At 37.3% G+C, this 52,104-nt stretch overlaps 8 protein-coding genes across 16 annotated transcripts; 5 read left to right on the forward strand and 3 right to left on the reverse strand.

Annotated features, from left to right (window-relative positions):
- Positions 1-595: 595 nt before the first annotated feature.
- Positions 596-7,167, forward strand: LOC147848812 (ranBP2-type zinc finger protein At1g67325-like). Of its 3 annotated transcripts, none has more exons than XM_087338071.1 (10): positions 596-688; positions 3,985-4,034; positions 4,125-4,243; positions 4,327-4,573; positions 4,710-4,807; positions 5,371-5,431; positions 5,499-5,614; positions 5,700-5,733; positions 6,385-6,533; positions 6,754-7,167. In XM_087338071.1, exons 2-9 carry the CDS (start codon positions 3,989-3,991, stop codon positions 6,531-6,533), a joined length of 870 nt encoding a protein of 289 aa, XP_087194197.1. In that variant the 5' UTR covers positions 596-688; positions 3,985-3,988; the 3' UTR covers positions 6,754-7,167. The 3 variants fall into 3 exon arrangements, with proteins under 3 accessions (XP_087194197.1, XP_087194200.1, XP_087194198.1); XM_087338074.1 differs by having other exon boundaries at positions 6,400-6,533; XM_087338072.1 differs by having other exon boundaries at positions 598-684; positions 3,981-4,034.
- Positions 7,168-11,489: 4,322 nt separating this feature from the next.
- Positions 11,490-18,131, forward strand: LOC147848813 (cullin-4-like). 2 transcript variants are annotated; one of them, XM_087338076.1, is made up of 18 exons: positions 11,490-12,101; positions 13,185-13,300; positions 13,386-13,732; positions 13,824-14,004; positions 14,087-14,209; positions 14,507-14,794; positions 14,878-15,003; positions 15,103-15,204; positions 15,298-15,351; positions 15,430-15,536; positions 15,707-15,767; positions 16,547-16,678; positions 16,762-16,899; positions 17,106-17,186; positions 17,274-17,354; positions 17,442-17,522; positions 17,629-17,750; positions 17,865-18,131. In XM_087338076.1, the coding sequence occupies exons 1-17, from the start codon at positions 11,750-11,752 to the stop codon at positions 17,740-17,742; spliced, it is 2,484 nt and encodes an 827-aa protein (XP_087194202.1). In that variant the 5' UTR covers positions 11,490-11,749; the 3' UTR covers positions 17,743-17,750; positions 17,865-18,131. The 2 variants fall into 2 exon arrangements, with proteins under 2 accessions (XP_087194202.1, XP_087194201.1); XM_087338075.1 differs by having other exon boundaries at positions 11,492-12,101; positions 17,629-18,131.
- A 1,420-nt stretch (positions 18,132-19,551) lies between these two features.
- LOC147848814 (uncharacterized) lies at positions 19,552-22,368 on the forward strand. The gene is made up of 4 exons (XM_087338070.1): positions 19,552-19,801; positions 20,930-21,043; positions 21,199-21,303; positions 21,823-22,368. The coding sequence occupies exons 1-4, from the start codon at positions 19,627-19,629 to the stop codon at positions 22,152-22,154; spliced, it is 726 nt and encodes a 241-aa protein (XP_087194196.1). The 5' UTR covers positions 19,552-19,626; the 3' UTR covers positions 22,155-22,368.
- Positions 22,369-23,117: 749 nt separating this feature from the next.
- On the reverse strand, positions 23,118-27,487 carry LOC147848815 (uncharacterized). The gene is made up of 3 exons (XM_087338077.1): positions 27,309-27,487; positions 23,648-26,616; positions 23,118-23,385 (listed from the first exon to the last, which is right to left on the reverse strand). The coding sequence occupies exons 1-3, from the start codon at positions 27,439-27,441 to the stop codon at positions 23,281-23,283; spliced, it is 3,207 nt and encodes a 1,068-aa protein (XP_087194203.1). The 5' UTR covers positions 27,442-27,487; the 3' UTR covers positions 23,118-23,280.
- Positions 27,488-32,424: 4,937 nt separating this feature from the next.
- On the forward strand, positions 32,425-35,822 carry LOC147848816 (S-adenosylmethionine synthase 2-like). The gene is made up of 2 exons (XM_087338084.1): positions 32,425-32,544; positions 34,541-35,822. Exon 2 carries the CDS (start codon positions 34,555-34,557, stop codon positions 35,731-35,733), a length of 1,179 nt encoding a protein of 392 aa, XP_087194210.1. The 5' UTR covers positions 32,425-32,544; positions 34,541-34,554; the 3' UTR covers positions 35,734-35,822.
- Positions 35,823-37,234: 1,412 nt separating this feature from the next.
- LOC147848817 (glutaminyl-peptide cyclotransferase-like) lies at positions 37,235-42,948 on the forward strand. 6 transcript variants are annotated; one of them, XR_015531867.1, is made up of 12 exons: positions 37,235-37,591; positions 38,265-38,354; positions 38,989-39,045; positions 39,159-39,194; positions 40,923-40,987; positions 41,080-41,143; positions 41,257-41,374; positions 41,871-41,968; positions 42,067-42,137; positions 42,339-42,420; positions 42,532-42,586; positions 42,684-42,780. XR_015531867.1 is itself a non-coding variant. In XM_087338079.1 (12 exons), exons 1-11 carry the CDS (start codon positions 37,304-37,306, stop codon positions 42,537-42,539), a joined length of 954 nt encoding a protein of 317 aa, XP_087194205.1. In that variant the 5' UTR covers positions 37,235-37,303; the 3' UTR covers positions 42,540-42,586; positions 42,684-42,780. The 6 variants fall into 6 exon arrangements, 3 of the variants coding, with proteins under 3 accessions (XP_087194205.1, XP_087194204.1, XP_087194206.1); XR_015531868.1 differs by having other exon boundaries at positions 42,359-42,420; XM_087338079.1 differs by having other exon boundaries at positions 42,339-42,397.
- Positions 42,949-44,498: 1,550 nt separating this feature from the next.
- On the reverse strand, positions 44,499-46,957 carry LOC147848818 (uncharacterized). Its single transcript, XM_087338083.1, has 3 exons — positions 45,797-46,957; positions 45,134-45,344; positions 44,499-45,062 (listed from the first exon to the last, which is right to left on the reverse strand). The coding sequence occupies exons 1-3, from the start codon at positions 46,481-46,483 to the stop codon at positions 44,623-44,625; spliced, it is 1,338 nt and encodes a 445-aa protein (XP_087194209.1). The 5' UTR covers positions 46,484-46,957; the 3' UTR covers positions 44,499-44,622.
- Positions 46,958-49,168: 2,211 nt separating this feature from the next.
- LOC147848819 (elongation factor 2) lies at positions 49,169-52,098 on the reverse strand. Its single transcript, XM_087338082.1, has 2 exons — positions 52,019-52,098; positions 49,169-51,878 (listed from the first exon to the last, which is right to left on the reverse strand). Exons 1-2 carry the CDS (start codon positions 52,071-52,073, stop codon positions 49,438-49,440), a joined length of 2,496 nt encoding a protein of 831 aa, XP_087194208.1. The 5' UTR covers positions 52,074-52,098; the 3' UTR covers positions 49,169-49,437.
- Positions 52,099-52,104: the final 6 nt, after the last annotated feature.

Genomic DNA, 52,104 nt, shown 5'->3' on the forward strand with positions numbered 1-52,104 from the left:
GCACTCAGTTCTTACGATGCGGCACTTTCAAGACAATGATAAAATTCCATGCATAGAAGAAAACCGATGTATAATATTTGTATATACAATAAGGAAGGAAGCAGGCCGTGACAACGATGAAGACAAAAGCAACAGAAGAGGGGAAGAGTGAGAGCCACTAGGGTTCTTTCCTTGTGCTTGCTTCTTTGGCATTCAATTCTCAGCAACTGAGAGTAATAGGATGTTGAGAGTGGGTCAGTGGCAGGGTGCATAGGTGTTGAGTGAGTGACAACTACGAGTTGCTAACTAGCCTACTAGGCGCATGCATGGGTCGGTCGGTCCATGGGAGCGGAGCGACCATTTCTAGTTACCAACCCCCACCCCACTAATAGTCTCCCCCCCGGAGAATGAAAGTTTGTTGTAAACTCTAGCATAGGTGTCGAGTGAGTGACAACTACAAGTTGCTAACTAGCCTACTAGGCGCGTGCATGGGTCGGTCGGTCCATGGGAGCCGAGCGACCATTTCTAGTTACCAACCCCCACCCCACTAATAGTCTCCTCCCCCCACGGGAGAATGAAAGTTTGTTGTAAACTCTAGGCCTCAGTGTAAACGCACAAGCACACATACACACACACACACACGCACTCTGATTTTCTTTACCCTGCAGACAGACATTGCTGCTTTCCTTCTAAACCCTAGCAACGTCTCACAGGGATCGCTCATCACTTTCTCTCTCGTATCCTGTAAGTTTCCTTTCAACCCAAACCCCCTCCACTCCCTTTTTTTTCACACGGTCTTCTTGGTTTATTGAAACCTCTGTATTTTTTTCTCAGGGGTTTACGTGATCTTTGTTGTGTATGTGTAAGTGGCCTTACCGTGTAGAAAGCTTTATAGGGTTAATTCGAATAATACCGTGTAGAATTGTTTAAGGTCGACTCAACATTTGCTAGAAGCTTTAGGATTTACTTGCTCTTTAATGAGTGGAAACATATTTGTAGAGTTTACTTGATCTGTTCCGTGTGCGAAAATCTGGAATAAAACTACAGTAGTTTGGATCTTACATATTTGATGGGCCTTAACTGGAAAATACACTACGAAGTCGAGGTTAATACACTATGAAACCATGCCGTCCATATCGTATTTTGACATTTTTTATGGATTCATGTATAATTATAGGTTTTGTGGCTGAGAGGAGATGAAAATATATGATGTTAGAAAGACACATGGAAGAAAAGATACGTATTAACGTCTCTAAAAGATCATAATGAATTATGAGACCTGAAAAAGATTACAACTTCAGAAATGTAAGCATTGACACCTCTAAAAGACCATAATGGCTTATGAGATCTGAGAAAAGTTACAACTTTCTATATAATTATGTCTATGGGGGTAACCACAAAATTGTACTTCCATAGCTTTCTAAAACAAAACGGTGTGAATGTAATGACAAACCTCAACACGCCACTATTTGGTTTGGTGCTTGACCCTGGATCTGAAATTTTTGCTCTCTGGAAATTTCCACCATGGGGTAATCAAGTATGGACAGCTCCCTCAAAAGACTCTCTATGTCTCCTGATCTCTATATGGAGTAACACTAAGAATATTTGATTTTTATTCTCTACTATAAACTTTCAAGGGGTAAACTTCAGCTTGATATGCTATATTCATAGAGAATGTATTAACATGATTCGGGATCCAAAAAAACCGGTGGAAGAATATAAACCATCTCCTCATTTCCACGTGAGGATAATTTGCTGATTTTATATGAGCTAAACATATCTCAGTAGTATGTGCGCCTTACGGTCTGACAGGAAAAATAGTATGTGTCTAGTGCTTAAATATCTTAAATATGCTTGCAGTACAACTAAGCTCATATTCTACGTTTTTTCCTGGCTGATGTTGATATCAAAACTATTCACTTTAGATCCTCAAAAATATGCACTGATGCTATTATCCAGATCAAATGAGAAATTTGGCATTAAATTTCTGTTGAAGAAGGCATCATCATGTATTCCATGTAGTATCTTAAGATATTTAAAAATCTAAGATTGCTCGCTCTATTAAAAATAATATCTTTAGACTCCCTGGAGGGTTAGTGCTTCTAATGACCATCAATATTTTAGTTTGGGATTAAATTCTGACTATACAGTTTTGGGTTTTTTGATTTTGTCAATTTTTATTATAAGCTATCATGTTTGCTTCCAACACCTAAAGACTATCCAACCTAGTTTCTAATAAATCATATTAAGCATCACGACTTAAATTTCACATTTATTTCCTGCATTCTGTTTGCACATAAACTCCAATTAAAAGTAGTTAGCTTTGCTGATTCTCATGTGGAAACAGTCACACTTTTCCCGATTCATCTATGATCTACTGATTCTTTACTTAAAACACTTACTATCTAGTGACGCATCGACCTATAAAGATAGTGAGTAAAGGGAAAACTTGTTTGGTTTCTATAATACTCTTACACATAAATATTCTTTAGAGAATCCCTGTTCTATGCTCCAACTTACTTTCGTCTTACCTCATGGTATAAGTGGTTTACATCTGTCTCAAGCTGTTTATTCTATATCATATGGTCTACCCCATCAATTTACCTCAGGGCACATCAAATCTTCCTTGTAACTCACAATGAAGCAATGTGAAACTTGTGTGCATCTTAAGATGTTATAGAACTCAGTTACTATTCTTGGATATTGATGACTCAAGTAGAAACAGCGGAGTTGTTTTTGCTCTATGCATGATGGTTTAATAATTTTTTTAGTGGCTCGGCACTACAGAGATGAAAATTGTACATTTTCGTTTCGTGTTGGTGTGCATATATATCTCTTGATTTATGAACAACATTACAAATATTAAACAACAGTTTTGAAGAACTTCGAGTGCATTCTATTCAACTAATGCACAGTGAACAGTACCGGTCCCATTTGGTCTGCAATTTTATGAATGTATATAATTTTTTTTAAGCATCTTTATCTGTGTAAAGTCTTGGGTGGAAGTGGTATAGCTTTGTCTTTTTGTGCCTTTTGATGTATGTGGGAAGAAGATATTTATGCATTAAAAGATTGGAACGTTTAAGCTTAGAGAGGGTGGAGTGAAGTTGCTGTAGGTTTTTCCTTCGCAGTGGTGATTTTGAAATTCAATATAGGGCTGTTTTTATGATGTTGGTGGTTGGGATCTTTCTGCTTACTTTTGTTTTCAGAAATGAAAATTTGGAAGCTATTTAAGAAGAAGAGCTTTATCGAAGAAGGATGGAGGTGGAAGATTTTAGAGAGAGTGGTGAAGTGGCCCTAAGATTTTACTCAATGATGTAACTGGCGATCTCAACATCAATATATGGTTGGTTTTATCATGTTGGTGGTTGGGATATTTTTGATACTGTGTTGTTTGCAGAAGTATGGGAAGAAGAGCTGTATGCATAAAATGATGGAAGTAAGGAAGTTTTAAACCAGATGAAGATATTTACTGGTGACCACATGGAGTTAGGATGATGGGACAGTTAATGATCTGGGTTCTACAGATATTCTTATTATAGTGACCATTTGGAAAATTATGGAATGGAGAATGCCAGCGAGAATTGTGGAGAGTCCTGTTGATAACATCAACGAGGGTACACTAAATCATGAGGAGATTGTCAAAGAGTGTGCTGGTGATTCAAAGAGCTTTGTGGAAATCTTGAATTCATCTAATTTAGAACCAATAGCTGCTATGGATTCCAATAATAAAGATAGCTTGGATTGTGCTTTGTTGTTTGAGAACTGGTATGGAAGCGAATGAATGTCTATGTTTATGGTTGGGTACTGGGTCAGGAAAGTATTCAAAGGAAGCCTTTGAGGGTTGAGGAATTTGGTGATTTGGATTTCTTTGATATTCTAGAGTCTGAAGATCTTATTTATCCTTTCAAAGTGTAGGGGAGAGAAGGTGGGGGGAGGGAGGGGGGGAAGGATTCTGAGAAAGAGAGGGCATGCGAGAGTGTGAGACTCAGAGTGAGATTTCTTACAGATGGATTACAAGGGACCTGGAGGTCAAAAACGTGCTCGAGGAGATGGTAGGTGGAATGTAGATACTAGATTATTTCAGGTTCCAATTTTCCATCAAAAACTAGTTTTATAGGTTTTGGAATTCTTTATTATACTAGCTCTACAAGGTGATGGAGACTGGACGTGCCCAAAATGTGGGAATATAAACTTCTCCTTCAGGACTACATGCAATCTAAGGAAATGTGGAGCTTCGAAACCAGCATATGCTCCTCCACAGGTAAAACATTGTGTAGTTATAGATTCCCTAACTCAAAGCAATTTCATGAGAGTTTGTATATGATGTACGGTTGCATTTTCCAGAGAGCAACACCAATGTATTCTCAAGTTCATGAGCAGATGCCAGCCCCACTTTACATGGGTAGCGGCACAGGTGGCCCACCATCAATGCAAATGGGTTTGACACCTAACTATGGAGTTCCTATGGGTATTCCTTCAGCAGCTGGCTTACCATATGAATACACTAGCTCTTTGAATATGCCTTCGTCTTACAATACGATACCCATGCAATCATCATACGCGCCCCCTCCAAGTGCTCTCATGGGTGGAGGTAAGGAAAATACTGTAATTTATTTCTAATTCCTGTATATGGTAATAAATTTCAGCATATACCCCCATCCATGTTCTCTCATGGGTGAAGCTAAGCTACCCAGTATAATTCCTAATTCCAGTATTTTCTATGGCAGGTGTTGGGTATGGTATGTCATCTGGTTTAGGATATAGTTCAGGATCAATGTTGGATGGAGGTTATGGTATGAGCTTAGGAATCCCACGAGGGCCAATGGTATTCTATTCTTGCTTCTATCTCTCTTATCATAGTTGCATGAAACATTTTTTTTGCTAAGCTAGAAACTGTGAAATGTTTTTTCTAGCTTAGAAATGATAAAATGATATTTGTTGACCAAACTGTAAAAGTTTTTTTTTTTTCTGCATTTTTCTTAATGTTTTTCTCTGGTTCTTTTTTTTCTATTTGAAAAACGGTAATAGAAATTTTCGGTATTGGTTCCTATCACTGGACCATCATCAGAGGGGCTCAAAGATATTGTTATCTCACCCTGGACTTGATGGATATACTAATATGGATCATGATATAATAAGGGATATCAGACTCCATTGATTGACTCTGCTTTCGAAAGATCTGATACTATCATATTCTTTTATAATGGACACATTTCATTCATCCCAGGAAGCCACAATGCATCATACATGTCAACATGTATACATCACAGTAAACATGGTTTTCTTGAAGAAAGAGATAGTCGATTACAGAGTCTTAGAGATCCGTACCAATGGTGTTGTAAACATGTGATAGGTTTTCCATTTATTGAGTTTCATGGGTGTTGACAGCTTCCTGGTTTGGGATCTGCAATGTATCGAGAGGAGAATGGCTCTCGCAAAAGAAGAGGAGGTAGTTTCGGGTTAACAAAATTAAAAGCTAATTTTCCTTTTATACTATTAACTTTGAAGTTGTGTAGGTCAAGATGCAAAATCGGATGGGGATTGGACGTGCCCAAAATGTGGCAACACTAATTACTCTTTTCGGACAGTTTGCAACATGAAGAAATGCAGTACTCCTAAACCTGATGCACCTGTAAGTAGAGACTATATTCAAAAATTTGTTTTTGACACTGCAGAAGACAAAAGTCTTACCGTGATTCTTATTACAAATATGCCAGGCTCCTCAGTTTCAAGGGAAGCCTTCCACATCAGGTATTAATCTGGAAGTTTTACTCACTTTGCTTGTTATTTTTGCCTCGTACATGACTTATTCATCTTGTCAATCTCGGTTATTTAAATCTTGAAATAACCATCCTTATTGAACACTTTAGCATGCATGTGAAAGTCATATCTGAAGATGCATCTTCGAAATTTGTAGATAATTGTCTGGTAATATTGTACTAGTAACATGTCACCATTTGCACAAAAACTCTTACCAATATCTTTATGAAGGTTTATTTGCTTCTTTGTTTTTACCACCAATCTGACTAATTCATCTTGTCAATCTCTTTCTTTTTATCTGGAAACAGCGCTCTTTCTTATTGAACAGTTTCAGCATGAATATGAAAGTTATATTTGAACATATGCCTAGGAAAGGAAATTTTTAGATAATTGTCTGGTAATATTATACTAGTATCTTGTTGTGATATTTGCCAACACTTGATAAATGTAGAAAGGGGTGTATGTGTTAAATCACATTTACTGTGGGGCGTATATCTTGAATGAGCTAGAAAATTTCCTAAACCCTAAACTCGAAATTTCCTGCTTTTATTCTAAAAGAATGTGGAATCCTAATTAGTAGCCAGAAAATGTCTGCATATGTACATACATATATATAGTCTGCTTAACTTAACCATTTTTCAGAAACTACACCTCCAGATGGTAGCTGGACTTGTGACAAGTGTGGAAATATGAATTATCCTTTCCGATTGAAGTGTAATCGTAGAAGCTGTGGAGCTGACAAACCATCGGATGGAAAAGAATCTCCAATGTCTACCCCACCATCTGATTAGGTACGTAAATTTAGTTTATCCAATAAATTGCGCGTGTTCTATATGTTAGGCTAGTAAACTGTATACAGTAGGAACGTTGGTACATAGAAACATAAATTAATTTCTTTTTAGCTTCGTTGGGATTTTTCAGTACCACGCCGAGTATTTTCCTATGTTACTTCCTTCCCTTGCATTTTGAGGATGGTCCTATGTCTATGTTAACACTGTTTTCGGTTTGCAGTCAGTCAAGGTCTCAGTGTGTGGATGGTATCCCATCTGGTCCTCTGCCGTTGTCGTCATGTGGTCGAGTTTGGTTTCTCAGCAATACATCATCATGTTCCCAACAAATGAGTTGGCAGTTAAGTTGCCAGGCAGAGTACCAGTTTGTCCTGTCCATGGTACAGTTGTGGCTGGTCTATTTGTGGTGAAGTAGTCATGGGAAAACCAATTGGATTATATATTGGATGAACATAGAAAGACCTTAGGCTTACACATATCGTACAAGTATGCGATTCAATTTTTGGACAAATATGGTCCATCTTTGTCTAGATTTCTTCTGAAGTCCTACCTGTTTGCAGTAACTTGTGTGTGTTCTTGAGGTCTATATGCTATTGTGTATGTCTTCTGTGAATGATATATTATTAAGTCTTCGGGATTGGGTTTTGTCTCTCTGCCAAGCATGTGTTTCTAGATATCACGGAATCCTGGGGATACGTGAAGTATGCATTGCCATAGCCATTGTAGATAAGATGCCTGGACAATCATATATATTCTGTTGCCAGTTTTTTTATACATTATCAAAATGAATTGATTGATAAGGTCCATTCAGAATTCAGATCTCTTTCCCCAAAAAACAAGTGAAAAAATGAGAGGCCAAGGAATGGTTTATTGCCAGTTTTGTAGCCAAACTGCGTTTTGGGGCCAGTATTCTGCCTTTAGATAATCTCCCATTTGTTTCAAAAAGCTTGACCAGGCTACGTTTTTTACTTATATCTGATTAAAGTATCTCATTCTGGAGAGTGGCCTATAACATATGGTGGTAAAGCCAAGATAGGGTGGGTGGAGGGGTTGAGAAAGTGCTTAAATTATTTCTATATTAGCATTTGTAGTTGAAAGTTTTCTTATCATTGATGCAAAAGTCATTGTATGCAATGGTCTCCATATGGTGAACACAAGAAATCTTGTGGCTGATTGGTTATGTTGTATATGTTTAGGGTAATGGTAATATTCAATATTATACATTTAGCAGAGTCCTATATGGGTATGTTGTATTCAGCTACTGCATTTTTTGGTTTGTTTAGGGTAGGGAATTCACTCTGACTGTGTATAGGTAGTTTTAGATATTTTTAATGAACTGTTCTTGTGTTAGTTGCATTGTCATGTTTTCCTTCAGGGGATTAGAAGTCTCGTTGGCTTGTCCTTAAGATTCTTTAAAGTTCTTTGATAAATGAAAAGAAACGAGTTTAATGCAAGGGAATTTAAACGTGTTTCATACATCACAGTCTGCAAACTGTCTTTTGTTACTTAATTATGAGGCTCTTGCAATAACTTAACAGATTGTTATTTAGTTGATCAACAAGGCTTTATGGAAAGTCCATTGATCAAGTAAATGTGTTGCTTTTGTGAGCTTGGCCAAATAATGTGATATTTATGATTCCTTCATATGTAGTTTAGTGTCCCTTGATTTCTGTTGTCTTTCTATTGTGGTGTTTACTAATGTGCACCTAGTTTACAGTTTAGGAAATTTCATACATTTTCCATTTTCTTCTATATTAAAGTCTACAAGAGTACAATTCCACCTTTTTAGCTTTGATTGCACACAATGATGGGTTCACATTATTTATAAAATTTTATTAAGGCATTACTGCCACTCAATTAAGAGGGCTATATCTAAATGCTGTAAATCATTTTCACTCTGCTAAATTGAATCAGTTGAGAGCAGGTAAAATCCATTGCTTTACCCTAAAACGCAATGTATATACCTTTCATTGTTTTTAAAGCCCTAAACCCTTACTAAAAGTTTAGGATTTACAGAGGTAAATCCTTGGAATAAAGCAATTCAGAACCCCTTTTAAAAACAAAATAAAACCCCCTTCATTGTTTTAATTCAAACCATTAGTGTGGTGATTTCAATACCATTTTTTGTACACTAGTGTTCAGTGTTTTTGCGTCATAACTATTCCTGTATCCATTGATTATAATTTTTTACATTGGTTCCATTTTATTTATCTCCTTCATTTGGTGTCATATTATCTCCTTCATTTAGTTCCATATTGTTTATATCCTTCATTTACTTCCATGTTATATATCTCCATTGAGAAATGAACTTATCATGTTGCAGTTTTCTTTTATGTATGCCAAATGTAAGAGGAAAATATATGGTTCTGTGGTGCATAATTGGTTTACCAGTGACAACGTCTACTTTTTGGCATAACTTTGTCAAACCATGGTTGATGGCATGCATGCAGTTTTTTTCATTCATTTCATCAATCACCAATCATTTGATTAATTCAAAGTAAATCTCGTTTTAAAAGATGTGAAATTGCATCTTGAACAAGATGTGATTTGATCTCTGCTGACAAACTCAAATATATGCAATTGGAATGGAAACATGAGCAATTTGAAAATCATAATAAGTGAAATGAGTTATTTAAGTGAATCATGAGTGTATCATGTATGGCAGGTGAATAGACTGGGTGTTGAATGGAAGGGATTGTTTTCATGAAATTGTCCAATATTTTTGGTGATAATTACAATCAGGAAAGCATCTATCTATCTATTCATGTAACAGTGGTAGGTAGACACCTCTCAAGAAATTGTTCAATATAAAGTTGCGATTATTATCAATGGTAGGCATGACAATGTCCATAGTATATGGTTCCACAAGCTCCATAAATGATATTCTTCTCTTATTTCTTTGCCAACATTGGCCTTAGCTATCAAATTAGTGATTTGCGGAGTACGATATTCACATAGGGGTTCAACTAAGTTATATTATATCTAATGATGGGGTGGTTTTGTAGGTCTGCTTCAGTATTGTGTTTGTGTTGCACAAAATGATATTGGTTTGATAACATCTTCATCTAGCTAGCTATGACATTCACATAGAGGTTTAAGTATTATATGAGCTGCTATGTGTAGAGGTCTAAGTAACTTTTATAATATCTAAGAATAGGAATTTCATGGGTTTGCAATGTTATTGGATTCATGTTGTACTAAATGTTTTTGGTGGTTTGATTTTCGTACGTTTGATGCACACTGCTTTTCTCAATGCAACAACATGGCATTTAACCATCCTACTTCAACGATCGTTCCAATTCATTTATTTGTTTATCATTCAAAAGATTACCCATCAATCTTTTGGTCTTTGAACAATTGGGACGTATATGAGACTTTCATGCACACATCTAGACACATGGTATTTTACTATGAGGCTTACTTGGGCATTTACTTTTATGGAAATCCCTATCTGTAAAAGTTTCTACGATTTCCCTGTAATCCTGAATAGTGTTACTTTTTGCTCTTAACAGCTCCATTGTATATGAAAAATAAAAACTTAATGCTATTGTTGAGATTTTGAATAGATGTATGAACTCTTGAATTTCTTGTGAATTGCTTGGTTTGTTTCTCATCATCCAAGAGATTATCTATCAACCGTTGGGTCTTTGAACAATTGGAAGGATCTCTAGAAGGCTTCGTTGTAGCTTTTTAAACTTAATGTAGCATCAACACACATACACACACACACTCACTCATGCATACACTTACTTCTTTTGAAAGTTATGGTGCTTACTTTGGTTACTATTTAATAAAAACAAAACTTGGTACCATTTTTTACATTTTGAATTGATTTCTTGCAAATTGCTATGTAACTCATATGTTGAGAAACATCCACATTGATATTGGCTCATTAATTGTGGAGTCCCATTTAGATGAGCTTGGTAGCTATAATTGGTAAATTGTCTTTGATTGCTTTCATGTTTCTCAAAATTCTCCTCTCCTTGGGTTTCAACCATGTTTACTTCCTGTTTCTCATGTTATCTATCTATTCTCCTCATGCACCAATGTTTTGCTTCAGACTCTGTTTTGTCACATACAACACTGATATTAGCTAGATTTTTGACTTAACGAGCTTTACCATAGGCTATATTACTTATTGTTGTTATTTTAAGCATTATTTTAAGGAAGGTGCAAACCTAGGTTTATATCAATCACAAAATGATTGTTGCGATATATGTGGTGTTGAGCATTGTAATTGAGATAATGGTATCACGTCAATGGAGTACCACATCAAATACACAATTGAAAAGAGGAAAAGTTGTTTTAGCAAGCTGTCATGAATCAGCTCCATGGACAATTCGTCCTAAGAGGGGTGTAGGGTATAGTCAAATGGTCTTTAATGTGTGCGTAATGCTGTCCTCACGGACAAAGGAAGGAGAGGAGACGATAGTTTAGCCACCTACACGTTGGGTTGGCTTTCTTTCGTTTAGTTTTTGTTTGGTGAGGATGCGCGGGGGCATTATTGTAAATACTGAGAACCGAAGGGAAGGGCATCGTTGGGGATATTTGGAAAGTGGACTGTGAGAGGCTATGCACCGTCTCCTCCTCCTCTTTCTCTTCTTCTTCTTCTTCTTCTTCTCTTCTTTACTTCGATCGGCCGATCGGGGGCGAAGCCCCTCCTCCCACAGAAGTGTCTCCGCAGCAGCAGCAGCAGCAGAAGAAGAAGAAACAGACGACTCACAACAGGTAGGAGAGAAGGAAAAATAGCAGAGTCCAGAGAGAGAGAGAGAGGGAGACAGAGAAGGAAACTGACAGAAAAGCAGGAAAGGACGCGCTTTCTTTCTTGGTTGTTCTTCTTCCTTTAGATTTCTTCCTTCCAGCTCCTCCTAGCACAGAAATATCTCCTCGGAAGAAGCAGAAAACGAAGCAGAAGCGCAGACGTATTCCTGCATAGGAACCGGAGAAGGAAAAGAATAATTAGAAACGGAAGCTGAAACTGAGATAGTGAAAGAAGTAAAAGCAGAGATAGTTACAGACGTAGATGTCCTAACAGGAAGAGGACGGAAAGGGAAGCAAGAAGAGCGCAGAAGCAACAAAAAGGAAGTAGTGAGAGTGAGAGTTTGAGTGGAAGCAGAAACAAGAAAAGGAAGCAGAGGGAAGGTAGAACCTAAAGAAACAGAGAAGGAAGGCAGTAGAAGGAGAGGAAATTGTCAGATAGATGCCAGGCCTTCCCTCCCATGTCTCATCCAAAGAGGCCATTAAGCCAGATTTCAACTAGCTTCAGTTCCTCCTCCGCCATCACGGTCCCCTCAGCCTCGGACTCTTATAACGACACAATGATCAAGAAACCTAAACAACAACAACAACAGCATCAAAATTTGCCTGATGGCCTTAACCCTAGATCTGATGGTGCACAACTCTTCAATCCTTCCGCAGGTGTAGGAGACAACGGTCCAGAGGATATCCTCATGGATATGAAGGCAGAAGGTTTATCTGGATCCTCGTCTATTTCTGGAACTGCTGCAAATCTCTCACGAAAGAAGGCCACTCCTCCTCAACCGAAACGATTAGTCATCAAACCTTTCAAAGGTGAGTTCTTTCTAAAATTGATCTTTGTTAGGGGTTAATTAATCAGTGTGCTGAAAGTGGTCTAGAATCCTAGTGCTTGGGAATATATGTGCACGTTCTGTCAGAAATTAAAACTTTTCTGGTTATGAAACAAAATTCAACGTAGGGAATATATGAAAGTTTATACTAAACTTTGTACTCAGCTGGAAATATTATCGACGGGAACAATATCCAGCTGAATCTGGAAATGTTACTAGCAAATTCCAGTAAATTTGCAATGCATCCCGATAAGGTCATGTTATGGTAGGAATAGTCTGCTAATGCAAGGTGCCATCATTCAGCAAAGTAGCTGCTTGAATTTTTCTAGGTGCCAGTTAGAAACCTTTATAGAGGAACCAAAATCAGAAAAAGTATAGTCTTTCTACAGAAATCCTAAAAAGTTTTTTGTTTTTTCTTATAATTTGCATTACATGGTGGTCTGGACATTTTCTATTCCCAATTACCACATCAAAATGGAAACATTTAAAACAAATTTGAAAAACTTAAAGAAGTTGTTCAATGAAAGTTTTGAATATGAAGTTTGCTCCAAATTAGAACTCAAGTGTCATATACTAACCACTTTTGTTATCTATGTATTATTAGCAGAGTGTGGAAATAAAATGGATTGTATTTTTCTGTTTTGTGCAAATAATCTACATAATGGCATAATTCACAAGAAGAGAGGATTGAAAATGATAGTGCTCAAATTTTTTGTGCATGTCAGATCATGTGTGATAGACATCTGGAAACTTATAGTTATGTAAATTTTAGGTGTATCTTTTATTTTGTAATATTTAGCCCATGTCTACTTGCTTAATTGCTTCTGAGTGTTACTTGCACATTTATGGTAATGAGTATCAATCTTTCACTAATGACACTCTTTCCAATGTGAATGGCATTCTTGCTCACTATAGTCAGTTCCTTAGGTTGAAGCAATGTAAAAACCATGTCTACTTGAATAATGCATTGATGATTGATCAGTGAAGATTAAGATTTTTTTAATTCTTAATATATTTATACATTGTGTCTGTGTTACAATTTTCTGATATATTGTATTTCTTTTAGACAAACCAAAGCTTCCAACAAATTTTGAAGAGGTAACATGGGCTAAAATACGGGAAGCAGTTACTGCCATACATTTAAAGCAGCCTGTATCATGCAGTTTAGAGGAACTTTATCGAGTAAGGAATTCGGAGTAGTTTGAGTGCTTTTACAGTGTAAAATTTGGATATTCATAAATTTTCAATTTGACTGATTTTCTTGCAGGCAGTCGAGGACTTATGCGTGCACAAAATGGCAAGCAATCTCTATAATCGGCTTCAGCAAGAATGTGAGATGCACATAGCTAACAAACTGCAATCTTTAGTTGGTCAAAGTCCGGATGCCGTGGTCTTTCTATCACTTGTTGAAAAGTGCTGGCATGATCATTGTGACCAGATGTTGATGATCCGTAGCATAGCGCTATATTTGGATCGAACATATGTGATACAGGCTTCAAATGCAAGGTCACTATGGGATATGGGTCTACAACTCTTCCGCAAGCACTTGGCGTTATGCTCAGAAGTAGAGCAGAAGACGGTGAATGGTCTACTAAAAGTCATTGAAAAAGAAAGGTATATTCCATATGCACATTTGCTTGTTTTAATACTAGCTTGTTGATGTGGCAATGGTTCCATCTTGACATCGGTAGATGGCTTGAGACAGACTGGGTGAGACTGTTGATCGGACCCTCTTAAAACACCTTCTTCGAATGTTCAGTGCTTTGAGTATTTATGTGGAGAGCTTCGAAAAACCCTTCATTTCTTGTACATCAGACTTCTATGCTGCAGAAGGAACTCGATTTATGCAACAGACAGATGTACCGGATTATCTCAAGCATGTTGAGGTTAGAAATGCTCATTGTTATTTTGCAACAATCGAGTGTCTGAAAAGGTTTCTAATTTCTTAAAGTAATCTCATACATACAGGTCAGATTACATGAAGAGCATGAGCGATGCTTGGTCTACTTGGATGCTACTACTCGTAAGGCTTTAGTTGCTACTGCTGAGAAACAGCTCCTTGAACGTCACACATCAGTCATTTTGGATAAGGTCAGCTACTATAGGTATCCTATGTAGTGGAAAACTCTTGACTTACCCCTGAGTTTTTCTTTACTTTCCCGTGCCTTGCGTTTTCATTATTTCCCCAAATGCTCCTGTCAAGACAAAAGAAGCATGTGTTATTTGAGCAAAATTTCAACTTTTTCTCCCTGTGTGGGGTTCTCCAAGGGTTTTTTGGAGAAATAATGACTCAGGGATTTGGGAAAATAAAGAACGATTCTGGGGTATTTTTGAAATTTTCACATACACTGGAATCCAGCTAATTTTATATGAAACTTCATCACACAGGGATTTAGTATGCTGATGGATGCAAATCGGATTTCTGACCTTCAACGAATGCATAACTTGTTCTCAAGGGTTGGAGCTTTAGAGCTGCTTAAACAATCACTAAGTGCATACATTAAGGCCTCTGGTAATGGTGTTATTATGGATGATGAAAAAGACAAAGACATGGTTTCATGGCTTCTAGATTTCAAAGCCCGTCTTGATATGGTTTGGGAGGAGAGCTTCTCCAAAAATGAAGCTTTTGCCAATGCTATTAAGGATGCATTTGAACACCTTATCAATTTGCGTCAGGTGCTGCTTGAATCATTATGGTTGTTTCCTGATTAGTCTAGGTTCTTAACCATTGTTTTCTCTCATTTTAACATGCAATGCAGAATCGACCAGCAGAACTAATTGCAAAGTTCATCGATGCCAAGCTGAGGGCTGGTAATAAAGGTACATCTGAAGAGGAGCTCGAAAGTACCTTGGATAGAGTGCTTATATTGTTCAGATTTATACAGGTTAGAACCTATATAATACAGAATTTAATGATACCTGCATTGTTAGTGTTTTTAACAGTTACAGAGACTGTTGACTATACTTTTGCTTGTGTTTACTAGGGTAAAGATGTATTTGAAGCATTCTATAAGAAGGATCTGGCAAAAAGGCTCCTTCTAGGGAAAAGTGCATCCATTGATGCTGAGAAGTCAATGATTTCCAAGGTCACTTGGTTTTCTTGTGTTTTTCCACATCACTGTGTTGCATAATGTTTTTTATTGGGTTGGATATGTAAAATGGCCTTGTTACTGCTACAGCTCAAAACAGAATGTGGTAGCCAATTCACAAATAAACTGGAAGGCATGTTCAAAGTAAGCTAGCTTAACAAATTATTACCTTCAGGGATATATTCACAGTTCAGGAGATGTGACATCATCTTTCTGTATCAGGATATTGAACTCTCAAAGGAAATTAATGAGTCTTTTAAGCAGTCTTCGCAAGCTAGAACCAAGTTACCTCCTGGCATTGAGATGAGTGTGCATGTATTAACAACTGGGTAAGGTGCCAGAAGCCATGTGATAAACTGATCTAGGATATGTATTTTCTTAGTATTCTAGAAGCAGTTTTTGTTTTAATTGTTGATGATTTTCAATGTAATTCGATGCATTTATCTCACCCATTGCAATGTCATTTCTTACTAACTGTTAGTTTTGCTTTATCTTGAAGGTACTGGCCAACATACCCACCTATGGAAGTTAGGCTACCTCACGAATCTAATGTGTATCAGGTAAGACCTTTGCGTGTTTAGTGCACACGTGGTAAGTGGATATTTTCCAATGTGACTTTTCTTGAATCTAGCTGGAAATATGGTGGGTTATGTGTTGTGGGAGACAACATTATAGGTATTGGAAGGGCCACTTGGTTATATCTTAATATACATAAGTAATATATGGGAGCCACTAAATATGGTGACATAAATGTAGTGCCTGCATTCTATTTGGTTACTTTTTTAAATTACAAGGACAATCCTCACTGACTCACTTTATAGTACAATATGTGAATGACATGCCATTATATTGTGAATTTATAGTGACGATGACAATAAATTTGTTGAAAGAGGAGACCATTCACTAAATTAAGGTTTGAAACACTAGATTAATGGCATAATCTTAGTGTTTAGAAAGTCGATGTAAATTTTAAAATGTCCTGGAATGTCTGTTAACTTTGGCTCTAGTTACATTCTGCATCCAATCAATGTAACATAACAATTTTATCATTATCATAATCTCTGTTGGTTTCTGTACGAAACATAACTAGATTGCCTTTAATGTCTCATTGTCCACCACATTAGATAGTTGCAAGATGGTCTTCTGAAAATGATGGGAAAGAAAAGTAATGCTTCTCATATGACAATTACGTTCAAAATCTGAAGTATAAAGTTACAGAAGGGAAATCAAAGTCATTATCCTGAAAAGGAGGTATTTTGGGGATGCCATTTGGTAACAGCCATATGGTTTTGTTGTATTGAAGTTTTTAGTGCATTGATCATTATTTATTTGGATGCAGGACATTTTTAAAGAGTTCTATCTAAGCAAGCATAGTGGGCGTAGGCTTATGTGGCAGAACTCTTTGGGTCATTGTGTTTTGAAAGCTGATTATCCCAAGGGGAAGAAAGAACTATCAGTATCGCTTTTCCAGGTATGTACATATATTCAAAAGCTTTGTTTATATCATTGCGAAGATTTTCGAATGTTTGTGCTGATTTCTGTCTGCATGTGTAGACAGTGGTATTGATGCTGTTCAATAGTGTTGATAGGCTAAGTTTCCAAGAAATCAAAGACACTACAGCCATTGAGGACAAAGAGCTTCGCAGAACTCTTCAGTCTTTAGCCTGTGGGAAAGTTAGAGTCTTGACAAAGGTATAAAATTTGAACGCATATAATTAATTTGAAAGGTAAGATGTTTTTTATACATTCCATGTGTTGTTATCTTAGCATATTTGATCTGCTTCCATGATATTGTAGTCCTTTTACTTTGCAGCTTCAAGGATGAATGACTAAAGTTGTCAAGAATCGTGAGGTCGAAGCTGTTAGCATGCTCTAATTACCTTCTGTGCTTTTTGCAGGAACCTAAAGGAAGAGATGTTGAGGATGAAGATTCCTTTGCTTTCAATGAAGATTTCGTTGCCCCCCTTTTCCGAATAAAGGCATAAGCAATGATCTCTCTGCTTTTTAAGGCAATGTGTCCCATGTTGAAGATCAGCATTATAACTGAACTTCTTTTATGGATGTAGGTCAATGCCATTCAGCTGAAAGAAACCATTGAAGAAAATACAAGTACAACAGAAAGGGTCTTTCAGGATAGACAGTATCAGGTAATCAAAAATCATAATGAAGAATTCCTGATTAAGAGTATTCTTGTTTTATGAAATGGTTTGAAAGTTACGTGGGTCTCATTGCAGATAGATGCTGCGATAGTTCGCATCATGAAGACAAGAAAGGTTCTGAGCCATACTTTGCTGATAACTGAGCTCTTCCAACAGGTTGTGCGTCCATTTTTCGGGTTTCTTGGATTTAGATTATTCTGTGTGTGATGTATTGCCGTAAATGCTTATGTAACGAGCTTTATTATTGTTTGGTTGTCTATAGCTCAAATTTCCAATAAAGCCCGCAGACTTGAAGAAAAGGATAGAGAGCTTGATTGATAGAGAGTATCTGGAAAGGGACAAAGGAAACCCACAGATATACAACTATCTGGCTTGATTCTACAGGTGGCAAATTTGTCTGGCTTTTCAACATGTTCTAAAACTTCTTTCTGTATCTTAAAGATATACTAGAAGTTGCCTGAAACACTTTGGGAATGTGATGTTGTGAATGATCCTCAGGATACGAAAAGCAAAGCTTCTACATTATGTGCCTTTTTGCTATATTAGACAGAAAGGAGCTTGATGAAGAGAAATGGAGAATTTTGTAGAAAAGAAAGGGGATCTGTTTTGTAAAACTGCTTCATGGCAATATCTAGTGTGTTTATTATATACAAAAGGTTCTCAAATTGTCATGGGGGAAGTCACCTGGCATATGATAAAAAACTTTCGAGTGGAGTGTAAGGGAAAATATCAGCACTGTTGATTTAATATTCGGTTTTTTCCTCATTTGTGTGTTTATAGGTGGTTAATTGGTTACAATTTTTTGTATTTGTTTGTTGAACACATTCTTTTGCTAGTCATCTCTTGCATTGATTGGAATTTTCTACATAATAAACCTTGTTCCCAAGCCATTTTCTTTGTAGAATTCTTGTGATCAATGATGGAGCAAATGACTATTGCCTAGGAAAGTACTTTGCCATCTGTAGGAAACGACTATTCACGAAAATTAACATTGTAATTTCGAAGTTTTGCTAGATTTCAAACTCATGAGCCTTTTGCACAAAGTATATGTTATTACCTCAGCTTACTTATGATTGCAAATACTACTGTAATGTTTCATAATTGTATATTTGTGTTATGGTTTCACCTGTTTGTGCACCACTGTTTCCCAGCTTTAATGTTGTATATCATAAAAATCTATACTTAGTTAACAAACTCTTTTTTGTTTGACATTTCAATAGGCTATTAAACAAAACAATAAAAATGTAGTGTGAAACTCAATTTGTGGCCTAGTCAAGGAGTCAATGGATAGACCAAGCCTAGTCCCAAGCTTGAACTCCCATTATCAATCATGGGATGTATTCATGCTCATGTTCATTTCTAGGGAGTCTGATATATACTAAGCTTCCAAGTCTTTCAAAGTCTAGCCTTTGTTGCCATACCAAAATATACTATCTTATTCAAGAATGCCTTTTGATTACTACCTTCTTCATTTAGAAATACCAAACCTTGATGAAAGTGTAAATTCACATGAGTATTAGTTTCAACTTTAGAAGTTCAAATTTATGTTTGTGTTGTTTTAGTGATAGCTTTTGCTTTATGATGTCATTGAATGTTTGAGTCTCAAGCAATAGGCTTGATTTTTTGTTCATTATAAAACTAATTATAAATTGAGCTTGAGGTAATTTCTTTGGAGAAGTTTGGCATACAACTCTTGCATTAGCCATGTCTACATAATACAAAAAAAAGCAAACAAAAAAAACAAATTCTTCCACTAGTACTATATGCCAAATGAAGAAGAGAAAGGGATGCGTCTAATAACAATTGGATAAAAGGTATTAATGAAACATTAACTCTAGCATGGGTAAGTAATTTGTTGTGATGTGATGCCCAATGACATATGAATGGGCTACCAAGGATCAACGATTAGGAATGACATCAACAGAAACTAGTGTCAATTAAGCTTGTGAATATGTATGCATATATCATCACAAGACATGGAGATATGAATTGGCGACATTAATTAAATTGGGTAGTGTCAATTAGCTTGTGAATATGGATGGATATATATATATCATCACAAGAGATGCAGATAAGAATCGGAGACATTAGGTGGACATCCGGTGCGTCCGAACGATGAGAAGAATTTGGAAAAGTGAGTAAGGGTATCTCCTATAATTTCCTTAACCTTTATTTCGTCTCCTCCTCCTCCTCCTCCTCTTCTTCTTCTTCTTCTTCGTGGCGGAGCTGGCCCACTGAAATTCTCTCCGTGTTCTCGATCATGGACAGAGCAGACGCAGAAACAGGAACAGGAACAGGAACAGATGATGGAAAGGTTCACCAGGCATGGAGTCCTCCTCCACGCAGTCATGGAATCAGTCCCGCAGGAAGACCTCTGGACTATCAAGGAGGCCAGGGATGGCCTGCTCGTATCGTTTCTCGCTCTCTCTGTGCAGGTTATTCCTTTCTCTTGTTACAATTTTGTTTCGCCATTCAGAATTGCATTTCTTCTTCTTCTTCGTTTTCTTTTCCTCTTGTGTACGAATCTTCTGTGAAATCGTTTCCTTGTGCTGTCGAGTTTCGGTTCTGTATATATTCTCCGGGGCCGGATTTTCTGATTGTGATTGTAACATCAATTTCTTCTAGTATTGTGTTTCGGCTTGATTTGATTCTCTGAAGAAGCATCTTCCTTCTTCTCATGTGTTTTATTTTGCCATGTATAATTCAGAAGAGAATTTTTTGATCTTTTGATAAATTTGTTTTATTTAATCACTTCTTCTTTATTAGAATGTGAATTTCTCTAAGCAGTAGAAACAAATCAATTAGAGATCCAAAGCTTTATTTTTAGCTGCACCTCATTCTTTGGTAGACATTTTTCAAGGTGTCTTCAAATTTGGTTTTCTTGATCCATGTTTTTATTTTGATTTTCAAATCGCCAGAGGTCCTTCCTCATCTTCTTCTGTTTTTCTGGAGTCTATGAAAGAATCTTTTGAGTTCTCACTATGCTTCACTCCAAACATGCTGCTTTCTTAGTACAAGAACAGACTCAATCTGAGATTAGAAAGCATAAATTTTTAACCGTAAATTTTTATGTGATTATTCATCTTCTTCTGTGTTTCGATGAAAATTTGCTCTTTTCTTGCTATAAAAACATTTAAAAAAACAGCTCAGCTCAATTCGAGATTAGAACCATCATTTTAACTGTAATGGACAATCTCTTGTGGTACATATAATTCAGGGTTGGCTGATTGATTGACTGATAGAAATTCAGCCTTCTTTGTCTCCATTGTTCAGATTTGGTTTCCATCTGGAATGATTGTTAATGATATTGCTTGTGTTTCTAAATTTCAGTTCACTATAGTGTTTTGATAGCCAAAAACAATTTCAATCTATGGTCAAATACAACACATTGCTTTGGTCAACTCATTCTTGATATTATTTTTTATACTCTTGTAACTGGCACGTGTGACTTCTGTAATAGCATAAAATGTAATTGGTAAACCACTGCAATTATAAACATGGACCCGACTTGGCAAGTCAAGTGCTTGAAAACTCACAAAAATCGCTTTTTGGATTTTATTCAGCTGCAATTGGCTCAGTAGCTGGTGTAGGCATTGGAATTTATAAAAGACAACCCCCTCTACGTTGGTTTACATCAGCTGGAATCAATTGTGCCATAGCCACGTGCTGTTTTTGTGGTATAGATACGAAATTCATCAGTTATTAAACCATATATTTGCTTTATCTAGCTACCCAACAGAGCTTCAATTTTATACTGTGAATTCCTAGTTTTAGGCGAATAATATGTCCAATCAAGTTCCTGATTTGCAAAATGTTTTGTGTAAAACTGAAGGATTTCAAGAGTTGACACGTGAACTTAGAGCTGCTGATCCAGATGATTGGGCAAATTTTTTTCTTGGAGGGCTTGCAAGCGGTGCTCTTCTTGGCAGGATTCATGGTTAGTGCTAATCATTAAGAAGGAAACATTCTCATCTTTCTTCATGTAACATTTTCAAACATAATGAGGTGCTGTGAATTCCATAGAGTGAAACATTAAAAGCCGAACAGTGCCTCATAACATGAAGTGCTGCTATTATATGGGTTTTGATGAGTTAAAAATAAAGATCTAGAAGACATAGTTGCAAGAAACCGTGCTTCTCCTGAAACAGAGAAATGACCTTTGAGCGATAAGAAGATAGGGAGAGAAATGACCTTTGTTTTTTTATTCTCTTACAACTTGAACTTATTACATACATATTATGCATACGAACATCTGTTATTGTACTGGGTAAATGTACAATTACAATGTTGTACAAAAGCAACAAAAACTATTACCAAATCCTGGTTAGCTTTATTTAATAGTAGTCCCTATATTTTCAAAATTAGTTCTAATGTTTGTCTAAACTCAACAAAGTAGCCTTAAATATGTGTATGATTTGGATCAAGTTCTAACATGAGCATGTCTCACTCATTACAGGTGGCCCTTCCAGGGCTTTACCAACTGCAATTGTATTTGCGACAGTGGGCACAGGAATTCAATTGGCTTCACTTCATGTAGCTGAATACAGATTACGGCATTTTCTCAACAAGGTTGATAAAGAGACAGAACCTACATCTAGAATATCAACAGATATTGTCACCAGTGTAACAAAAACAAAAGCTTGGCTAGATTTTGAACTACCAGAATGGTTTCCTATTAAAAAATTTGATGAGGAGGCTGCAAAGAAACGTGCTATAGAGAGAGAACTTCAACGTAGAAAGCGGCTTGAAAGCTTGCATACGGGAGCCTTTCCTGTAGAAGATCATTGAGATAAAAAACATTATATGATATATACCGTCATGGTAATGTAGTATACATAACATTAATGATCATTTTGGATATAAGCTGCTATTAGAAAAAGAGGTGTTTATCATTCTTGAGGTTCCAGATTCCAAAGACACAAATGGGCAAGCCAAATATATGTTGAATCTTTCATTCTGCAATATTTGAACTCCCATTATGTCAATAAAGAGCCTTTGAAGAGGTGATGTATTACTTTTCTGTTTCCTGTTTCCTATCTTCCTGTGTTACTAGATATAGTATTGTAAACAGGTACTCTTCTCACCAATCCCGCCAAACCCCAACCTCACCACATTGGTGCACATGTTACCAATACCATCACATAGATGTAATATGCTGAACTATTTTGAGTGAAGACTTACTTTTCCTCCCTTTTCTCATGCAAACACATACGGAATTTTTCATTCTCTTGTATCTCATCCTGTCCATCACATTGATATGCATGTTACCAATACTAAATAATGCAGAATTGGATGCTAAAAGGATTGTACATGTCAGTTTTGTTAGAAAAGCCCTCAACATTTGTGCCTCACTCTGACATCATTAGTTGAGAAAATAATATGAAGGGTTGAAGTGGATATGTGCAAGGGAATGGATTGAATAACCCATCCATGCATGCTTCACACTATTTAAACATGCCCACTTGATCTCTCCGCATGGAAAACTATAAATAATAGCTATAGTTCGTTAGGCTAGGCAAAGAATCACCATACCATCATATCAAAGTGAAAAATTGCCACAATGAGAAGAACCCTTGGCTTGTATTTAGCAAGCTTATATAAGATTCATGCTTTTCAGTGCAACGAAGTAAAGAAAGCTAAGCTTCAGGCTTTTCTACATTAACAGAGAATTTTCTCTCAAAAGCATGCTTCATTTAAATGGTATCAAGAAAAAGAGAAGAGAAGGAGAGAAAAAATCAAACCAAGCACGGAAATCTACATTAGATATTACTGACTTACAAGACCATCATGGGCTGTTGTTTTGTCAACTTGGAAAAACACACCAAACTAAAACAAAAGAAAATACTAGTAGAGCAGAACAAGAAGTAATTGTTCAGCAAGAGCAAATTCAATATGATCATCTCTATCTTGCCCATCATGGCGGGGAGATGGCAATACGTCGTTGCACTGAGGTGGGTTCTTGGTTACGGAGGCGGCTTGATCTTCTGACGGGGGTCAACTTTGACTCCACTGTCTGGCCCTGTAAAAAAGTAAATAAATTGATAAATTAGAAATTTGTGCTACCAGAATCAATCGATGAGTTGAAAGTGCATGCTCATGAATGAATTGCAGCTTGCAATAGATGTGTAAGAAACAAGGCGTCAATCCGGATATATTTATGAATCAAATGACTGCAAATTTGATAGAAACAATGTTGATGAATCAAATCATTGCAAATTTGATAGAAACAATGAATCGGTGCATGAAAATGTCATAGAAAACCAGCCAACAATTGCTGTTACCTCTTTCTTGGACAAGAGCGTGTAGGTTGTGAAGCTTCCATATGGAGAATGTGCACTAGTGGAAACAGGAAGGGGACTTCTAATCAAGTCTTCATCCTCTCTCACATGGTGTGGGCTATTCCGCTGTTGTCGAGAGCTTGGTTCGGGAGATCGAAGCAGAGAAGCAAACTTCCCATTCAATTCCTCAATCATGGTGACCTTCTCTCCACCATGATGCTCAACTTTCAAGCTGGTCGATACCTCTTCTGCTCTTAAATCATTTGAGGAAATGTCTTTGTAACGCTCCCGCAATGCATTATTATTTGCTGTGATGCTTTCATGTTGCTGTTGTCGTGTCTTCTTTAGGAACTGCACACCTGATATTGGCATCGGTGGAGTCACCACTGAGGTTCCATTGTAAAGGTTGAATTTGCGTCCCCAGAATATTAGAGTCACACCTATGGTCAATAGGGTGGTGATGGCAACTGCAATGATAGATTTTGCAGAGAAATTTATTTGAGTAATGAATGTCTTCCGAACGCCATTTTTGGTTACTATTGGCATCACCTCTTTACCAGTTTCAACTTCCTCAGATAAAATTGCTGTGGCTTCAGAAGTCACTGATGCAAGGTACTGCTCCATAACTTCTTCTGTTGATGTTTCTTCTGATGGAGCACTGTACCCCTCTTCAGCTGTAAGAACATCAGAGTGAACATCCTCCTTTGAAAGTTCGAGATGAGATTTTTCAGAGAGATGATGTTTCTCAGAGAGATCAAAATGACAGTCCTCAGAAAGATCACAGTGTGTTGCTTCTTCTCCATCCGTGGTATTCTTAGAGAAGCGTTCTGTATTGAGTTCTACATCTTCCAGGATTTCAGCATTACCAGAGAACTCAGATTCTGTTTCTGAACTCTGAGATACCTCAGGAGCCACTTCAACAATAATATCTATTTCATCTGTTTCATAAAGGGATTCCTTGATAATTTCATGATCTCCGGTGTGTAATGAAAGATCTACTGTGTGTATTGAAAGATATTCTTCGTCAACATGAGAATCTGTTTCATAAAGGGATTCCTTGATAATTTCATGATCTCCTGTGTGTAATGAAAGATATTCTTCTTCAACATGAGAAGCCAACCTTGCATACTCCCAGAAATATTGTAAAACTTCCATCCTATCCTCCTCAGTTCTCCCTCCTTTCAGCTTCATTAAACCCTCCAAAACACCTTTCACTGCAGACATATCACTCAAGCGAGTGACATTCTTTTGAAGATCATTCCATACGCTATCGGATACAGACCCTCGAAAGAGTTTGTTTGCTTCCTGTAAATCAAACTCGTGAAGTAATTCCCAGTCATTCAGTACAATCTCTGCATTTGCTTCTTCTTCATTCATCCATTCCTCATTGCTGAAATCATACTCTTTCATCCACTCAAATTGTTGAGCTCTACCTTCAGGAAATTCAGAATCCTTGGCTTTCCGCCACCATTCGACCATAACGTGGGACGTTAATTCAAATTGGAGGTGAAGTTCACTAATGGCTTGATCAGTCCAGGTTTTCATGAGCCTGTATACATCTTTCCCACCTTCAATAGCACGGATATAGATCTGTTCTTTCCAATCAGTTAAGTTTTTCATGTTTCTGTAGATATTTTTGGCATCTTCTATGGCCATGCGTGCATCCACAGAGAGAGATATCTGCTCTTCACTCCAAAGAGCTTCAAAGTTCTGAAGAAATACTGATAAAGGTTGATGGAATCTGCTTCCATGCCAACCAGTTGAAATGTAGTTATTCCTCAGAGATGATGGAAGAAGTCCAGGGCTACCAGAGGCCATGAGAACTGATGCCATAAAGAAAAGAAGTAGAACACCAGACAAGATATCTCTGGTATAGCTTCTTTCCTTGCACAGTTCTGCATCTGAAATATCATCATATTCCACAGAAGAAACTCCTTCAACATCTTCCATCTGAGATTTATTCGTTCTGAGTTCACATATAATTGAATGTTCAAGCTTCTCTTTTAAAGTTTCCTGAGCTTCATTGGCTCCTTCATCATCTTGGAGTGGTGCTGCTTCTTCCTCATGTTTCTGGTTTTCATCCTTATCAGACAGTTCTTCAGTTTGCATTAATGGGGAAATTCCTAAATCTCCTCCCTGAACAAATGAATTCTCTTTGAGTGACTCAGTCGAATGTTCTTCTTCGATGAAGTGGTGTGAACCTTTCATACTTTCATCTTCACCATCATCACCAGCAAGCAGAACATTTGCTTCCTCTGGCTGTGGCGACTCGCTAAAATTCACTCCCACAATCTCTCCTTCTTCAATTTCTTCGATACAATCTGACTGTTGTCTTTCAGCCTCTGCATGTGGAACTAGTGGATTTAATATCACATGAATATTGTGTGCAATTTCTCCTCCCAACTCAGAAATCATCACAGTGTTATGCGGCACTTCTGGGGTCTCCATTGAAGATACTGTCCCATGGAGACGCAGGAACTGAGGACGCTCAGCAAAAGGTGAACAGTAAGGATCATAGGGGGATGAAAGAGAAGCCTGGATTCTCTCCCCATCCGCTACACCTATGATTTCTATATCGTTTTTTGCAGGATCTGTGACTCCCAAAAGTGTTTCTTGATCCACAAGGAATTTCTGAATTCGTTTCGAGAGCTCTGTGACACTTTTCCCCTTCGGTGTGAAGTTTTCTTGCTGATCTACAGTGGACTGTGGTTTTTTCTGCTCATCCCTTGGAGTAAGATCTGTGCTTACCTTTGGTGATCCGGACCTCAATGGAGAACACGACCTGTTCCTTTCCCCTAGGATTCTTGGGTTTGGTGAACTTGTCGTGGAGACTTTAGAAAAGTGGTGTGCCCATGGTTTCTTTGGAGGTGTCTTGAGATTCAGACTAGGTCGTCCGCTCACCGTGGTGATGTTTGAAGAGTTTTCTTTGTGATCGCTGATTTTCTCGCGGATAGATGGGTCTTTAGAATGGCCTGAATTAAACAGAGAAATTTAGAAGACAAATGAGAAGAAAGAAACCATTAAATGACACCGTTACTGTGATTCGTGAAGCAAGAAGTCAACAACTTCCTGGTGAATATGAAAGGATAATAATGAAGATAGTAAGACAGTTTTCTGAAAAGAAAAAACCAGTCAGTGACAGGTGAAGAGAAAGAAAGCAAATGATACATAATTCAAGAATATCCATAGAATTGCGATCTGAAAACGAAACAAATCCACATAGAAATCAGAAGTAAATAAACCATAATTAAACATAGAACTTTACGAAACAATGGAAATTTACGAAATAAGAGATATATCCACGAAATTCGAACGGAAATGAAATGAAATTGAATACAAAGTAGAGAAAGCATTCGGACAGATTTATTTTAAAAACTAACGAGAATGTAAAGAATCCAAGAACAAGAAAGTAATGGACGTAAACTAAAGATTTCATATGCTTTCGAAAATAATGAATTGACAATTCAAACAAGAAGACACCTCCCGAATGAAGCCATTCATAGAGAATTCAGGAATATGAAGCCGAATTCAGGAATTAAGCAGTTCGTACAGAATTCAAGAACAAACAAAAGAACACGATATGGACAAAGTCCGGAGACAAACATTACAATTCGTACAGAATTCGGAGGAAAACAATATGTACTACAGGAAGAAGACAACTTACCAGAAGCGTTGCTCTGATAACCACGGAAAGAAAGCTCGCGCCTCGAAGAAGAAGAAGAAGAAGAAGAAGAGCCAGAATTCCGCTTGGAGCTCTTCGAAGGACGAGAGCTTGGAGGGGAAGCGGAGGTAGACATGGTGGATTCGGGTAAAGCTTCACAGAACAAACAGAGCGGGTGAAAAAAAAAACAAAATAGAAGAAGATGGGGGGGGGAGGTGGAGAGAAGACAGGGTTTCTTTGGTAGAAGATCGTTCTTGAGTGCAGCTACGGAGATCCTTCTTCCGCAAGAGTTTGAAGAAGAAGAAGAAGAAGAAAAGAGAGGTCTGTATGCACGAATAAACCTAATCTAGCTTGTGTGTGTGTGTGTTGTGTGTGGCTATGGCGAGATGCGGAGCTCGCTAGATGGGAGGGAAGGGAGAGACAGACAGAGAAAACAAGTCTCAGAGTAAACGGTCCTAAAAATAAGAACTCTCTCTTTCTCTCTCTCTCTCTCTTTCTCTTTCTCTGTGCATCTGTCTTCCTCCTACTATTATTATGATTGATTGTTATTAGGATTGATTATGTAGCCGTTGCAGGTGTTGCTCTATTTTTTTCAAACCTATTTTCATACACATACATAAATAAATGTATATAAACAATAATACATACATACTATGTGTTCGCAAAAATAGGATGGAAACTGCAGTCACTAAAGTAAATTCGCGCCCACCATTCAAAAACATCCATCACACGGAGACATATGTACATACATACATACATACATACATACATAAAATGGGCTCCCCCACCCCACCCAACCCAATCCCATCCATGTCTTCTCATATTATATGTACATACATACATATACATATGCCTTTGTATGTATGTCGTGGGTAGGTTGTACCTTAGTATCGTAATGTTGAACAAAAACTTTATTGCCTCTTAGGTTCTTGCATCTATCTACATATCTTACATATAATGTGTTGGGTAGCAAAAAGAAGAAGATGAAACGCATGAAGACAAGTGATTACGGCAACGGCTTTGATCGAGTGATCATACAATTACATAGAAGTACATCGGAGAGTGAGTACCTAAGGGTTTCGTTCACAGTGAAAAGATTGAACACCATCAAAAGCATATGAAGTGATTGGTTGCACGAAAATCAAGATGAACGCGTTTTTGTCTAAGATTATTAGGTAGTATATTAAGTTCATATGTATTGGGGTGTGTCTATGTAATATAATTCAATCATAAATTTCTTGATAGCGACAAGAAGGCACTACTATCAACAACTAAGGCATGCTCATATTATATGATTGAACAACCTCACAAGCATATTTGATAAATGCAGCTAGTAACAAATTTCCAAAAGCTATGTTGAATTGGTAGTTGTTGTTACCCAATGATTTGTTGTTGACTACTTATCTTATTGTGGCGAGAATCATATGATGCTTCGTGACGAGTGAGATTAGATATGGAGCTAATACCTTGTTCAAATAGCAACATCTATATCATCGTTTTGTGCAATCAATGCTTCGTTATTTATCTCTCATAGCATGTTATGAGACACCCAATTGGATACGACACTAATATTAGGTTCTCATGACAACATCTATACGAATAAATGCTTGAAAGAAGGCCTTTGCTTTCACACATACACATTACTTCCAATGCTTGAAAGAAGGCCTACTTTCACACACATATATCGATTTTACAACCATGAGAGACCAATTATGATCTATGGAACATGAGTGGAACTTTGGTGAGGATCGATCGATCGATCTCTCTCTCTCTCTCTCTCTCTCTTTGTTCTATCGTAATTAGCTTACCCTAGTGGTAAGTCGTTACATTACTAGCACTACATCTTGGGTTTGACACCTCTCTATTACTCCATAGACATCTCTTATTTCACCTCTTATTTCAGGTTTGGTTGTCTAATTGTGGAATTTCGGGGTTGAACCCACGACCACCTGGTGTCCATTGGGCAACCTTACCAACTGAGATAAATCCATTCGGGCTTTGTCTCTTTCTCTCTCTCAAATCAAAGGTAACTTCTTCATTAATGATTGACTTGTTTACTCGCATCCTCCAACAAGGATTTTATATCCTTTTTTTTAGCCAAATCCCATGAACTCGTAAAGTTAGTTCCTACGTTGTCCTCGTGTCCTAGGATATCTCCTAATCCTCCATAAACCTAAGGATGATCTCTATTTACATTAATGTGGTAAACGTAAAACTATAAAAACTTTTATCAAAGTAACAACAATTTAGTTTTTGTCTATGAGAAGCATCTAGTTGGATAAATGATGGGGGCACAAACGAGGTTGAGAGAAAAACATGAGAGGGATGGAGCAAGATTATTGATATATGGGGGAAGATTGGATGAACATTAAATATCTGCCACATTGGAGTATCAACATGTTGTGGCACACACCTAGCATCTTTGCTACCAAGTGGATGGCGTGTCTCAATTGAGCTTTTGTTTATTAGGTGATATTTTGATGAGTTTTTCCAAAAATGCTACATTTAATGTGTTGCATGGAGTTCTATTTGGCGACCTTCTCATTCATTCATTAAAGTGTGTTTCGCTCTCCTAGGCAAATCCATGATAACCCAATATTTTAATACTTAATAAATTGACATGGGAAATGTAGTGGCAAACTCAAGGTTGGTCACAAGTCCAACAATGGTCGTCCTCTCCCTTTCTTGAGTCAATGGGCTTCCACATTAGATGGAACTATCGCGTCCCTTTAGGGATTTGTACATAATCGCCTCATTTGTAAAATTTTATAACTAATGGAAGGAGTTTTTTTTTGGAAAAAAGAAGAAGAAGAAGGTTGGTCACAAGTCCATCGTGCATGATTGCATATTAAAGGACTCGTCCAATTTATAAAATAGGATAGTTCATATTGAACACTTCACATTTGAAATGAAAAACAAGAAACATACTACATTAGCATCAAGCATAATGTCATTTGTCATTAATACATTGTTAATAGATCTAGTTACGACACTGATCACTCTAGTAATGGCTAAACACAATTATTCTCTTATGTAATTATTTAATTATGGGTATCAATATTTCACTAATTGCATATATATTTTAATGACCCAAAGTGCTCATTAAAAATTTCTAGTGAAGCCTATGACAAAGAAATGAGACAAATAGAGTATATAACAAACCAATTGTGATTTACCAAGGGTATCATCTGAAATCATGCCAACACAATCAAAACAAAAATCAACATTGTGTCTCTCCTCCATGAGTCATTGATGGCCTTCAAAGGATCATTGATCATGAATAAACCATGGAAAGAAAGAACACACTCTTCCAAAAGTCGGTCACTCTCGCCTCTCAAATTAAGTGGCTAATCTACCATGTATAATCACATGATCATCGAATGAAAATGCCCATGTTGTAGCATGCATAACCCCATGACATAGCATACATACCCTAAGTATGTTCCCATGTACGACTCATGGTTTCATGTGAGGTATACTTCATACAATGGGCCATGATGAGTAGTAGGTTCAACTATTTGGATAATTATACAAAAACCAATATTTGTTTGTTTGTAAATTGTATGTATGTATGTATAGTTATAACCTTGGGTAATCTGACCCACCAATATTAATTGAGTTTCCATATCTTTTTCCTATTTTGGCATTTTCTGGTTTATTTTTCTATTCCTTCCATTTAGTGAGGTCAAAACTAAGTCTATGCCACATTTAAGTGTTGTAGTCACCTTTGGCACTTTATAGAGAATTTTTTATTCAACAACAATTGTTGAAATTGATGGCCCCATTTTCATGTCATGTTTATTTTGCCACAATTTTAATAGAGCAACGTCATGAATTTTCTTGGCTGTTGTTCTTCCTCCAACAAATGTTTTCGTGTCTCTTTATGAAGGGGGATTAATAAGAACTTGCCGATCAAGTGCAATGGTTGTCTATATTATTGTGGTAACCCACTCAATGACTCAACATATGGAACCCAAACAATATCCCACCTTGTTTTCTATATTTGCTCTACACTACATTGCATTCGCTTTGTTGTTATCTTTATCACTCAACATGGGGTGCCATCTAAATCTTCCCCACTTCTAAGTTCTCTCACTCTCTCGTTGGCTCTTCTTTTATGGGGTGTTCTTGTGATGAATTGACAATGAGGAGACACCACTTGCCAATTAAGTTGCCTTCGCTCAAATGCTAGGATCATTGTTTGATGTATGGACAATAATTTTTTTGCTCGGACGTTTTCTCTTTCAACATGCGTGCACAATTTTGTGTGCCCTTGTCTTCCATTTCCTACATTCATATATTGGCGAACATTTTCTTCATGTGTGGCCTCGTAAGGCTTCTTCCTCTAATGCTGCTAGTTCGTATGCACAATTTTTAAGATGATGCCATGTTGATCCCAACACTCGTTTCCTTTGCTAGAGTGCTTCTCCTCTGTAATCATCATCAACACACTTACTATTTATGATATCTTATCTCCTATGCCATGCCACAAGATTTTTTATTTGTGATGTAATAATGATTGATTCCACTCGATAAAAGGGCCGTTGAGATAATATATCCAAGGAGGACAAGAGTGAGGGGTGTTGCATGCTAAGCTTTGCAAGCAGTTAATTCTCTATATTTTTACTACTTTCTCGCTAGGACTTCTTACCACAAACCATTTTAGGGGGGGGTGGTATGCCTTGATGAATCGTGGCTCCATTGCTCGAACACATGCCATGCTGACCATGGAATGATTCGACCACGACGTTGTTGTAACAACATCCCAATTGATGATGGGAATGAGTAGTTAGTTGATTCGATGCACAATGGGGCACTAATCGGAAGAAGATGATGGTGGGTGGGTAGATCGATTAATGCATGGCATGAAATGGGACATGAGACAATGTGATGCACACTCATTGTTGAACCATCTCCCAAGACTTAAGTGCTTCTCTTTGTGGTGTGTGTTGGGACTTCATTCTTGTAGAACATATAAGGAACGAAAATGGAAAATGGGAAAATGGAAAATGGAAAAGAAAAAGAACAAAGAAGAATAATGGGAAATGGAAAATGGAAAATGGAAAATGGAAAAGAACAAAGAAGAATAATGGGAAATGGAAAATGGAAAAAAGAAAGAACTTGTGGTTTTTTCTGCTGGAGTATAATAAGAATAACCTTGGCGTTAGGTGCTGCTGGTTTTGTTTTCTCTTCCATCTGATTCGTTCCTCTGAATCTTCTGCTCTTACGGGTTCCACAGGTAAAATCGCCATAGTTTCTCTGCACACCTTCAAGTTCCTTCTGCAATTGTTTCTTCTTAGTAATATTATGGTTTCCTTCTGTTATATCCTCTGAGATAAGCTCGCCATATATTTGATTCACACCCTCAAATATCTGCTTGCTATATGATTGATTTCTTCTTTTGATTATTATGTGTGTATTCCTTGCAATGGTTTCTTTATCGGATTTATTTGCATGTAATCCTTGCTGTGGTTTCTTCTGATTACTATGGGTGTAATCCTTGCTGTGGTTTCTTCTTCGTATTACTATGGATGCCATCCTTGCTATGGCTTGTTCTTTTTATAATTATCTATTTAGTGCGCAAGGTAAAGTTTGCCATATCTTTCAAGAAATTTAGACTTATTTTGCTTGTTTTTCTCCCAGGATTAATCATGCGAAAGACTATTGTTTCTATTCTAGATTTTCCCTTCATGTACCGGACTGTGCGTATAATCATCTGAAAATCACGTGAAGGTTTTCTTTTGCTATATCGTATATTGTTTCTCATATAAGCTCGCCATATCTTGCTTCAATTTCAAGCTTCCTTATATTGGTTTTCGTCTTACGATCATGCATGTAATCACGCTGTTCACGGTATTCCTTTCCTGAATCGAATAGTTTGTCTCTTTTCAAGATATTTACGATTTCTCTAGCATGATCTCCGTTTATTCCTTTTAGGTATTCATTAGCTATTACGGTATGCATGTAATCATGGATCACGGTAGGTTTCTGTTTCTGTGACCTGTCCACGATTTCCTTCCTATCTGAAAGATTCCTTACCTTCTATATCCTCGGGGTTTAATCAAGTAAGCTCGCCATACCATAGGTTATTAGGAAAGTAATCATGTTTACGGCCTTTTTGTATTGATGACTGCATTTTTTTGCAAGCTTCCTCTACTAGCCTGCAAAAGATTCTCATTCCCTCAGAGAATGTGTTGCCACTTAGTAGTGGCTCGCTAATATAAATTATTCCTCTTAAATTTTCTTTCTTTTTTATGTTTGTTATAAGATTATTATGCATATAATTCATGCCATATCAGCAAGTGAAAACTATGTGTTTCTTCTCTATATTAGCTTTTCTTGATACTTAAAAAGGTTTCTTCCTTAAGCTTACAATATGTTTCTTTACCTATCCTCCTGACGCGTGGTAGTGTTAAGAGGCATTCTTGACAGTTAGCAAGGTCGCTTCGTCATTTCAAAGCTTGTTTCTCTTTAATGCTTTCCCGATAGGATTGTTATCCAGATAACTCTTGCCACATCGAGAACTTAAAACTATCTGTTTTTTCTGCTTCTCAGGTTCTTATCTCCGTTAAAAATTTCTTCGCAGTTTTTGTATAATAGTCTATATCGTAACAATATTTAATTTCCAAACTATGCATGTGACTGATTTTGGTGAAGAACATCTATCAAGGGTTTCGTTAAGATTTTATTTTTTTTGTGGATAGATTTCTTATAGCATGATCTTTTGGTATTCCACATAATTAAAAGCCATCTTTTTCCCAGTAAATAAAGTAGGAATATTTGAAGGCTTGAATAAATAAAAAACTAATGGTTTTTAAAACAAAAATAAATATTAAGTTGCTTTACAGCATTTACATATTCAAGCCTGATAAAGGACTGAATCATGACTGTATGATTGTTGTCTTATAAGGCTGTAAAGAACGCTAATAACAGAAACCTTATAATATTCCATATTTAGTCTCATTTAGGCCACTGATGTATACTAACTCTACGTTGTCCAATCGGGAGAAACACATTATATATATGATGCGAACAATGCTCTATATTTTTCATTTAACTATGAATTGAATTGAATCATTGCTATTGTTCTTTGTTGAAATCAATCTCAAGTGTTGCTGGTAAGTTCTGACTGGTCAGTTTGTGCACTTCATGTTTCTGCAATGTTGGTTCATAATCTACACAAGCTTAAAATATAGACCTCTCTTGATGCATTGTCTTGAACCAACCGTTTACAGAACTGGACTGAAAAATGGATACATTCCTCTTTACCTCCGAGTCTGTGAATGAAGGACACCCTGATAAACTCTGTGACCAAGTCTCAGATGCAATTCTTGATGCTTGTTTGGAACAAGACCCTGAGAGCAAGGTAGCATGTGAAACTTGTACTAAGACGAATATGGTGATGATATTTGGTGAGATCACAACTAAAGCAAAGGTTGATTATGAAAAGATTGTGCGAGACACGTGTAGAGAGATTGGCTTTGTATCTGAAGAAGTTGGTTTGGATGCTGATAACTGCAAAATATTGGTGAACATTGAACAACAGAGTCCTGATATTGCACAAGTTGTTCATGGCCACTTCACAAAAAAGCCAGAAGAGATTGGTGCAGGTGATCAAGGACATATGTTTGGATATGCTACAGATGAAACAGAGGAGTTGATGCCATTGAGCCATGTCTTGGCTACAAAACTAGGGTCAAAACTAACTGAGGTTAGGAAGAATGGAACATGTCCATGGCTTCGACCTGATGGAAAAACTCAGGTTACTGTGGAATACAAAAATGAAGGAGGTGCTATGGTTCCGCTCAGAGTTCATACTGTACTTATCTCAACTCAACATGATGAAACAGTCACAAATGATCAAATTGTTTCTGATTTGCGCGAGCATGTGATTAAGCCAGTTATTCCTGAAAAGTATTTGGATGAGAAGACCATTTTCCACTTAAACCCATCTGGCCGATTCGTGATTGGTGGCCCTCATGGAGACGCTGGTCTAACCGGAAGAAAGATAATCATCGACACATATGGTGGATGGGGTGCTCATGGTGGTGGTGCTTTCTCTGGTAAAGATCCCACAAAAGTTGATCGAAGTGGTGCTTATATTGTGAGGCAAGCTGCTAAGAGTGTTGTGGCTTCTCATCTTGCTCGCCGATGCCTTGTACAAGTCTCTTACGCAATCGGTGTTCCTGAACCTTTATCGGTGTTTGTGGATACCTATGGCACTGGTAGCATTCCTGATTCTGAGATCTTGAAGATTGTAAAGAAAAACTTTGATTTCCGCCCTGGTATGATTGCCATTGATCTCGATCTTCGACGAGGTGGGAATAAGAGGTATCAGAAGACTGCTGCCTATGGGCATTTTGGTCGTAATGACCCTGATTTCACTTGGGAGGTTGTTAAGCCTCTTAAGTATGAGAAAGAAGCTTAGTCTTGAATCTTGAACAATCTCAGAGATATGAAAAGATGCATGTTTTTTTACTGTGATGATTAAGGAGTATATTTCCAGATTTTTAACTATTATGAATGAAAAGGATTTCAAATACTCTGTATATGAGATACTAGCATTTATGTTTATGAAAAGGTACTTTATTGGCAGATGTTGGATCTAAGTGATGGGTATCAATCAAAATACGGATTATAGTTTTTGATCGTCAAAATAGCATTGCAGATTGCTCTTTTGTAAATTATATTGTGAGAATCAGCAAGAGTTGTACGGAAAGGTTGTATGTGATCACACTGGTTATTGATAAAATGCAGGATGATGCATCATAATTCTGTTTGCAAACTTGATTGATGTTGTGAAGTGCCTACTTTGTATATGTAGCTAGCATTATGAAGTGTTAACCTGGTGTTTAACTCCTAATTAATGTATGTTTCTATTTCATTTTGTGCAAAAGGCGTTAAGAAAATCATTAGTATAGTGGGTTTGTCTGTTTTATTTGGTTTTGTTCATTCAATGGGGAGAAATATCCAAGGGTTTCAAAAGGACATTGTTGTGTCAACACAATTGTTCATAGTGCAAGCATGATTATTCTTGGAATATATTGCAAAGAATCCATGGAATGTGTATGTTGCACCACTAAAATGCGTGAGAAGTGAATAAAATGATATCTATACAATAAGTGAATAAATTATTTATTGGACTTACCCCAATAATTTAGATCTATGACTTACTTGAGGTGATGATCTGTCATCATTCTCTCGCTATACATACAAGAGGCATTTCAATGGCAAATACCTATTCCATCATGTGTGCTTGGACAATCCCATCTAGTATTTTGCAACACGCAAGAGGTGTGATCATAGTTTTGAGACACTTGCTCCATGGCCAAATCAAGACCATCTCTTGCTTTCGAACTACCTTGGCAAACATGGGGAGACATCTACATCTTGAACTCAATTTCTATCCAATTTCAAGGGCCGGTTTTGTCACAAATTTAGATCACTATCAACGACATATAAACAATCTTCTCAAGAATCAAGTATGGGGGAAGACTTACCTTTTATATGATCAATACGAATGTCATTCAAGATTTAGCATACGACATGAGAGCCTCAATGCTTGCCAACTCTCTGTCAACCTTTACAATAGCACATCCTAGATAATTCCTTACGTTAGTTAGATGTCGAATTGAGGGCGCGGCATTCTTGAGAGAGAGAGAGAGCATGCAACTTTCTTTTTTTCTTCTTTGGAACAATAGGCTACGACATTCTAATGATGTGATATGGTAGTGGCGGATCGTGGGATTAAGGTTTCTTTCAGGTTGTCCGATCTCCGATAGATACAAAGAGCCTGTGCCGGGGGGATTGAGCTATAGATATAAATTTATAATGTGTTCTGGAAATCTGGGTGTCCTTCAAAGGGATACATATTTTCTGCTCTCTCTCTCTCTCTCTCTCTCGTTTCGTTTCATTCGCTTTCTCCTTTTTCGTTTGTTTCACTTTCTTCCCTTTTGTTTCCCCCCTCTTCCTCTGTCTGATACTCTGCACCCACCCCGATGCCACTGTCTAAAGTTAAATCTCGCATTTCATCCTCCTCCTCTTCACCATCACCATCACCATCACCATCACCATCACCATCACCATCATCTTCATCTTTATCCCGAAGGTCTTCCATTAAAGCCTCCATGGCGAGGCAAGAATCAGTCAAGTCATTGAGTATCTCCCCTGCTACCCCTTCCTTTCTCCAGAGTAACAAAACTCATTTAATTAAGTTTCTATGTCCCCTTCTCGCGATGTTAATCCTCATAATCTACTCTGCTTCTCGAAGCTTCGGATTGAAGCAGGTATGCTTATTTGATCTTCTTTGACATTCTTGTGATTGACGGTGCTTCTTAAATGAATTACTTCTTCTTCTTCTTTTTGTCTGAAGATTAAGGAAAAGAAACTGTGGTGAAGTTTCGAAAGATCTTACAGTTGTCATTTGTAAAATTTGAGTTTTCTTTTTCTCCTTCTAAAGTTATAAATTGTAGAGATCAAAGAATATTGTAATTATCATGTGAACGATGTCTGAAAGTTGGAGTTTTTTGTGAGGATTCTAACGAGAAATATGTGATAGAACCCTAGCTATCATGTCAATGATATTTTAAATCTAGGTTTTTTCATAATGATTTTAGAAAGAAAATATGGTAAAGGTCAGATTTCTAGCAATTATATTGTATATGGTACTTGTATATTTATTTTTTATGATGATTATGAAGAGAATTTTCATAAAAATCAGACGAATCTTGTAATTAGCATATGAGGGGATACTGTTATGTGACTCTCAATATAAAAATACTTTGTAAATCTGAGGATATATTGTCAATTTTACGTCATTTTACAAAGATTGTGAACAGAAAAGAAAGGTCAAATTCTGAGAATGTATTGCTAAATTAGGATTCTAATCTGGTTTCTGCTCCAATTGAGCGGGTTTCTTCTCTAAGGAAGTGTGTATGTTTGCTGCCTTTGCTTCATCAGGCATCTTCCGATTCTCATAAGGGCAGCTATGACATTTATGCATACAAAATCGTGAATGAATATGAGCATGATCCACAGGCCTTCACACAGGTTATGAACTTCTCTGTTTCATAGATGTTAAGAGCAAGCTATGTACCTATTAACTACGCATCTATCAAAGTCTATGCTCCTCAGATGTTTTGAGCATATGTGTAACTACTAATTAAGCATTTACCATGAGAACAAGAGGCAAATCAGGGGCTAGAAAAAGGCCAATTAGCATCTGGGAGCCTTATAGCCATCTATAGCGTGGATAGTTATAATCTGGATACAGGTTTTATATGTGATAGGTTCATATCAAAGCTGGAGATAAGCCAATCAGCATTCAGCCATAAATGGGGATAGCCATAATCTGGATTCGGAAATTATTCTATGCTCAGGTTTTAGCTCCTCAGGTTAAGGATTATTATTCATAAACTTGGATATATCTACTTTAATGAACATCTTCTTCTCCCGATCCATTACATGAATGAATTTGACCCAATTGTGTTGCTAGTGGCATGGAGATGTCTTTTGCGCCACTATCTCTGCCCATGGATCATGCAAAGCATCTCATTGCTTAGTAATGTTGCCCATTAGGCTCATTTACCTATCCCTAGCTTTGATTTCACCCATATTCACATATAAGATGGCCTCTCTATCGGTTTTTATTCTTTCAGTAAACCCAAGTTTTTTGCTTTTCCAGGGGCTTGTTTTTGCAGGGAATGATACATTTTACGAGTCCACAGGATTATATGGATTAGTAAGTTATGAATTCATCATCTATCATGGGTAATGTACTATGAGCATGTGATTTCTTTGCAGTAATAGGGAATATCAACATCTTACTTCTTCCATTATGCTACATTTTTGCAGTCATCTGTAAGGAAAGTGCACGCACCTTCTGGAGAGGTTTGAATCCATTACCAAAGATTCTATTGTAAACTGTATGGTCTATCTTTTAAGCTCTATATCTACACAGCTTCCTCTTTACTTATTTCTCTTGGAAATTAAGAAAATTGTTTAATTCCAATGAAAACTGTTAACTTTGGAATGAAGTGACACTCAAAATGAATGCTCAAAAGCTTGCAAACTCACAATGTTTCTTCTGACACAATATACATATAGACCAGGAAAAAGAAACAACTATTAGTTGCAAGGAGCTACAATGATAGAAACTAGACTACTTGGTGAATGATGATTGACACATGAATCCTATTGGGGAAGTGCAGTGCCTAGTATATGTTAATTTTTTGAATACTCTTTAAATAGGCCTTGCATTCATGCTTGCCATAGTAATAGAATAGTTCAGTAATGGGGAGGCACAAGTAAGAAGAGACCTAGTTGCCTCTCATTGGGTGCTCTCATCAGCTCTGAAAAGATGATACTCTTACTTAAAGGTTGCTATATGTGTCTCACATCCCCTTGCTGGCAGGGCAACTTCATGTGTAATAGACTTCTCATATTATATCTGCATGGTATAGCTCGCAAAGATCTTTGTTGTGCCTGCGCATTTGGTCAAGCTATCTAGATTCTCTACTTTGAGATGATTTAATGAAGTATGAATTGATGATTTTATTCTGCACCCAAATAATAGTTTCTTTCCATGTAACTTGGGCTTATATATCGGGCAGTAGACTCTTAACACCACCAGGGTTTACTCACTGTTGGATGTCTCCACCACATGTAAGGTTTCGAACATCACTCAACTAAACAAACCCATGAATCACGTAGAAAATAAAATCAACAGAATAGTTGAATTTGTAGGAATTATGTAAGGGAAGAGATTATCGGAATGCAAACAACAAATCCTCCTTCACATTTTCTCTCAAGTTGCTGCCTTTAATTTGTCGGCTTTACCCAAGTAATCCATATTCCTCCATATGGAAGAGGATGGAAGAACCATGTTCTAAAATGGGTGTCCATGCTGCCAAATTGCAGATTATAATATATAGTACTTTTTTTCCTAGTACAAAACTGTATGCTGCAGGTCGCCTATCGCAATGGCAAGAAGCGGTGTTTCCTTACGTTATGCTTCCCCTTCCCTGGTTCTGCTTCATAGTGCATTGTAGTTCTCTGACTCCAATATAAGAACATCCAACAATCAAAGGATGGATTATTGTATAACTTGATTATTCTCAGATTAAGTGGTTGTCTATTAATTGATTAGAGTTTCATCTAACGAATATGTTGCTATCAAGATCTTATAATAATTATACTTACTGTAGCATGAAAAATAATCCCTGTTGCATTATATAAGGATGTGAGAACCTATATACAGTAAGGTACGTGCTTGATATACTTTAATATCTTATAAATTATAACCACCCATTTGTCCAGTTTTTTTGAAGCTCTTTCAAGTTTCTACCATAGAAATGCTAAACAGCCAAAAGAGAGCTGATGTTGTGTCTCTTGATTTCATGTCTATACCTACTTTACGTCTCTAGCACCTATATTATAATCTATTTTGAAAACCTTGGATAGGCTATCCCTGTTTAATCTCTCGGATCTCATATGCATACCTACTTTGATTATGATGGATAAGAGGTGGAAAAGTGTTATATCTTTGTTTTGAAAACCTCAGAATATTGGAAGAGCATCCTTCTTTCGTTGATTAAAAAAGAAAAAGTGAAATTGCAGGTTTTAATAGAGAACAAAATGAGCAGCCAATATTTTGGTGAAGGACTTACCCTTTTCAATCACAGGTCAGACTTAACTGATCTTCTTAACTGTCTTTAGTCTTAATTATCTTTGCATATTCAGTTTATTTTAACATGAACTTACTTTGTTTTGCTAGATTACTTCAAGTGGCTTGGAAGATCACATATGGGTTCATTTATGATGAGAGCACTCTTTCTTTGGTAAGTGGGTACCTCTATCTTTCCTATAATAGAAAAACTTATAAAAACATGGAAACTCGGTAATAAATCCTCAATTTTTGGTAACGATCATGCTTTCATATCATTTTTCATAGTCAGGGAAATTCCAACATCCAATGAAAGATGGATGGGGATTGGCTACTGATGGTAAAGTCCTATATGGGAGTGATGGCAGTTCAACTATATATGTGATGGAACCATCTACTTTCAAAGGTTTGCACATTGTCATATAATCACTAGTAACTATAATTTGTTAATTGTTTTAAGACGGGAAAAGGTAGACAGGGAAAGGAATTTGCGATATGTAATATTTTCCATAATGTGAATGAGACCATTATGCTGATTCAATAATCATCATATGGTGTATACTCATTGTCTCAATCAATCTCAAGATAAACTGGGAGCTTAATATTGTATACTCGTGTTTGCACATTGTCATATAATCACTAGTAACTATAATTTGTTAATTGTTTTAAGACGGGAGAAGGTAGACAGGGAAAGGAATTTGCGATATGTAATATTTTCCATAATGTGAACGAGACCATTATGCTGATTCAATAATCATCATATGGTGTATACTCATTGTCTCAATCAATCTCAAGATAAACTGGGAGCTTAATATTGTATACTCCTCTAATTACAAGAGATAACATGAGCATTGGAAATACAATCATAATGTGTTGTAAATATCTGTGTTTATGCTATGCAGAGGAAAGAAAATATGTAGTGAAGGATGAGACCAAAGAAATCTTTCAGCTTAATGAGCTAGAATATGTTCATGATGAACTATGGGCCAATGTGTGGATGGTAATATATCTATTGGTTCTATTGAAAACTATTGCGTAGAAATTTGACAAAATTTCCATGTAAATGTGTCTTTTGACCTTTCATTTTTTTTTTGGCAGACGGATTGTATTGTTAGGATCTCCCCTAAAAACGGAAGGGTACTTGGTTGGATTCTTCTTCATGGACTCAGGTTAAACACTTACATATGCACAAGTTTGGTAGCACTTGTAATCTTTTAAATCCATTAGAAAAGCGATATACATGTTTTTATTTATGTTTGGTTTTTTCAAATGGTACAGAAACACAGACAATTCATTGCATTTTGTTTTTGCATATAATTATCTTTGTTTTAATGTAGTAAATTGAGTAATTAAATTTGTATCAATGACAGGAGCAATCTTCTTGCTGAAGGCAACAATGTAAGGATTTCTCTGTATAGCAAAAGGAAAAGTAGGAGCTTCTGAAGATAATGAGTTAATTTTTTTCAGATATAAACATACATGGGTTTTTGAGTTTCCTCTTATTTTTTTAGTTTCTTTTTTCAGATTTAAACTGACGTGGTCTTTGTCTTTTTGCTTTTATAGTTCATTGATGTATTGAATGGTATAGCTTGGGATCCAGAGAAGGACCGAATTTTCGGTGCGCTTTTTGTTTATTTGCTCTCATAAATAAATTTGTACTGTCCAGTAATTGCCTGCTTATAATTTATCGAGTGTCTTATGACTTCTGCTGGCAGTTACTGGAAAAGATTGGCCCAAACTATATGAGATTGAAGTGTTCAGAGATGAAAATTTGAAGCTAAAACGAAAAGAAATTTGGAAAAGATGTAATGTTTAGCTCATTATTATATTCTGGGTAACTAATTATCCAAGTGGCATTGCAAAAAATCAAACAGTGCTATATGCCTTAGTAGAAATCCAATGAAATTAGTGGTCCAAGTAAGAGATCAAAATCCTGATCAAATTAGTGTGTGGGGATCTGAATGTAATGAAAGACTTTGATTAAACATCAAATGTAAAATGCATGTTGATTTTATGTAAAAAGAGACTCATCGCATTTTGAATGGAAAAAGTGGAACTCACTCTAGATGAAATGGTGACATTCTCTACTCTTTATTTTCTAATAAAATGCCATTGCATGGATGGTTTGTTCCTTGAAAATCCCTACCAGCTGCATTGATCAGATGTCAACGATAATAATTTCCTGTTATAAGGCATGCTCTACATAATTGCAACATCAGTTGCAGCATAATGGTCTTCAATAGGATATACAATGGTCTGCGCCCCTCAATCAGCAGTATCAAAGTGGAGATATAACTTTGTTGGTGCAAAGATTGTGAACACCTTGAACTGACTCATCATTTCCTCTCTTTTTCTAGTGACCTTTCAGTCAAGAAATTTGGCCTCTTGTAAAACTTGGCTTTTAGGAGTTTTTCTCCCTTCACACACACAACACGCCATCATAAAGGCTGATGTTTGGCCAAGCGATTGATATTCCTCTTCTTGAGCACTACAAGGATCAACCTTGACCCTTCCAGTGACGGGTTGGGCATTAAAAGGATAACTAATCTGTTATGATTTCACTTTGACGGTGATCTAATCTGCTTGGACAGCGTTCATGGTCAAAGGTGAGAAAGAAAGATGTATTAACGTCTTATTAAGGCCAAAATTGGCCCATGAGACAGTTGGTTTACAACAAAATGGGTATTTAGCCAATCATCAGAACTAAAATAAAATAAAGTAAAAATAGAACTTAAACGTGACAACTAGTTAGGATTTATGTACATTTGTAACCTAAGCTAACTTGGCTTTGAAAAGACATAATTCAAGGGAAAAGCAACTGAAATAAATACTACTCACAATTAATATACATTTTAAAATCTACTCAAGCTATTCTAGTAGATCAGAGATCACTCCATGAGAGGAAGCAAATTATGATGGTTGATGCTAATGAAAGATGATTGTTACCTACAAAAATTCAATGCCAACTAACAATATAATTACTTCAATGCCAACAAAGATGACGGTAGACTTCAAAAAGTGGTTTCATTCTGTGATAAAGACAATAAACACTGAAAGCTCTAGACTCGCGTTTGCATCTTGTTTTTTCTGCTCATGGATTCATCATTCTTCGACCCATTATGAAAGTGATACTCAATGCTCATGATGAGGGTTCAATGATTGTATCTTCTAATTTGTTCGATCTTGGTGTCTACATACAACCTAGTGTGTCAACCAGGGATAATGTTAACTCTAGGCTGGAGCTCAGATTCCAATAAACTCACTGTTAAGTTTCCCTTTTGACTCATGTATCTCATCTACCTAATCAACGGCAAGACAATATGCAAAAATCATGCCCACTCACATTGTATCTGTAACATCATTGTACTGACAAGGCTCGCTTTCATTCATCAACAATGTTCAGTAACATTTGTTGAACTCCATCGACATTGGTTTGCAATGTGTACAACACTTTATAATATCCCACTGGCAAAAGAGAATTCATGAAGATTATTCAACCTCAAATCCATTTTACATATAGCACACACAAGTCAACAAATGGATTCCCATCACGAACATAATTTTTCCTCAAAAACAATTCCCAAATAACATACACACACATATCGATACTTCAATCATCCACACAAGAATATACAGGTAGTCTTAATTTCTTCGTCAAATGTTGGGACTAATGGGAAAGTAAGCATCCCACCAAGATGAATCGTCAAGGACAGTCAAATTACTCTCCACCATTCGATTCGAATCATTACGACCTAACCTTGGCATACATCGACGGCTTGGGATACGCTTTCTCTTGCTCCCTTGTTTAGAGGAGTTCCCTTTTTGAAGCTTCACTACACAATAATCTTTAAATTCCACATCACTTAAAGTATACTCAACCATATGGAAATTTTTCGATTCAACAGAATCATCCAAGTTTCTTTTCTTTCCTCCCAACTTGGTATAGCTCAAATGTTTTCGAGTCACTTCACTATCACTGATAAAGGACTTACAAGGCTTGCCATGTTGTTTCCAGTGATATCCATCTTTTGTCCTCAGCATTCTTTGACCCTTATTCCAATTGCACTTTACAATTATCCAACAAGATTGATACCCTAGCACATGACAGACGTTTAAATCAATGAAACAATATTTTACTAACCAAGAGATTTTCCAAAAGAATTACCAGGTTCATTTAGAACATCCTCTGGATGTTTGTTGAAAAAGCATTCATCGACTAGCACGCCCTTTGGTTGAGAAGATTTATTGCGCACATATTCCTTCAAGGACTCTATAGCCGCATTAGGTGTGAGTTCCACACAGTAGCCGCTCTGCATCTTAACTACACTAGATAAGAAACTAAACGCAGGAAAAAATGAGTAGAAAAAAGTGCTCATTTAGATGATTGCGCTTCACATTTAGATGAATAAAAAAGGTGCCCATTTTCCCCTAGAGAATTCTAGCCAGCTAACTTCTCCTCTACCAATTCCCTTTCACAAGAACTCTAAACCAACCACTCTCTTCAAAAAACTTGGCATGTGTGATAAGGATATTTAATGACTTTAGTGTTTTAGAGCTAATCCTAATTTTAAGCAATATAAACAATATTTCCTGTGTTAGTAGTTCAAAACAAGGAGCTTAACATGTACCTGTCCCAAACAAGGAGCACTATATATAATGTCCTTTATATGTGCACATATAAACAGATTTCCCTTCAGCTAAGTTACCTATGAAGTTTGGAGGAAATCTCAAACAAACTGTCTCTTTCTAGCTTTAAAAAACCCTCTCTATCTCATATTGTGGTTCTATAAAATAAGGTAATATTGACGTTATCACACAAAAGAAATTAGTTAAAAGTAATGCATACCTCATTATTTGGTCTAAGCGGCAAAGAGTTCGGGCGCATATATTGGTATTGGCAATGAGTCCAACAACAGAAATCATGGACTTGAAGTGAAACTCCGTCGCTCTTTACCTCAACAAACACATGCCGAGGACAGCCCTGGAATTTACACCTCTGAACAGGGTCTAAATTCCTGGTAAAGAATTGTAGCCAATACAAGAAGTGCTGTTCAGAGCACCATTTCCCTTTATAACATGGGGTTTGAGGGCATGTATCAAATGCACAATGAGGAGTTGTGTGAATATCTCCTAACGAATAGAAACACTTGAGACTGGTATCGAAGCTCGGGTTCTTAGTACAAAACCTTTTACACATAACAAGCAGATGATGGAGAGGACTGCAAGCTGTCTCATGACCAGGTTTAGCAGGTTTAACTCTTTGTTGACAACCCAGATAAGGACACATACTACCACTGACGTAGTTGTTATAGCTGTAATTATTGTTGCTGTTACTGTTGTCGTAGTAGTTGTTATGGCTGTAATTATTGTTGCTATTACTATTGTTGCTACTCGTACTCTCTTCAATCTTGTACTCTGCTATAACTCCACCATTTCTAATTCCATTATCTTTATGGGGATGAGAAACGCTCATGGCTATATCTTCTTGTTCCATCACATTCACTAGTGGTATCATCCGATCTTTTGTTTCATCATGTCTGAAAATCTAACATCTTTATGATCTAATCTTCTATTTCATTATGTCTGAGAACCTAACTTTTCAGCATTGAATCTCCTCTTTCATCGAGTTTGAAACCCTACTATTGCACCGAGACTGAAGCAAAAACATTCATTTCTTACCCTCTTCTATGAAACTCTAAATTTCTTCACCCCTTCCAAATCGCGGCGTCTGAAACTCTAACCGCTTCACATTTTTTGTTTCCCTGGTGTCTGAAGCGCTAGATTCTCTGTTCCCTGGTGTCCGAAACTCTTGCTTTTCATCAGCTCCTTATTTTCGCGACGCCGGAAGCTCTCGACCTTCTTTAACAGCGCCTCTGCTTCGTCGTGTGTTTAAAAACCATAGGTTTGTGTTGCCACTTCACTTCAGGGGCTCAGAAAACCCTAAATTTCTCTGCTATCATGAGAGGAGGGTGGGAAGCTGTCTGGAAACCTAGAACCTTCATCTACTTTGGCAAGCCCGAAAATTTGTCTGAATCAAATCTTGAGTGTGAGGAGGAGGAGGAGGAGGATGCAGAGCAGGAAGGGATGAAGCAGGGGAGGCAGGCAGGCAGGCATACTTATCCTCAATTGCAGTTGTCCCTCATTTCCTCTCCACACACTTTTTATTTGTCCCTCCTCCATTTTTGGCCCTTTCCTTCTTCTTCTTCTTTAACAGTGTTTTTAATTGTGCTCTTTCTTTCCTTCTTCTTCTTTCAGTGTTTTTAATTGTGTGTGTGTGTGCGAGAGAGAGAGAGAGATGTATGTACTATGGAGTAATAAAGAGGTGAGAAAATTTTGTTTCCAACCCAAGACATAGTGTGTTAGTAATCTAACAACTTACAGCTGTCGGGAAATTACGATAAGAGACAGAGACAGAGAGACAGAGAGATTGTCCTTCACATGCATTTTGCCCCACACAACACATACATTGATTCACCTCACTCTTAGCTCTTTCTGACAGGCCCCTCGGTTACATACAAACTTCATAATCGCCACGCGCCAGTTGCACAACCTTCGACTTTGTTTATAGCTAAACGTTTCCATGTCTGCGTGCATAGGAAATGTATGTCTCTCCTCATTTCGTGAGACTATTACTTGCTTACAAAAAAAGTTGTCTTGTCAACCAAGGGACCTAATGTAATGAATAGATGCCTTTTAAATAAATAGAAAAAAGACAATATCTACAACAAAGCATCACAAGGCAATAATAGATTGATTTTTAGGTGAGCTTTGTCGGCATCGAAAATAAATTTTGTGTGCTTTTGGTGTGTTTTGAACAAAATAATCACTATAACAAAGAAATATGTTCTTATCTTCTTATGCCTTTTGTTTTCGCAATAATAGGTGAGGTCGGTTTCGAAAATAAATTTTGCGTGCTTTTGATGTGATTTGACAAAGTAATCACTATAGCAAAGAAATATGTTCTCGTCTTCTTATTTCTTTTTGTTGCTCTCTTTCAAAGATATTATCTAATGCAAATCTCCAATAAACCATTCCCCTACATAAACCAACAAAAAAATATCTTCGCTACTTCATATTCCTTTTTGTGGCTCTCTTTACCAGATCTTATCAAATGTTTCAAACTTAGCGAGACATAGGAATAAGTGGGGATGTCAACTACTAAGCAAAATAAGATGTCAACACCAAAAGAACTCGCTATCTTTTTGACATGACGAAAACTATCTTTTTGTCCAATTATCATTTGTGAGGGGATAATGTCAATTTCGAAGAACAAGAATAAGCTCCTCTTAACTCCTTGAAATCTTACATGCCTTATTACAATGAGGTGGAGCTCTTATGGGACCACTTTGTGGGATAGGAACCCTCATATTGAGGATTTGATCTTCAATCTAAAGTTATATTAGCCACTGTGTAGGAATCATAAAGCAACTCAACCCTAAAGTAAATCATTGTATGGCACCAAGAAACTCATCTCATTAAGAAGGATATCACTCTCTAACACAACCAACAAATGCAACCACAAGTCAATTAGCAAACATATATAATCACTACCAAATGTAGTTGATAGTGTCAACTTCAGATTCAAGAGCTGTGTACGATAACAAACATATGAACTGAAATGATTCTCTGTGACATTATGAAACGTCAGAAAATGATAGTGCCGTTTCTGCATACACTAGTTAACAGAGCAACATGATATTTAGTTAATTTGCAAAACCTCATGATGTAATAACTCCTCTTTCATTTGAGAAGGTCAGAGGAGACAAGTTCTTCACGTAATGCCTACGCTGGAGCCTCGAAGATAGACAATTCTTCTAATTTGAGCATAGGAAAGGGAACATAATAATCATCAAGTCTACATATATATTTCTACTGTCAGCCGGAAGGTCCTTTCTTTGATGGAACAAATCAAGTATAAGGATGTTCCGGTTTAGTGAAAACCGCCTAAAAATTATATCTACATAATACTCTGAAATAATACGTTTAACACAGAACTTCTGCATAAACCATTTTCATAGTACAATATTTAAAACGACACCATAAAGATCAAGTTAATTGAACTTTCCATAGAAAAATATGTCAACACCTAAAAATACAATGCAGTTACAGTTCAAAAAGACAAACCTGAAACTTTTAAACACACGATAATTAAGTAAATACCATTTAATCTTCTGCAAAAACATGATTCCACGATTCCACATACAAAACTCTTGCAAAAACAAGATCTTCATAATACAAATTAGTTCGAAATTCCAGCAAACGCATCAATGAAAACCTAAAAACTCAACAAAAATATTAGAAAAAACAGTTCACCTCATGATCCCTGCCAGAAGGCATAACCGTAAAGTGAGCTGCAAGATTTATGAGTCATGTTCTCTTACCTCCTATAACCTTACTTTACCCCTCGAAAAAGAAATACTACAACCAAAATGCAAACTCTGCCAAGTTACTTTCCCATCCAGAAGATTTCTAGAGCTTATCTTCATACTCAGAGAGCGGGGTCATTTGTTCCTTCAATCCCTTCCTTTTGCGGATATCCACAATAAGCTGGGCAGCCTGTGATCCAGACTCAAATGGGTCACTATTCATCATATCCCAATGATCAAAGACACACTGAGGAAACGCTTGTCCTGATGTAGCTGCACGGAGAGTGCTCGAAAACCCAAAAGACTCTATCACAGGAAGATAAGCCTTGATGTTATAGAGTGGAGTCCCTGGACGCTGAATTTCTTCAAACACATGCCCTCTCTTCTGATTCAACACACCGTAGATACCACCAAGAGCTTGTTCAGGTGCTTGAATCTCCACAAGATAGACAGGTTCTAACAACCTTGGTTTAGCAGTTAGCTGAGCAGCATACATCACACGTCTTGCAGTGGGAATAACCTGACCTCCTCCTCTATGAATAGCATCAGCATGAAGAACCACATCACAAACTTCAAAAGCAATTCCTCTCATGTTTTCTTCAGCGAGGGCACCCTCCTTGGTAGCCCACTGGCAAGCAGCTACAACCGAATCCTTGATTTCATTGAGATACTGAACTCCCTTACACATGTCAACCACAAGATTAGGTCCAGTCGTCTCAGGCCCAAAACACCAAATTTTCTTTGCAAGATCCTTATCCCAACCAAACTCCTCAGACAAGATCTTGCTCCGAACTTTAGGATCATCTCTGGGACCAATACGTCCATCATCAATAGCTTCAGCAAGCCCATCCTCCAAAGGTCTGGCCTCAAAGTACAGCCGGTTGTGCTTGTTAGGAGATTTGCTCATGACAGTGTGATGAGATTTTTCAAGCACAGTCTCCCTGAAGGAGACAACAGGATCAGAAACTATGATTTCAGCACCACCCATGAAATCCTCTTGCAAGTCTTTCAAGCAAATCTCCAGATGAAGCTCACCAGCACCCGCAATGATGTGCTCTCCAGACTCTTCGATCGTACATACAACCATAGGATCTGATTTAGCCAAGCGTTTTAAGCCCTCGACTAGCTTAGGAAGATCAGAGGCAACCTTGCATTGAACTGCAACACGCACAACAGGTGAGACAGAAAACTTCATTGCCCTGATAGGATGAGCATCGACCTCCTTCTCATTTGTGAGGGTTGCATTCTTTGTTATGTATTGATCAAGACCAACCATGGCCACAGTGTTTCCACATGGCACATCCTCAACAGATTCTTGCCTCCTCCCCATCCATATAACAGTTCTCTGAACACTCTTTGTGTACAAATCTTTCTTTTGGCCAGGGACATAGTTAGGACCCATGATTCGCACCTTACACCCAGTGGCAACCTTCCCTGAAAACACACGTCCAAAAGCAAAAAATCGACCCTTATCTGATGCTGGAATCATTTTAGAAACATAAAGCATGAGGGGACCATCAGGATCACAATTCCTGATAGCATTAGCATACTGATCATCAAGAGGGCCCTCGTACAGGTTCTCAACTCTGTACCTTTGTGCCTTAGCGGGAGACGGAAGGTGGAACACCATCATTTCAAGAAGAGCATCACTAGCAGGAAGCCACGTCTGCATCACACGCTTCATCAAAGCCTTTGCCCTGAGTTCTTTCTCATCACCCTTCATTGTGACGCCAAGCTTTGCAAGCATGGGCCACAGTTTGTCCTTTTGATCATTCATACAGATATTGATTATCTGCTTAATAGGGTTGTAGATAAATTGCACAAAACCTCTCTGACATGTAGGAGCCCCAGTATTTTTTGTCGTCCACTTTTTAGTGGCAGGATCAAAATAATTCTCACCCCACAACCTCTCCATCATCTTCGATTCATCAACTCCAAATTTAGCAGCATACATTTTGGCAAAATTGGTAAGGGTGAAAGCCCATCCATGTAGACCAGCAGAAAATGCAACAGTTCCTTTTTCAGGATAAACTTGGACATCACCAAGGAGTGGATCTTCATATGTTGCCATAATAACATTCGCATTTTCAATGACTCTCTGGAAGGTTTGGTATGCCTCCTCTCCCTCCACTTGGAGCTCAAGGAAGCACCTGTCCATTTTGTTAACAGTAAGCACAGGACGAATCCTCTCACCTAAAGCTTGACGAAGGACAGTTTCAGTCTGCACACATACACCTTCAACACAATCCACCACGACCAAGGCACCATCTGTGATACGTAGAGCTGCAGTGACTTCTGACGAGAAATCAACATGTCCAGGAGAGTCTATCAAGTTGATCAGGTAATCATTGCCATCTTTCTCACCCTTGTAATCCTTCAATGAAGCTTCAGTCATCTCATAATAGAGGGAGATTCCAGTGGACTTGATGGTGATGCCACGTTCAGCTTCATCTTGACGTGTGTCAGTTAGACGCACATCACCCGCAACCTCCTGAGCAATAATTCCAGCAGCCGCCACAAGGGAATCTGTCAACGTAGACTTACCTACAACAAATATAACGAGATACAGTTGGTTCTCTTTTAACTATTATATAAACCAATACAAAAGAATAGTGCGGAATCCAGCAAAATTGGTATGAATTATTATCATAAATAACACTAGAAGTGTTGAATAATGGTCACACCGTGATCCACATGAGCAATAACAGACATATTGCGAATGTTATTCTTTTTGTCCATGATCCTACGAAGCTCTTCAATAGTAAACTTC

Source organism: Azolla caroliniana, unplaced genomic scaffold, assembly GCF_043228905.1.
Source record: "Azolla caroliniana isolate FFs.n. ecotype wild unplaced genomic scaffold, voAzoCaro1.0.p SCAF_211, whole genome shotgun sequence".
Classification (NCBI taxonomy): Eukaryota; Viridiplantae; Streptophyta; class Polypodiopsida; order Salviniales; family Salviniaceae; genus Azolla; species Azolla caroliniana.

Excerpts from the sequence above, each read along its gene's own strand:
- LOC147848812 (XM_087338071.1), top strand. The coding sequence starts at position 3,989 with ATGGATTACAAGGGACCTGGAGGTCAAAAACGTGCTCGAGGAGATG. Across the intron at positions 4,035-4,124 it reads AAAACGTGCTCGAGGAGATG|CTCTACAAGGTGATGGAGAC; the intron begins GTAGGTGGAATG and ends TTATTATACTAG. Across the intron at positions 4,244-4,326 it reads CAGCATATGCTCCTCCACAG|AGAGCAACACCAATGTATTC; the intron begins GTAAAACATTGT and ends TGCATTTTCCAG.
- LOC147848814 (XM_087338070.1), top strand. The coding sequence starts at position 19,627 with ATGGACAGAGCAGACGCAGAAACAGGAACAGGAACAGGAACAGATGAT. Across the intron at positions 19,802-20,929 it reads TTCTCGCTCTCTCTGTGCAG|CTGCAATTGGCTCAGTAGCT; the intron begins GTTATTCCTTTC and ends GATTTTATTCAG. Across the intron at positions 21,044-21,198 it reads AGCCACGTGCTGTTTTTGTG|GATTTCAAGAGTTGACACGT; the intron begins GTATAGATACGA and ends GTAAAACTGAAG.
- LOC147848816 (XM_087338084.1), top strand. The coding sequence starts at position 34,555 with ATGGATACATTCCTCTTTACCTCCGAGTCTGTGAATGAAGGACACCCT.
- LOC147848813 (XM_087338076.1), top strand. The coding sequence starts at position 11,750 with ATGTCTCATCCAAAGAGGCCATTAAGCCAGATTTCAACTAGCTTCAGT. Across the intron at positions 12,102-13,184 it reads AGTCATCAAACCTTTCAAAG|ACAAACCAAAGCTTCCAACA; the intron begins GTGAGTTCTTTC and ends TATTTCTTTTAG. Across the intron at positions 14,005-14,086 it reads ATTATCTCAAGCATGTTGAG|GTCAGATTACATGAAGAGCA; the intron begins GTTAGAAATGCT and ends TCATACATACAG.
- LOC147848817 (XM_087338078.1), top strand. The coding sequence starts at position 37,304 with ATGCCACTGTCTAAAGTTAAATCTCGCATTTCATCCTCCTCCTCTTCA. Across the intron at positions 37,592-38,264 it reads GAAGCTTCGGATTGAAGCAG|GCATCTTCCGATTCTCATAA; the intron begins GTATGCTTATTT and ends TTGCTTCATCAG. Across the intron at positions 40,988-41,079 it reads CTTACCCTTTTCAATCACAG|ATTACTTCAAGTGGCTTGGA; the intron begins GTCAGACTTAAC and ends TTGTTTTGCTAG.
- LOC147848818 (XM_087338083.1), bottom strand. The coding sequence starts at position 46,483 with ATGATACCACTAGTGAATGTGATGGAACAAGAAGATATAGCCATGAGC. Across the intron at positions 45,345-45,796 it reads AGGTATGCATTACTTTTAAC|ATGAGCACTTTTTTCTACTC; the intron begins TAATTTCTTTTG and ends GCAATCATCTAA. Across the intron at positions 45,063-45,133 it reads GGATGTTCTAAATGAACCTG|GGTATCAATCTTGTTGGATA; the intron begins GTAATTCTTTTG and ends GTCATGTGCTAG.
- LOC147848815 (XM_087338077.1), bottom strand. The coding sequence starts at position 27,441 with ATGTCTACCTCCGCTTCCCCTCCAAGCTCTCGTCCTTCGAAGAGCTCC. Across the intron at positions 26,617-27,308 it reads TTATCAGAGCAACGCTTCTG|GCCATTCTAAAGACCCATCT; the intron begins GTAAGTTGTCTT and ends TGTTTAATTCAG. Across the intron at positions 23,386-23,647 it reads CGCTCTTGTCCAAGAAAGAG|GGCCAGACAGTGGAGTCAAA; the intron begins GTAACAGCAATT and ends ACTTTTTTACAG.
- LOC147848819 (XM_087338082.1), bottom strand. The coding sequence starts at position 52,073 with ATGGACAAAAAGAATAACATTCGCAATATGTCTGTTATTGCTCATGTG. Across the intron at positions 51,879-52,018 it reads TATTGCTCATGTGGATCACG|GTAAGTCTACGTTGACAGAT; the intron begins GTGTGACCATTA and ends TATTTGTTGTAG.